This window comes from Procambarus clarkii, chromosome 35, assembly GCF_040958095.1.
Source record: "Procambarus clarkii isolate CNS0578487 chromosome 35, FALCON_Pclarkii_2.0, whole genome shotgun sequence".
Classification (NCBI taxonomy): domain Eukaryota; kingdom Metazoa; phylum Arthropoda; class Malacostraca; order Decapoda; family Cambaridae; genus Procambarus; species Procambarus clarkii.
In genome coordinates, this window is record NC_091184.1 from 23,667,555 (window position 1) to 23,739,643 (window position 72,089).

General features: G+C 43.0%; 1 protein-coding gene across 2 annotated transcripts; it reads left to right on the top strand.

Moving 5' to 3' along the window:
- Positions 1-20,673: 20,673 nt before the first annotated feature.
- On the top strand, positions 20,674-36,760 carry LOC138371386 (zinc finger protein 665-like). 2 transcript variants are annotated; one of them, XR_011230431.1, is made up of 2 exons: positions 20,674-22,199; positions 36,422-36,760. XR_011230431.1 is itself a non-coding variant. In XM_069336166.1 (2 exons), the coding sequence occupies exon 1, from the start codon at positions 20,892-20,894 to the stop codon at positions 22,083-22,085; it is 1,194 nt and encodes a 397-aa protein (XP_069192267.1). In that variant the 5' UTR covers positions 20,674-20,891; the 3' UTR covers positions 22,086-22,095; positions 36,422-36,760. The 2 variants fall into 2 exon arrangements, 1 of the variants encoding a protein (XP_069192267.1); XM_069336166.1 differs by having other exon boundaries at positions 20,674-22,095.
- The last annotated feature ends 35,329 nt before the right edge of the window (positions 36,761-72,089 follow it).

The window sequence follows — 72,089 nt, forward strand, 5'->3', positions numbered from 1 at the left end:
CCCACAGCCAGTCCAGACCAGCTCATTCTAACCCTTTACCTAATGCACCTTCTGTTTCAGACATAACTAACCCTGTTAAAGTGTCTAGCCCAACGGCACCTAAAGGTGAACCGAAGGGTAATTCTGTTAGTAATGTCTCTTCTCCCCGACGTTTTTGTGGTCACTGTAATCGTCCAAACCACACTATTAGCCGTTGTTGGCAACTGCACCCTGAAAAAAGACCCAATGCTCTAGTTGTGACACAGGGCTTGAGGCTTTCAGAAGGGTTAGGGAGTAAGACCTCCAACCCACAGTGGTTGGACTTGCTTACCCCATTCTTATCGAAAGGGAGACTACTTTTGTCTGAGGGTTCTTCCTGGAAGGACGTGGTGATCTTCCGAGACACCGGTGCCATCCAGACTTTAATTTTAGAGAGTGCGTTGCAAGGTGCCAACACTCTCGACACTGGAGAGGTGGTACTGGTCGAGGGTGTCACTAGTGATACTCGGGCAGTACCCCTCCATAAGGTTACCCTGGAATCTGATTTCCACAAGGGTGTTTGTACAGTCGGAGTCACTCCATACCTACCTTTCCCTAATGTTGATGTAATAGTTGGTAATGATTTAGCAGGGGATAAGGTAGGGGACTCCAGACTGCCTATTATGTTGCCTACCCCTAAGGTTTGCCTGGATCCGCCCGCCGCAGAGGATAATGTTCTGTACCCTGCGTGCGCGGTGACCAGGTCTATGGGACTTAAATGTAAGGGCAGCCCTGTGCTTGCCAAGGTGGTAAATCCCGAGGTCACGAGGAGCTTTCCGAGTGGTGAAAACCAAGTGGACCTCGCGGACACATTCATGGCCCGACTCGATGACGTGGCCGAGGACATTGTGGAGAGCCTGCCACCGCCATCTACCGAGAGTAGTGGGGAGGTGGAGAACACTGTTGAGCCTCGGCCAATGGCATCTGACCAAGGCCTAGATGCCTCCTTGAGTGAGTTACAGAAAGCTGACCCCACTCTTGCAGATTGTCATGAAACAGCCGTCTCTATGGAGGAAATTGTAGACGCAGCAACTGGGTACTACTACAATGATCGGATTTTGATGAGAAAATGGAGACCACAGAGTGCTCCCTTGTCAAATGAGTGGGAGGTAGTCCACCAGGTTATGTTGCCGACCTGCTATAGAGAAAGGGTTTTGGCAGCTGCTCATGATGATTCTATGGGGGGACATCAAGGTATTAATATTACGTATCACAAAATTTTAAAGTATTTTTTCTGGCCCAAGCTGAAAAGCGATGTGGCAAAATTTTGTAATGCGTGTATTGTTTGTCAACTGGTTGGGAAACCAAACCAGACTCCACCTAAAGCTCCTCTAAGGCCTATTGTCGTGCCGGAGGAACCATTTTCTCATGTGGTAATGGACTGTGTTGGACCATTACCTAGAACTAAGTCTGGTAATATTTACCTAATCACGATGATGTGTATCACTACTCGTTACCCAGAGGCTTTTGCTGTAAGGAACATCCGAGCAAAAACTGTTGTTGCTCGTATGTTGCAATTTTTTTCCACTTTTGGACTGCCTCGGGTCGTGCAAACTGACAATGGTACTAATTTTAAGTCTGATGTTTTCCAGCAATTTTGTAAGGAACATGGAATAACTCATAAGGTTTCCAGCCCATACCATCCACAGAGTCAGGGGGTAATTGAACGTTTCCATCTAACTCTGAAGCAGATGTTGAAGACATCGTGCGAGAGTTCCCACACCTTCTGGGATGAGAATTTACCGTATGTTTTGTTTGCGGCTAGAGAGGGATTACAAAGTTCACTGGGCTGTTCTCCTTTTGAGTTAGTCTTTGGCCATAAAGTTCGTGGACCCTTGCAAATGTTACAGGAGAATCTGTTAGGGAACGTAACGTTATCCGAAGGTTCGGCTTTCTTTGCGCAACACCACCAGAGACTCAAGGACTGCAAGGCGGCTGCATTAAAGAATCTTGGCAAGGCCCAAGAAAAGATGAAAGAACGTAACGATGCTAAATCTAAGTTACGGGTATTTCAGCCTGGCGACCCTGTCCTGGTATTAAAGCCTCGACTAGGGAACACTATGTCCCACAAGTACGAAGGCCCCTACATTGTGACAGAAAAGACTGGGGACCTCACGTACAAAGTGAGGCACTCTGACAAACGTAACCAGGTAATGCTCATACATGTAAATCGACTGAAGAAGTTCCAGGGCCCCAGGCCCATTGCACTAACCAATGTTTCCATTTCCAGTGAGAGAGGGGATGATTGTTCTGGGGACCCAACTAATCTCATTTTCAATAATTCTAGTTCTGTGAATGCTGTGGAGGAACTGTCCCATTTGCAGATGGCCCAACGTGAAGAGGTGCAGTCGTTGGTTGATGAATTCTCCAGTCTGTTCAGGGAGGTCCCGACCCAGACTGATGCCATTTGCCATGATGTCGAGTTGACGGACTACACTCCCATTCGCCTTCAACCCTATCGGATGAGTCCAGAAAAGAAGGCCATCATACGGAAGGAGGTCGACTTCTTGCTCCAGCACGGCCTCATCCGGCCGAGCCAGGGCTCTTGGTGCTCGCCCTGCCTTTTGGTCCCCAAACCAGACGGCTCATGGCGATTATGCACCGACTATCGGCAGCTCAACAAGGTGACCATTGTGGATGCCTATCCGCTGCCCCTCCTCGAGGACTGCATTGACGAGTTGGGAAATGCCAAGTACGTTTCGAAATTCGACCTCTCGAGGGGGTATTATCAAATCCCACTCACTGAACGTGCTAAACAGCTCACCGCGTTCGTGACACCCGAGGGTATTTTTGAGTATCAAGTGTTACCGTTCGGCTTGCGTAATGCCCCTGCCACGTTCCAGAGACTCATGAACTCTCTACTCGCTAAGGTGCCAAATTGTCGGGCGCATTTAGATGATATCGTGCTGTTTGACAGTAATTGGGCTGACCACATAGCTAGGTTACGCCAGTTGTTTGCCATCTTGAAAAGGGCAAATCTTACCTTAAATGCTAAAAAGTGTCATTTTGGCCAAGGCACAGTGACGTACCTCGGTTATGAAGTGGGCCAAGGAAAAGTGTTACCTCGGCAAGATAAAATCAGTGCCATTCTGGAGTATCCAGTACTAAAGTCTAAAAAGGACGTTCAAAGATTTATCGGTATGTGTGCGTACTATCGACGTTTTTGTCAGAACTTTTCCAGTGTTGCCACTCCTCTCACAGACTTGTTGCGGAAAGCCGTTAAATTTAAGTGGTCATCAGACTGTGCAGAGGCATTTAAAAATTTGAAATTGATCTTAGCTTCCGCCCCAGTGCTTGCTAGTCCAAGGTTCGACCGACCGTTTAAAATTCATGTTGACGCGTCTGACTCGGGTGCTGGTGCAGTGTTGTTGCAAACTGGGGATGATCAGGTGGAACACCCAGTATATTATTACTCTGTGAAATTCGACAAGGCGCAACGCAATTATTCAGTGGTAGAAAAAGAGGCGTTGGCGCTAGTGTTAACATGTAAAAAGTTCGAAGTTTACCTCACAGGTAATATAGTGGAAGTGTACACGGACCATAACCCACTAGTCTTCCTGACTCAGATGAAGGGTAAGAATAAACGCATCCTCAGGTGGGCGTTGTACCTACAGGACTTCAATCTTTCCATTACCCACCTACCGGGCAGACTCAACGTGATAGCCGACGCTCTGTCCCGGTTGCCTGAATAACATTCATCTGAGCCACAGAAAGCCATTTACCAACTGTCATGCTTTAGTTATTTTTTTTTTAGGTTCTCCTGTGACATTAAATATTCCGTGTCCAATTTATTTACTTCCCTGTTCTTTTATTTTTTTTGTGTATGTTTTTTTTTTTTCTTTCAGAACTCCTTTGTATTTTTTTTTTTGCAGAGAAATTGCTTTTGATTGATTTTTTGTTTTTGTCATATGTTTTTCTTTTTGTTCTCTGTATACTCTTACAAAAAAATATGACTACTATTCTAGTAGTCACATTTTTTTTTCTCTGAAGGGGGGAGGAGTGTTACGACCCTGGGTTCTCCAGTGGAAACCAGAGGTCAAAATTGAGCTATTAAACTTTCTGGTAGTACAGTTGGGCATCTAGAATGTCAATTGTTTGTATCTTCCCTGCCAGACGTAAGACTATTATTGTTTCTCAAAGAGCATTTAAAGACTGAGCTGGGGGTTGATTATTAAATAATAACATAGGCACCAACTTTGCTTACTAATACTTTCTAATCATTCATAAAGTAACAATACGTTTCATAGGGGAAGATCTTTAATGTGCTTAGCTGCACGATCAATTAGGCTCCTCCCGGCACCACAACATGAGGGAGGCAGCTGGTGGCTAGCTCGGTCTTCTCTTGGCTGGTGGCGTGAGGTTAAGACCTACTCTGTGGCTGTATCCCTACTCTCCTTCCTTCTCCTCTTACTTATTTCCCTTACCTGAAGTTCCTGTACCCTTAAGTTAAGTATTATATGGTGTAAGTGTGCCTACTCTGGTAGTAACGATTGGGGAGACCTGGGGATGGTATTTTGCCCGTGTTTGGGTACCCCTAAGTGTTGTGTTTTGTATTAGGGTCCCACGTGGTTTCACTACCCTAAGCTGCATCCAGCTTCAGTGCTTATCCAGTAGTACTTTACCCTAGCTTGTTATTAGTGTAAACCTTGTATCCTGCCTACGTGGACCAAGGCTTTTAACGTAAGATAGTGTGGTAAAGTTATTATTATTATTGTTATTGGTGTGAGTGTATATGGGGGGTTGTTAACGGGTTAATAAATAAGTACATGAATTACAGAGTATCTCTTCTTCCAAGGTGGGAGCGCAGTGATCAACCCTTAGACGAACATATTTGGTCTTGTAGCAAGTTATTACTACTGTGGATAGTTTATTTTGGGGGCCGGGCCTTTTAGCTCTCCCATATTTGATACTCCTGTCTTCTAACTACCTATACCCCTTAATAGTACCAGTACCCCATAGAAGCCCCACTCATATCATTTGTAACATAGAGAAAGAGGTTAGTTGATGAGTTTATATCCTGTGAATTATTAAATTCAGATTCCCAGTTAATATTGTGAAGTGCATTAGAGAGATTGCCTAAAGCTGATTCACTATGTAGCCTGAATGAAAGTTTTTTGGTTTCTGGTGGTGATGTGTCAATGTTTGCTATGAGGAAAGTAGGATAGTACGTGGTCAGTTGTTCTGTCATAAATTACCCCAGATGTAAGGGGAGCTGTTATATTAGTCCAAAGGTGATCCAGGGTAGTGGCAGATGTTTGAGTGACTCGGGTGGGCTTGGTGATTGTGGGGATTAGCATACAGGAGTGCATGCTGTTACGGAAATAGTCAACTTGAGGGTTGTTTTCAACATTCAATAAAGAAATTCTGGAGGGCTTCTGTGCAAGGGTTAGGATGAGCTAGCCTAAGCATTTTTATACCAATTTGACAGTTATTTTCAGTAACACGATAACAACGCTCGGAATATTAAGTTCCTTTCTCATATTAAGTATCTTTGTGGTACGAGGGCACCCAAGGATTATCCTCACGGCTTCGTTCTGCAATTTTTCAAGCCCTCCAAGCTTTCTTTCAGGATGCCTTAAAGTTAGTTTAGTTCATTTATTATGCACCCCATACCCATCTTGTGGGCAGTAGTGGAAAGGGTTGCAGAGGCACATAATGGGCTCAGGGACTGAACCCCACAATTCATTTAGCTAAGCAAGTTACAATCTTGATGAGCTAGTTACAAAATTCAGTATAAGTCGTCACATCAACAATGGGTTCGAGATCGATCACAAGTACAGTTTCTAAATTAAGCAACTGACATATGTGGAGAGCTAGTGTCACAATTGATATGTTTGTCCTGCACACCGCCCCTCATCCAGTGGGCAGCGGTGGATAGGTTACAATCACTTTGTTACTACTTACAGTTAGCAAACTGGGGATATTTGGCTAAAATTTCTGGTACCAGATAATTTTGAATGAAATATTGACACATCGTTGGTACATTGGTTATAAAATTGTCTCTGAATTCACTATCACATAGTGACGGAGGGTGTGCGAATAATTTTGTTGACAGTTAACATTTGGTCAGGTCTACATCGGCAGATAATGAGAATTCCCAGAAATACTTGTAACCGAGTCTAAGCCGAGCAGTAGTAACATCTAGAAGTCTGCTGATTTTATTGGATGAACCATAGATGTGTCGCTCCTCTTGCATAATAGTATTGAACGAAAGTTAATCTCCCCAAACAATTTCGCGTTTTGGGCAACTCCACTCTCTCCATTTTTTTTTGGACATTCCCTGGTAGTGTGCGGAAATACTGAAAAGTGTATACTCTTTTCAACTTTGTCACCTTAATTCTCGTCCTATGTCTTTCATTTTGGTATCAAGGCGTTTGCAATAGAATTCCCAACAGAACTATGTGAATATAATGTCAAAGACAGCAGCGCGCTCCACCCGCCGACAAGATGAATGTAGGCCAAGGGTACCAGAAAAAGAAAGCTGAGCGTGATAATACTGAAAAGTGTATACCCTTTTCAACTTTGTTACCTCAATTCTCATCCTAGGTTTTTCAATTTAGCATCAATGTGTTCGCAATAGAATTCTCTACAGGACTAAAGGCATATAAACTCCAAAAGCCCGGCTTACCATCCGCAACAAACAGAGAAAGCGAGAGCGTGTTACCAGGGAGCGCACAAGAGCGATAAAATGTATACACTCTTTTCATTCTGGTCACCTCAATTGTCATCCTAGGTCTTTCATTTTGGTATCAATGTATTCGCAATAGAATTTCCAACCGGAATTTATGCATGAAATGTCAAAAACAGCAGCGTGCTCCACCCGCTGACGTGATGAAAGCACGGCGGACCATCCACACAAAACAGAGAAAGTGAGAGAAAGTAACCTGGGAGCACTCTAGTGCAATGTAATGTGAACACACTTTTCACTTTGGTTACCTCAATTCTCGTCATATGTCTTTCATTTTGGTATCAATGTGTTCGCAATTGTATCTGCTGGCATTTTACCCTTTGCTTGGATCTGAAGGGTTTTAGGCTCACCACGATGCAATCTGATAGTACCACACGTGTATATACCTATCTTCAAGCAGCAATTCACTCATTCAAACCGACTTATAATAGTTATCCACATATAAATGGTAATCTTTGTCCTACCTGTTAACCTGTCATATGAAGAAAGATTGTCAAAGCTTATATTACATTCTCTAGAAAAGCAAAGAATTAGGAGTGACATATGGTAGAGGTGCACAATGGGATGAATGGACATAACAAAGGGGACATTAATGGGGTATTAAAAGTAGCAACACAAGACAGAACTCGAAACAAAGTGTAAAAATTGGAAAAATTTAGATTTAGGAAAGAACTGCATGAGTAAATACACTGGGTTTGTACCTTAAGGTTCATGTATGCAATATTACAGAGTTCCAGTTAACTCCCATGCATGCAATTAATTTATGTTATGTTTATGTATTTTATGTTAAAATGTTTTTGTTGATTTGTTTGTATATTTTCATAAGTAAAGCATGCTTACCGTCTTATTCCAAGTTTTATGATAACTTTACAATGTTTAAAACATAAAGTTCAATATATATTCTGGTTTTCATACAGGAATTATACGTTAATATAACATCATAATAACGTAATGATGTCGTGTAAATAACGTTATACTGACGTCATATAAATGTTATATTTATGTTATAAGAACGTAAATTGGATAGCTTTACAGAAAGTAAACAAAAAAAACTAAATGTTGACAGAAAATTATTTATTCTTAAATATAAAGCATGAAAACATTATAATACCATAGCATTTACTATTATTTTTAAATTTTTACATAAATCTTAAAAAACTGTGTCATAAGAATATATGTTTTTAGTTATATCCTTTGGTTTTAAGAATGTCAGATATACGTATTTATGTCAAAAGTTACAGTATTACCTTTGTGGAACCATTTAAAAACGTCCACAAACGTTCTGTGTTTGCTGGGTTAGGTTCGGTCATATATCTACGTTAATTTTAACTCCAATAACAAAAGATTGACCTCAACCATAATAAAATGGGTAGCTTTATCATTTCAAAAGAAAAAAAATAGAGAAAATATATTAATTCAGGAAAACTTGGCTTATTAGGCAAATCGGGCATTGCATAGTAGGCTGAGAAGTGCGTTCTGGCTACTAGGTACGACATATATATATATATATATATATATATATATATATATATATATATGTCGTACCTAGTAGCCAGAACGCACTTCTCAGCCTATTATGCAAGGCCCGATTGACCTCATACATATTGAATTGACCTCATACATGACCTCATACATACAAAATTGACCTCATACATAATGAAATGAGTAGCTTTATCATTTCATAAGAAAAAAATTAGAGAAAATATATTAATTCAGGAAAACTTGGCTTATTAGGCAAATCGGGCCTTGCATAGTAGGCCGAGTAAGACGTTCTGGCTACTAGGTACAACATATATATATATATATGTCGTACCTAGTAGCCAGAACTCACTTTTCAGCCTACTATGCAAGGCCCGATTTGCCTAATACGCCAAGTTTTCATGAATTAATTGTTTTTCGACTACCTAACCTACCTAACCTAACCTAACCTACCTTTTTTCGGCTACCTAGCCTAACCTAACCTATAAAGATAGGTTAGGTTAGGTTAGGTAGGGTTGGTTAGGTTCGGTCATATATCTACGTTAATTTTAACTCCAATAACAAAAAATTGACCTCAACCATAATAAAATGGGTAGCTTTATTATTTCAAAAGAAAAAAAATAGAGAAAATATATTAATTCAGGAAAACTTGGCTTATTAGGCAAATCGGGCATTGCATAGTAGGCTGAGAAGTGCGTTCTGGCTACTAGGTACGACATATATATATATATATATATATATATATATATATATATATATATATATATATATATATATATATATATATATATATATATATATATATATATGTCGTACCTAGTAGCCAGAACGCACTTCTCAGCCTATTATGCAAAGCCCGATTTGCCTAATAAGCCAAGTTTTCCTGAATTAATATATTTTCTCTAAATTTTTTCTTATGAAATGATAAAGCTATCCATTTCATTATGTATGCGGTCAATTTTTTTGTATTGGAGTTAAAATTAACGTAGATATGTGACCGAACCTAACCAGCCCTACCTAACCTAACCTAACATATCTTTATAGGATAGGTTCGGTTAGGTAGCCGAAAAAGTTAGGTTAGGTTAGGTTAGGTAGGTTAGGTAGTCGAAAAACAATTAATTCATGAAAACTTGGCTTATTAGGCAAATCGGGCCTTGCATAATAGGCTGAGAAGTGCGTTTTATATATATATATATATATATATATATATATATATATATATATATATATATATATATATATATATTTTTTTTTTTTTTTTTCTTATATATATATATATATATATATGTCGTACCTAGTAGCCAGAACGCACTACTCGGCCTAATATGCAAGGCCCGATTTGCCTAATAAGGCAAGTTTTCCTGAATTAATATATTTTCTCTATTTTTTTTCTTATGAAATGATAAAGCTACTCATTTCATTATGTATGAGGTCAATTTTTTTTATTGGAGTTAAAATTCACGTAGATATATGACCGCCGCTACTCTCCGCCCGCCACCACAGTCCGCTACCGCCGCCACTGTCCGCCACCGCCGCCACTGTCCGCCACCGCCGCCACTGTCCGCCATTGTCCGCCCGCTGCCACTGTCTGCCCGCTGCCACTGTCTGCCCGCTGCCACTGTCTACCCGCTGCCACTGTCCGCCCGCTGCCACTGTCCGCCCGCTGCCACTGTCCGCCCGCTGCCACTGTCCGCCCGCTACCACTGTCCGCCCGCTGCCACTGTCCGCCCGCTGCCACTGTCCGCCCGCTGCCACTGTCCGCCCGCCGCCACTGTCCGCCCAGGCAACCTGTCTTTAAAAAGAACGTCGCTTTTGGCCGATTCCTGATCAGAAAAAAAAGAAGAGAGTGAGAGAAGGAAGGAATTATCAATGGAAAGCGAGAGGGAGAGAGAGAAGAAATAAATTAACGTAGTGATCAAAGGACTGGACATTTTCAAGAGGAAACTATAATTTTTCCTCCAAGGAGTTCCGGACCGCCCGCCACCAGCCGCCACCGCCCGCCATCAGCCGCCACCGCCCGCTATCAGCCGCCACCGTCCACTGCCACCGCCTGCCACCACCCACCATGGGACCTATTAAGGATCCCTTCGCTGGGGGGAGGGGGCAACCTGCCTCCCCCCGCCCTCCCAGGAGGATGAGTTCTCCCAGGAGGTCGAGGAGTTGGAGGAGCTGGACCCTGTGGCTTTAAGTACTATGACAAACACGGAGGACCTGCTTCTACCCCTTCCAAGGAGGACTCGTCCTCCCAGGAGGTCGAGGAGTTGGAGCAGGTGGACCCCGTGGCTTTATTGTGCCAAACCATGAGAGGCACCTGCCTCTACCCCTTCCAAGGAGGACTCGTCCTCCCAGGAGGTCGAGGAGTTGGAGCAGGTGGACCCCGTGGCTTTATTGTGCCAAACCATGAGGCACCTGCCTCTACCCCTTCCAAGGAGGACTCGTCCTCCAAGGAGGACTCGTCCTCCGAGGAGGATGAATCGTCACTCCAGCTCAGCTCCTGAGACACAAAGTCCAGGAGCTGAAGTATCATGACGAAGTTTTTTGAACATGGGGGCAGGGGACCTGCCTCTTCCCCCTCCTCCTGAGAGGACGAGTCTTCCCAGGCAATCGAGTTCTCCCGCCTCAGACTACAATAGACTAAGGTGAAGATGTGAAACATGACCTGACGGTTCATGCTAGTTGTGCCCAACAAGACGTCTTCCAAGCCCTCCCAGCTCTGCCGCTCCCGGGCGTAGTCCAGGAGCTGCTGCAGCATGACCTGGCGAGACGTCTTGCTTCGGCAACTAGTTCCCTCTTCACCCTCTCCTTCCCGGGAAAGTACTAATTTAAATCCCCAGGGGAGGAGGAAGGAGAGGCAGAGGGCAACGCAACACATCTTCACACTGAAGAGTGTGAAGATGAGCATGTACTTGAGAACACGTAACAATCTGTGGCACTTGTCTTGGAGGATGTACCGAAGCCCAAGGAGGAAGAGCCCGGCCAACCCAACCAGTGGCAGGGTGGCAGCGGCACCTCCACCGCAGATGAGTGCTAGTATACTCGTGTAGTGTGCTTCTCTGGAATTAAAAATAAACGTTGGGTAATAAATATTAATTTGGTGGATAGATAACGAACAAAAATTGCCACCTTTAATTAAGGAGCAAACAAAATTAAACGGGGATGGTAGGGATAAAAGGGCCGGGTGACTGTTCGTTGTTGTATTGATTTAGGGACGACGACGATCGTGGGATCCGATGCGCCCCGGCTGCCCGATGTAACGGGGGGTGGGGGAAATAGCTCTATCTTGTCCATTATTCCACCCCCCAGTTAACTAACGAGGCCGTTAGTTAACTGTGGTCGAAAAGTGAACTGCGTAGTCGGCGGATGTGTAAATTGGTAAATTGGGAAATAAATCCCAGGTGGTTGGCTACTCGAGGAGAGTGAGCATTACCCTTGGCCGCTAGCGCATAAGTGAGAGGTTTGTGGTCTGTGAGGATGTGGAAGTTCCGCCCCTCGAGAAAGTGCCGGAAATGTTGTATGGCTGAGTAGATGGCGAGCAGTTCCCTATCAAAAGTGTTGTACTTCTCTTCAGTGGGTGACAGGCGCGCTGAAAAGAATGCAATTGGGCGCCATTCTCCTTCAATGAGCTGTTGTAGTACAGCACCAATTGCTGTGTTTGAAGCGTCGGTAGAGAGATTGGTGGGAGCGTCAGACACTGGGTGTGCGAGTAAGGTGAATTCCGCCAGCTTGTTTTTTATGTCGGTGAATGCTGTCTCTGCCTGGGGAGTCCACTCCAACGGAAGACGGGACGTGAGTTTCCGACCATGTAAGAGGTCGTATAAGTGTCGCAAGATGTCCGAACAATGTGGGATGAATCGATGATAAAAATTCACTACACCAAGAAATTCTTGCAACTTCTTTGGAGTAGATGGGCGCGGGAATTCCTTGATTGCCTCGATTTTCTTCTCTAGTCGTTGGACCCCTGCTGCTGACACACGGTGTCCCAAGAAATCCAGCTCTGGAACATGGAAAATACACTTCTCGGAGTTGAGCTGCAAGCCGAAGTTGCGCAGACGGTTGAGAAGGAGTCGGAGGTGTAGCAGATGTTCTGTTGGTGATGTACTGGCCACCAGCAGATCGTCAATGTAGGCGTAGCAAAAAGGAAGGTCCTTAACTACTTGGTCGATGAAGCGTTGGAATGTCTGGGCTGCATTCCGTAGACCAAAAGGCATCCGGACGAATTTGTATGTATGTATGTATGTATGAGTTTTCAGTTGTATGTATGTATGTATGTATGTAAGGAGAGAGAGAGGAGAGAAAGAGAGAGAAATAGATGAAGACCGAGACAGAGAAATAGATATAGACAGAGTCAGGGAGAGAATGTTAGACACAGAGACGGATAGATAAGGATATGCAAAGTCAGTGAGAGAATGACAGAGATAGAGCGAGGAAAGAGACAGAGATAGGCTGACACAGAGAATGGCAGAAACGAGGAGAGGCAGACAGAGGGACAGGGACAGACGGACAGGGCCAGAGGAGGGACGGGGGAACAGAGGGGGGGCAGTGGGACAGAGAGGGAGACAGGGACAGAGAAGGGGATAGGGACAGAGACAGAGGGACAGGGTCAGAGAGGGGGACCGGGGGACAGAGGGACAGGGTCAGAGAGGGGGACCGGGGGACAGAGGGACAGGGTCAGAGAGGGGGACCGGGGGACAGAGGGAGGAGCGGAGGGCAGGAGACCAAGAGAGAGGGGACAGAGGAGAGACAGGGGATAGAAAGAGTGGGCAGGGGGACAGAGGGAGGGACAGGGACAGACAGAGAAAGACAAGAACAGGGGGGCAGAAAGGGCGGACAGGGGGACAAAGAGAGGGACAGGGGGCAGAGATAGGGACAGGGGAACAGAGACAGGGACAAGGGGACAGAGATGGATAGGGGGACTGGAGGAAAGGGAGGGGGACAGATGAAGGACAGCGGACAGAAAGAGTGGGCAGGGGGACAGAGAGGTACAAGGGACAGAGAGAAGGAAAGGGGGACAGAGATGGACAGGGGGACATAGAGGAACAGGGGGACAGAGTGACAGGGGGACAGAGAGAGGAACAGGAGGACAGAGAGGAACAGGGGGACAGAGAGAGACAGGGGGACAGAGAGAGGGACAATGGGATAGAGAGGGACAGGGGAACAGAGATGGAAAGGGGGGGAAAGGGATCGGGGACAGAGGACAGAAAATGTGGGCAAGGGGACAAAGTGAGAGACAGGGGGACAGGAGGAAAGGGGGGAGATGTATGAGGGGGGAATGTTTGCGAGAGATGGAGAAGGGGTATTTAGAACGGTAAGTTAGAGAGGGGACAACTAAGGCGCATCATTGAAAAGCAAAGCAAATGAGCATCATTGCAGTAGCAGGAGCCACGCACATCTTCAGCCTGCGTTGTTGAGACATTGTCAATTAAGCGGTGTCCAATAGCAGTATCTTCGGTATTTAAGCGATACCTTAAAAAATACTGGAAATATTGAAAGATACTAATCCAGATATTAATCCCCTTGTGCAACGCACACAAGAGGCAACAGCTTCTAGCTCTACAAGCGGCAATATAAAATAGAGAACAGGCGATTGTTTTCACTCATAGTGTAATAAACCCACGGACCCACCCACCCGCTGAAGCCGTAAATGCCAAGACATTACTTCCGTTTAAAATTAGGCCGGAAAAATCCTCAGGTATGTGGAGGATGAGGGAGGCCTTTGATCAACCGCCGACTTCCTGCCCCGTCGAAGGGGCCACCAGCCCTCAGTGTGCCCTCAGCCAAATTCATGTGAAACATGTATGTGTGTGTATTAAATATTTTAATTTATTATTTCCAAGATTTAGCTGTTAGCTCTTGGACCCCGCCTTTCTAAGCGTCGGTTGTCTAATGTACCGACTCTCGGCCTCTTTTCCTCCATCATATCTAAACAACATATATTTTTATCTAACACACTCACACATCCCCAAGATGCAGCCTTTAGCAGCTTCCTGACTTTCAGGTTACTATTTACTGCAAGGTGAATAGAGGCATTAGTGGGTGTATGTTTGTGTCTGTGTGTGTGTGTGTATGTTTGTGTGTGTGTGTGTGTGTACGTGTGTACGTGTGTGTGTGTACGTGTGTGTGTTTGTGTGTATACTCACCTAGTTGTGGTTGCGGGGGTTGAGCTCTGGCTCTTTGGTCCCGCCTCTCAACCGTCAATCAACAGGTGTACAGGTTCCTGAGCCTATTGGGCTCTATCATATCTACACTTGAAACTGTGTATGGAGTCAGCCTCCACCACATCACTGCCTAATGCATTCCATCTATTAACTACTCTGACACTGAAAAAGTTCTTTCTAACATCCCAGTGGCTCATTTGGGTACTAAGTTTCCACCTGTGTCCCCTTGTTTGCCTACCACCCGTGTTAAACAGTTTATCTTTATGTACCCTATCAATTGCTCTGAGAATTTTGTAGGTAGTGATCATGTCTCCCCTTACTCTTCTGTCTTCCAGTGTCATGAGGTGCATTTCTCGCAGCCTGTCCTCGTAACTCATGCCTTTTAGTCCTGGGACTAGCCTATTGGCATACCATTAAACTTTTTCAAGCTTCGTCCTGTGCTTGACAAGGTGTGTGTGTGTGTGTGTGTGTGTACGTGTATAACACACACGTACTTATGTGGTACGTATGTACTACATAATTGTAAGGCGTTTGCTGAATTAGAAAAGTCGGCTAGCAGTCCACCCTTAACGACACAATTACAATACAATACAATACAATACAATTTTATTTAGGTAAGGTACATACATACAATAAATATTTACAAGGATTGTTTAACTTATAGGTATAGCTAGTACATACAATGCCTAAAGCCACTATTACGCAAAGCGTTTCGGGCATGATAAACTTAAATGACAAGCTTAATACTAATTGAGCATAATGAGTAGAATGCAAACAAGAAATGAAAACATAGATGAAAAAGCAGCACAAATACAATTATGTCGACAAACAGCGCTCTTTAAAGAAAAAAAATAGACATTGGTTAACAATAGAAGGGTAAGGTAGGTTACAGGGAATTTATTAGGTATAGCTTCGCTTTTAACTTAAACTGGTTGAGAGAGGTACAGTCTTTAACATGGTTGGGAAGGTCATTCCACATTCTGGGCCCCTTGATTTGTAGAGCATTTCTAGTTTGATTAAGTCGTACTCTAGGAATATCAAAACTGTATTTATTTCTGGTGTGATGCTCATGGGTTCTGATACAACCTTCTATGAAGCTTTTGAGATCAGGATTGACATTATAGTTTAGCGTTTTATATATGTATAATACACATGAGAGAATGTGCAGTGACTTAATGTCTAACATATTCAGAGATTTAAGTAGGGGTACCGAGTGATGTCTGGGGCCAGAATTGGATATTGTCCTAATAGCAGCTTTGTGTTGAGTAATTAGAGGACGTAAGTGATTTTGGGTAGTAGAGCCCCAAGCACAAATACCATAGTTGAGATATGGATAGATAAGGGAGTAATAGAGAGTCACCAGGGCAGGGCGTGGTACATAATATCTGATCTTAGAAAGAATGCCCACAGTTTTTGAAACTTTTTTTGATATGTTTAGAATGTGTCCCTGGAAATTAAGCTTGTGGTCAATGAGAATGCCAAGGAATTTGCCATCTAATTTGTTACAAATTTGGGTATTGTTTATTTTGAGATTTATTTGATTAGAGGATTTATTGCCAAACAGAATATAAAAGGTTTTGTCAATGTTAAGGGAGAGCTTGTTAGCAGTTAGCCACAGATGGACTTTATTTAGCTCAGTATTTACTGTGGCATTTAGAGCAAGGGGATCAGGACTGGAGTAAATGAAGGTTGTGTCATCAGCAAATAGAATTGGTTTGAGGTGTTGGGAGGCATTTGGAAGGTCATTAATGTAGATGAGAAAGAGGAGAGGGCCAAGTATGCTGCCCTGGGGAACACCAATGTTGATGGGTAGGGTGGGAAAAATTGTATTATTCACAGAAACATATTGGAGCCTGTCAGTAAGGTAGGATTTGAGGTATTGTAGGGGTATTGTAATTAACTCATTACATAAAAAAATACGTGGCTGTGCAACAGTGTGTGGGAATTGGGGAACTGGTGTGCATTTAGACGACTGGTGAGGACCAATAATGACGTAGAAGGATGGCACCAGCGTCTGAATCAAAGGGCAGTGAGGGACAACTTGGCTTTATATATTTTAATCCCCTTACTGTACCGTGAGGCGTCCCTGGTAACCTTGCAATACCAACTGGTTTCTGATCAAAAGCTAAAGTCCAGTCGCCGCAAGGGCAATGAAGAGAAACTGGAACATTTGTGGAAGCTTTGGGACCGTTACGAGGAAAAACAGATAAGCACCTCACAGTTCCTCAAGGAATGTTCGCGTTTTATCCCAGGAAGTGCCTGAACTAGAATTAGAAAACAGCAGTCTGTTTACTGGTTGTTATTTAACTTAAGTTAGTTGTAAATGATAATGTAAAAATAGCCACTGAGAACTGATGAGTTGCCTGTAACGGTTCTATTGTTACGTAGAGTATGGTGACAAATAAACACAGACACTAAGATACTATATATATATTTGGTCGAATATACAGAAGTACACAGGTGATACGTTGGTGTGAGTTGAGCGCACTGAGCGTTGGTACAGTATCTCGCAAGTGTCTGCTCTAGACCACACTTGAAAGTAGACTAGCCAATGTTCGATGATGATGATGATGAAGATTAAGCCACCCAAAAGGTGGCACGGGCATGAATAGCCCGTAAGTGGTGGCCTTTTTAAGCCATTACCAGTATCAAGAGCTGATACTGGAGATCTGTGCAGGTGCGAATGCACCCTGCATGATGGGAGATGTCTCCCTTGTGAATGTGTTAAGATGAAGATGAAGCCACCCAATAGGTGGCACGGGCATGAATTGGTAAGTGGTGGCCCTTTTGAGCCATCACCAGTATCAATAGATGATACTGGAGATCTGTGGAGGTGCGACTGCACCCAGCGTGACGGGAGATGTCTCCCGTGTTTTAAACAGATGAGGAAGATGAAGATGAAGCCACCCAAAAGGTGGCACGGGCATGAATAGCTCGTAAGTGGTGGCCCTTTCGAGCCATCACCAGTATCAAGAGCTGATACTGGAGATCTGTGGAGGTGCAACTGCACCCTGCGTGACGGGAGATGTCTCCCGGACCAAGTGTGGAGCCAATGTTCGCTACACCGCTGCTTATATTGCTCGGGCAACACCTCACCTCATTCATCTCCAAAGGTTGACAGGAATATTAACACTATAGTTGGAGCGAGTATATTATTGGGATAATCTACTCGCTACAGAACTCCCCCTCCCAGGGGATGAAAGGAAAAATACTTGATCAAGGAACTTAGCTGGTCGGTGAATTATACGCCCTGCTCGCGTTACATAACCATCAAAGTTAACTTCCTCCTCTTCGCTGATGTCATCTAACTGGGGTCGTAGGGTGGGAGGTCGCACAGGATCAGGTTGTGGTGCGGCTGGTAACTGGGGTTGTAGAGTGAGAGGTCGTACAGGATCGTCCGTTGTCGTAGGTGGCGGTGCTGCTGGTAACTGTGGTCGAAAAGTGAACTGCGTAGTCGGCGGATGTGTCTCTGGATTTAGCAGTGTCGCAGACGTTGAGACGAAGCCTGGAGCAGAGCAGAGAGCTGAGTGAGGCCGGAGTCATGGAGCTCTGTGTGGGAGAGCGTGGCGGCTCGATTGAGATTTGTGAGTGTCTAAACTCGGGGAGCGAGAGCGTGGCGGCTCGATGCGGTCGTAGTCCGCTGTCTGCTCTGTGTCGAAGCTGTAGCGTCTTGGGTTGATTAGGACTGTACACGCCGAGTACTACATTGTTGACTGTGGAAATTGTAGTCTGGTACCAAAAGATGTAGGCAGTGTGTGGACAAGCTCGGTGTAGCAGGAGAGAAGAATGTGCATAATTGTTGCGTCTTTGGGTCGCTGGTGGAGCATTTAGATCCGGGGCGGATGGGCTCGGGCACCAGGACATTAGGAGGTAATGTAGGCACGTAGTTAGGACAACGAGGTAATCACATCTAGAGCTGAATTGTCCTGAAGGCGACGAAGTGTCGGAAACGCAAGCTGTAAGTCCTGTACTGAGCAAAGGGCTTGAGTCGGCCGAGTATCAAAATGCAGTGAACGTGTAGACGAATCTGATGTCAGAGCAGCTGTCGTGGGCGTAGGACGAGCAGTGCCCTGGCAGCGACGGAGAGTCGGCAGGACAAGCTGTAGATCCAACATGATGTAATCATTGATGAGGCTGTCAGATGAGTGAGTAACGATCGTGGAGCAGCAAGCCGTAGTAGATGAAAATGCAGAGATGGACGCGATGAAAATCATAGCTGTGGCGAGGGTGTTGGCAATGTTCCATCACAGCAAACAGTAGCAGTAGAGGTCCAGTGAGAGTCCATGTTGTAGTCCATCGTGGCTGGGTATCGTCGAAACTTCGTGAAGGTCGAAAATAGCCTCCATCTGCATGAACCAAAATTCTGAATCATCTGCGTTGTATGCTGGAAACCTGGTAGATAAATCCATGACGAAGATCTAGTTTGTGACTAGGAGTTCTTTTTCACTCACTGGGTCACCAATGTAACGGTTCTATTGTTACGTAGAGTATGGTGACAAATAAACACAGACACTAAGATACTATATATATATTTGGTCGAATATACAGAAGTACACGGGTGATACGTTGGTGTGAGTTGAGCGCACTGAGCGTTGGTACAGTATCTCGCAAGTGTCTGCTCTAGACCACACTTGAAAGTAGACTAGCCAATGTTCGCTACACCGCTGCTTATATTGCTCGGGCAACACCTCACCTCATTCATCTCCAAAGGTTGACAGGAATATTAACACTATATTTGGAGCGAGTATATTATTGGGATAATCTACTCGCTACATGCCCAAGACTTTTGCTCGTAAAGAGGGAATTGATTACAAACTTGGACTGCCTTTGAGCAGCCTGAGGGCAGCAATATCCCAGGAACATCAACTAAATTTCGGAGACTTGAAGCAAAGTGAAATTCACACCAGTTACTCCATCTATCATCATTCTATTATGCAGGAAGAACCGCACGTCTATGGGTCATCCAATAATGTTAGCAGACTTTTAGATGTTACCACTGCTAGGCTTAGGCTCGGCTACAAGTACCTCTGGGAGTTTGTAACATCTGCTGATGTAGATTTGACTAAATGTAAACTCTGTCAGCAGAACTATTCGCTTACTTTGCGTCATTATATAATGGAATGTGAAAAAATCGCGGAATTTAGAGATAACACCATCAATAGTGTCCAAGAAATGTGTAAGTACTTCATTCATAATGATGTTCTGCTCGAAATCTTAGCGAAGTATCCAAAATTTGCTTACTGTAGGTAATGCTGCACATGACTGTAAAGCTGCCGCCCAGTTGGATGGGTGTGGAGCACATGACTGTAAATCAGCTGCCGCTCAGTTGGGTGGGTGTGCAGCAAGACTAGTAACTGTGTGACTCACCATAGATGTAAAGTGCCTTGTATAGTGACTGTTGTGAGCCTCTTGTTGATCACTTGTGACACAAAGATTATTGATGTGTGTATTTGTGTAGGTGATTAGATATGTATGTGTATGTATATATGTATACGTATATATATATGTACATGTATGTATGAGAGTGTGTACATGTATATATAATATTAATAATTTTGTAACTAGCGTCACAAATTATTATTTGCTTAGCTAAACGAACTAGAGGGTTCAGTTCCTGAACCGATTATGTGCCTCTGTAATCCTTTACACCACCGCCCACGGGATAGGTATGGGGTGCATAATAAAGAAAGAAATAGAATTGAATCGGTCTGATTAAGACTTTATGACCATGTAATCTATGTTTTGCTCCACTACTTACTGGTTGAGTATGGGGTGCATAACAAATAATAGCCTCCTTCGGGGGCGCCTTGTTTCTAAACGTGTTAGTCTTAAATCCTTTAATCTCAAATCATTATTAGAATTAAATAAATAATTCTAATAATGGAAGCGCTAATTATATGAACAAGTGCCATGTATTTATTCAGACGAGAACAGCAGTGAACACAAACCAGCACATATACGAACGGAATGGTTTGTATGTACAAATTTCTCAGTGAACGAAGTTGTTTCTAGCCCGGTATCCGAAATTGCAGTATACGACTTGACCAGTCCCCATATATATATATATAAATAAAAATGAATATGAAACTCCTGTTGGTCAATCTGCGCATGTAGTGCATCCAGTATGGGAAAGCTATTTCCTTCAAAAAGTATAATCGTGTGGCTTTATGTTTAAAGAAACCATTTCAAGTACACTCTTTGATTGAAAAACATGAATATAAATACAAGTGTTAATTGTAAATGACCAGTTATAAACAAAAATAAGAAGTAGGAAAAATGATATATGGAACCAGACAAAAACATTGGAACGCTTAGGTGATGAGAGGGTAAACAATCGCCACCATTTTAGCAGCACCCGCCGGTGATGTCCAGCACGAGCATTAAGAGAAAACCTTGACACAAACTGTACCTATCATAAAGAAGAAGCACCACCATTGATCGCCAAGTGCTCACATCAAGTCTAACTCTAAGAAACAACACTGAAGCCTTGATGCTTCTCCCAACATCCGGGGGAGAAAACCTTCACACAAACTGCACCTGTCATAAAGAAGATGAAGACTCACCAGTGTCCACAGTGTCGGAAGGTATTCACCCGTCCTGGAAGTGTGAAGCGTCACATGTTAGTGCATTCAGGAGACAAACCTTATGAGTGTCCAGAGTGTGGGAAGAAATTCAGTCTACGTCAAAGTATGACGACTCATATGTTAGTGCATTCAGGTGACAAACCTCACGAGTGTCCAGAGTGTGGGAAGAGATTCAGTCAGCATGGACATATGAAGACTCACAGGATGGTACATTCGGATGAGAGACCTTTTCAATGTGCTGAGTGTGGCAAAAAATTTAAAGAACGTGGAAATATAATACAGCACATGTTAGTACATTCAGGTAACAAACCTCATGAGTGTCCAGAGTGTGGGAAGAGATTCAGTCATCGTGGAAGTATGAAGACTCACAGGATGGTGCATGCGGATGAGAGACCTTTTCAATGTGCCGAGTGTGGCAAAAAATTTAGAGGACGTGGAACTATAATAAGGCACATGTTAGTGCATTCAGGTGACAAGCCTCACGAGTGTCCAGAGTGTGGGAAGAGATTCAGGCTTCTTGGAAGTATGAAGACTCACATGTTAGTGCATTCAGGTGACAAGCCTCACGAGTGTCCAGAGTGTGGGAAGAGATTCAGTCAACGTAGAAATATGACGACTCACATGTTAGTACATTCAGGTGACAAGCCTCACGAGTGTCCAGAGTGTGGGAAGAGATTCAGTAAACGTGGAAATATGACGACTCACATGTTAGTGCATTCAGGTGATAAGCCTCACGAGTGTCCAGAGTGTGGGAAAAGATTCAGTGAGCGTGGAAATATGAAGACTCACATGTTAGTGCATTCAGGTGATAAGCCTCACGAGTGTCCCGAGTGTGGGAAGAGATTCAGTCAGCATGGACGTATGAAGACTCACAGGATGGTGCATGCGTATAAGAGACCTTTTCAATGTGCTGAGTGTGGCAAAAAATTTAGAGAACGTGGAATAATAATAAGGCATATGTTAGTGCATTCAGGTGACAAGCCTCACGAGTGTCCAGAGTGTGGGAAGAGATTCAGTCGTCTTGGAAGTATGAAGACACACATGTTAGTGCATTCAGGTGACAAGCCTCACGAGTGTCCAGAGTGTGGGAAGAGATTCAGTCGTCTTAGTGATATGAAGAAGCACAAAATGATACATGCAGATAATAGGCTAAACACTTAAAGTGTGGAAGGTAATTAAGAGAATGTTGAAGGATAATGAGGCACATACAGGTATATTAACTTAACTTTAATCTAACAGTGTGCTATCACAATGTCAGTTGGATGTTCTTCAAAGGTAATTTTATTTTGTTTGAGAAATACACTTCACCATGAAAGGTAAAGATCAAGATATTTTATTTTATTGTTCTTTTATGAAAGTTAGATGACCAAGCAAGAACTAGAGAAGCTGCCACCATAGAAAAATTCAAAATTGCTTATAAGTATAGAAATATCTCTTTAGTTTAGCAAAGATAAATCAAAGCTTTAAATGTTTTTCTTCATATGTATGTAAATAATAGTGTGATTTCTGTTTTTGTTCTCTGTGAAAATTTATTTAAAATGTAATATACTCTGTAGCTAAGAGATTCATTACATTATTGTTGTAATATTATTTAGCATTGGTGCTGGTGAAGAAGACAGTCTGAGACGTACTTAAGATGAGACCATTTGATTGATAGGGAAATGTAGGTTACCCCAGGCGCCGAGTGTCTCGGAAGCAATGGGGACAAAATTGTAGTGGTGATCCAGTTCTCTATACTTACAGGATTTGGCTGCTTCCCTGTGGGTGGCAGCGCCACCTGGTTGTGCAACACTGAGGTTAATGTAGGTGTTAGCCAGGGTTGATATGCACGTGTAGTCCCATACCAACTGCTTGCCATTCTTCCAGGGGTTCACTGTGATAACATCCAGGCGACCAATAAGAGCATCAGAGTTACGGTGCGTTAGGTAACGGGGCTCTCTTTCAGCCGGGCATCCAGCTGTGGTGAGGCTCCTCTTGATGATGTCGTTAACTTCACTGTGCCTCGAGTGCCATCCCCCTGTGCTTTGGCAGAGTAGGCCATGGTGGCCGTACCTGTCAGCCACCACCTCGCCGCAAATACACCTATATCTGGTGTGGATTGGGGCAGCAAGGCGGAGGGCCACAGCAATTCGGAGGGCGTGTGGTGTGAGACGCGTGCCAGTTGCCGACATTGGGGTTGCTAACAGGAAATCCCCTGCATGTGGTGCTGCTACTGCTGTGAGGCGAGCAATGTTGTGTTGTGTTGTTGCAGCACCCAGGCACTCTGCAGCAACTTGGTCTACAATGGGGCCATCCCAGCTGGATTGCTTGTGGGCTTTTGGGGATGGTGGTTGAGGTGATTGGCCTGCACGAGAGGCCCACTCTGGCACAGCGTGTAAAATTGGGATCATGTACACCTGCCAGCTGATGTAAGTGGGCAGGTAGAATTTCCTTCACAAGGTCGTCGGATGCTGATAAGGAGGACAGGAAGGCTGGAACAGCGATTTGCGTTGCTGTTCGAACTCCGAGGCCCCAAGTCTTACGGGAAGAGAGGCTTGTTTCCACTGTAGGTCATCGAGAGAAAGGTTAAGGGCTTTTTTTAGCATTGATTTCAGTAACCGGTCATACTCACTTAGTTTTTGGCTACTGTAAGATGGTGAACACCTCAGAAAGTAGGTTAAGCTGGGGAGGGACAGACATCTGGTGATGAGGTAGAGTGCATCATGAGCATCAATATCCTCAATCCTCCCATCCATTCTCTTAAGGTCGGCGATTTTCTTATCAAGGACCTCATCGATGGCTTTCAACCCCAGGGGAGCTCCTAGGAGTGTGCTGTCTTCAGGTTTAGTTTTATGGATATTTGGCAGAAGACCCTCTATTCTCTCTATGATGCCCTGGTTGGAACATATTATTTCACATTTAGAAGGGTTCAGGGTGAGGCCTAAAACTGCACCTTGCTCCTGGATTTTTCTGATGTCCTCCAGGATTGAGTCTTGGGAATCAGCTAGGGTACCATCATCCAAGAACCAGATGTTAAGCTCGCTGGACAGGACCTCTGTGACTTGTTTGATGACTAAGCAGAAAAGGAGAGGAGCAAGGGGGTCACCCTGTTGGACGCCTTCTCGCGAGTCAGTTTCATGTTCGCCAAAAAGTAGCTTAAGATCCATACTGTAGCATGAATGTACAAAAGGGTAGAGGGAAGGGAAATGACTGAACCGCACGGAGTACAGCATTCCTCCGCACCAAATTGAAGGCATTTTTGAAATCTAGCTTGATAAGGGCCTTTTCGTATGTGATGTTGGCGATGAAGGCTCGAGCTGCATGGGCTGCCGCCTCACACCCTTGTGGAATGCCAAACCCGAGCTGTTTTTGCTTCAGCATGTTGGCCGCTGCATCACTAACTGTTCTTGCAGCTGCCTTTGCGACGAGGCGCCGGAGAGAATTGCCCACAGCTATTGGCCTGATCCCTCCATCCTTTTTCTTTAGAGCACACATATATATAGAGCACATATATATATGTGCACATATGCACATTTAGAGCACACATGTACCTAGTAGCCAGAACGCACTTCTCAGCCTACTATGCAAGGCCCAATTTGCCTAATAAGCCAAGTTTTCATGAATTAATTGTTTTTTGACTAACCTAACTTTTTCGGCTACCTTACCTAACCTAACCTATAAAGATAGGTTAGGTTAGGTAGCCGAAAAAGTTAGGTTAGGTTAGGCTAGGTAGGTTAGGTAGTCGAAAAAACATTAATTCATGAAAACTTGGCTTATTAGGCAAATCGGGCCTTGCATAGTAGGCTGAGAAGTGCGTTCTGGCTACTAGGTACGACGCACACATATATATATATATATATATATATATATATATAATATATATATATATAATATATATATATATATATTATATATATGCGTATGGAAATGTCAAGACACATATGCCTGGAAACCCACTTCGGCCAATCATCTTCCAGATACCTACACCCACTTACAGACTGGTGAAGCGACTCAACGGCTTGGTGACTCCTTATGTCCCTTGCACCTTCAGCCTGAAGTCTCCAAAGGAATTTGTTGACTTACTGCGGGGAACACGGGCCACAGGGATAAGAGCCTCGTTGGACGTAGAATCACTGTTTACCAACGTACCTGTGGATGAAAGAATCGGAATGATAGCAGACAGAGTGTATCGTGATCCGGCCTGTACTCCTCTTGACATACTAGAAAACATTCTAAGGAAACTACTCCAAACTTGTACTAAAGAGGCACCCTTCTTGAGCCTGGATGGGCACATGTATAAGCAAGTAAATGGGGTCGCCATGGGTTCTCCTCTAGGTGTCCTGTTTGCGAACTTCTACATGGGTACCATCGAGCAAAAGGTCTTAGTCGACATGAACTTGAAACCGGCCATATACTGCAGGTATGTTGACGACATTTTTACACAGGTACCTGATGTTAGACTTCTGCAGGAGCTGAAGGAGGCATTTGAGCAGAATTCTGTGTTGCGTTTCACTTACGAGATGGAGTAGGATGGGAAGCTGCCCTTTCTAGATGTAACAGTCATGGAAAGGAGCGGAGGTTTCCACACTGCAGTCTACACTAAACATACAAACATAGGAATGTGCCTGAATGCCAACAGTGACTGCCCAGACAGGTACAAGAGGAGTGTTGTTAATGCTTATGTCGACCGTGCTCTCAGCCACAGCTCAAGATGAAAGAAAGTCGATGAAGAACTCTGAAGTGTAAGGCAGGTCCTAGTCAACAACGGCTTCTTTAATGGTTTCGTTGAAGACATCATAAGAAGGAAGGTGAAACGACATGCAACCTCTGAAGAGACAACTAACACAACACTTATACCCCCTATTAGACTATTTTACAGAAACTTCTTTTCCTCAGCTCATAAGAGGCTTGATTAAGTACGACTTAATCAAACTAGAAATGCTCTACAAATCAAGGGACCCAGAATGTGGAATGACCTTCGCAACCATGTTAAAAACTGTACCTCTCTCAACCAGTTTAAGATAACGAAGCATTACCTAAAAAATCACCTGTAACCTACCTTACCCCTCTGTTGTCAACCCATGTCTGTTTTTTTTTTTCAAATCAACGCTGTTTGAATGTAATTGTCTGTAATAATTTGTAATTGTATTTGTGCTGCTTTTTCAGCCATGTTCCTCCTCTCTTTTACCTCTATTTTTGTTTGTTCTCAACACATTTTATTTTTTACCCATTAGTATTAAGCTTTAGTCATTAATGTTTTTCCTGCACAAAACGCTTTGCGTAATAGTGGCTTTAGGCATTGTATATACCAGTACTAGCTCTATCTATTAATCCAACAAACTTTGTAAAATCTCTTGTATGTATATGTACCTTACCTAAATAGACATTTATTTATTTATTTATAAAACGGAGGAAATGGTCCAGAAAGATATTGTTAATAGAAACGTTATCCCTACAGACAAAAATCAGAAGATACAACTGACGATTTACTATAAAACCAAAAAAACGGCCAACCTACTCATGAGAAACTCTCCTGACATAAAGCAGAATGCTTTAAAAGAGACCAATGTCGTCTATGCCTTCAAATGCCCACTTGGGGACTATAAGCCTCAAAGAACTCAGTATATAGGCAAGACAACAGCATCTCTTTCCAGGCAATTAACGATGCATAAGCAACTGGGCTCCATTAAGGAACATATAATCTCTATCCACAACCAAACCATCACCAGAGAAATCTTAGCAAACAACACAGAAATCATCGATAGATTCAGCGATAGCAGGCAGCTTGACATCTGCAAGGCACTACACATCAAGAAGTGAACACCAGCAATCAACAGCCAATTAATACATAACTATATTCTACCCACTTCAAGACTCCGCTCCAATATAGAAGCATCAGGAAATATGGGCCAATAGGCCCTTTGCACTTACTTCCATCCTTACCTTCAATTTACTCAATACCCATTGTTTCGTGTTCTGTCCTGTGTTGAAAGTTTTGTTCACCTCATCCAAAACTGATTGTAACATATCACCTCACCCAAAATGCGGGTATGAAATGAAAGATGCTTAAATCATAGGATAGTAAGAACTCTGTTTAGTGTTTGCAGGTTATAGTTGTGTGTATGTAAACTAAAAGTCTTTGAAAATGTAATAAGTTATTACGAAACGCGTTCAAGTGTCGCATCAGACTAGAAATAAAAATGAATTTTGGAGAATTGATTTTTCAATTACTATCAACAGTGAAAAGAAACATAACAAATATTGAGAAAATTTGTGTTAGAATTATTAATCTTACTTTTTCGGTCATATTTAATAACATATATATATATATATATATATATATATATATATATATATATATATATATATATATATATATATATATATATATATACAACCTTAGAACACTTTCCCACCAGGAGATTCGAACCCTAGCCAGCACAGAAGCCTTACAGCAACTGGCATAACTGGTACGCCTTTAACCCACTGCACCACAGCTCAGACCCTTAAAAGAGATGGTAATTTCGGAGTATTTTCTCCAGAGTATTTATTTATTTAATTTATTCATTTATCGTATTTAATTTATTTATTTATGTATTTATTTATTTACTTTGGAGAATTTATTTATTTAAATACTCTGAAATTACTATCTCTTTTAAGGGTCTGAGCTGTGGTGCAGTGGGTTAAAGGCGTACCAGTTATGCCAGTTGCTGTAAGGCTTCTGTGCTGGCTAGGGTTCGAATCTCCTGGTGGGAAAGTGTTCTAAGGTTGTATAATCTCTCTTGCGTGTTTAGGCAAGTTGTGCATTTATATATATATATATATATATATATATATATATATATATATATATATATATATATATATATATATATATATATATATATATATATTTAAATATATATATAATGTAGATATATAGGGATTGCCCCAATAGATTGCCACAAGGATAGTAAACATATTCTTGAAACCCAAGGCCATTCAATGCTCCAGATTGATATGTTACTCGACCTCCCTCGTGGTCATCCTGGCCAGTCTCTTTGCGTAATGAAGATCACTTTTGATAGTAGGTCCCTTCTGTCTTTCGTAATTCTTGCTGGTGCCAGATGCTCCTGAAGGAGCATCTGTTCTCCTCCCCTTTGCCATAGGTGCTGGAAATTTGGGCATGATCCCTTCAAATGCACAAGTGCCGTGTCTCTGATGCCCCTTGTGTGGATACTCAGGTCATTATAAGACAGTGCTTTTCTTCCCAAGCTCACTGCATCAATTGTAGTGATGCCCACCCTACCTTCTCCCGCACATGTGTGCAATACAAATTTGAGGAAACCATCCTCAATTTGAAACATCAGAATCATTTATCTTTTCTTGAGGTGAGACGCCAAGTACACCATCTTTTATCTTCCTCTGGCATGTCTTATACTCGTATATTGTGTTCCACTTTTCGCCCTCTCCCACTTTCTCAGTTTTGCAACTGTTTCCAGGCCATGGACTTGGACACCACCACCACCTCACCTGCTCTATTGAATTCTGGGCCAGAGGGTCTTCCTCCTAGATCTCTGTCTGGTGTCTCCCATCCCTTCCTTCCTTCCTTCCTTCCTTCCTTCCTTCCTTCCTTCCTTCCTTCCTTCCCTTCCTTCCTTCCTTCCTTCCTTCCTTCCTTCCTTCCTTCCTTCCTTCCTTCCTTCCTTCCTTCCTTCCTTCCTTCCTTCCTTCCTTCCTTCCTTCCCAGTCTTCCCTGTCTCCTGTGCCCTCTTTTCCTTCTCGGCCCTCCCCTCTTGTATTTTGTCCCTCCACACCTCCTGTCCATCCAGGTCGTTGTCCCTCCTCCCAGCAATCTTCATATTGACTGCTCCTGTTCTCCTTCTCCTGTTGAGACTGCAACGGCTGTCGCCCAGTACGATGCTACTGGCACACCTGTCTATGTTAGAAACATAAGCCTGGCTCCTCTTCTTCCTCCCAAGCAGGTAAGAAGGCATCAATCTCTTCCTCACCTTCCGACTCCGACTCTATCCCTGAATCCCTCTCCCATTTCGGTGGTTAAGTACTCTGTCCCAAATATGGAAATTCCCTTGGCCCTCAATTCTCTCTTGGATGCTGCCCTTGATGAGGTGTGCTCCCCTGTTTCTGCCCCTCCTCTCCCTGATTGCCTTGACCACACCTCTCCAATGCTGCTCTAGACCCGGTCAGTCCACCTCTGGTTCATCCTACCACTACCTTAATAAAAAGACTCCATTGTTCCTGCTAGATGTACCTGTTCTTGATAGATTTACCTGTTCTAGCTAGATTTATCTATGCCCCATAACCCCAATTTCACTGATCCTGATCTTGCTTAGTATACTGTTTTAATTTGCCTTTGTTTGACCCATGTTCTCTATTTCTATTCTCTCTATTTTTGACAATGTTTATTCTTCATTTGAATATTCGTGTATTTTATGCCAACTTATATGAATTCCAGCTTCGGATATCACAGTTTTCACTGCTTTGTGTCTGTCTCCAGGAGCCGATGCTTGGCACTTGTCCTGGTCACTTCCGTGGTTACGCCATTCTCTTTCCCCCTCCATTTTTTGCTAGGGCCCATAACACTACTGCTCTTTTGATTCGTACTGATATTACCTTCGTCCCCATACTTTTCCAGTTGCACATTGAGTGTTCTGTGGCCCATATCTTTTGAGTAATTGGTATACAGTCTGTTCCATTTATCTCCCCCCAAATTTCCCACTTTCTCTTCCAGGTCTTAAACACCCATTGGACTCTTTACCAGAGCCTGTGCTCCTGTTGGGTGATTTTACCTGTCGGCATACCCTCTGGGGCGATGTTCTGCACACGGGGCCGCCTTCCCGAAGGGTTCGTCCTCTGTTCTTCTCTGTCTCTTCTGAATTCTGGTGAACCCACTTATGTTGACACCTGCTCTTGCACCGTCTCCTGTCTTGATCTTTCTCTCCTGCCCCTGTTCTCTTTATTTAGATTTCACATGGCGGGTTCTTCGTGACCTCCATAACAGTAACCATTTCCCCATCCTTGTCACCTTTTTCTCTTTTCACCCTTCCGTCTACGTCCCTAGGTGCCAGTTTGCCAAGGCTAACTGGGATCTATTCACCCTACATGCTACTCTTTTCGACCACTCTGATCTGCCTCTCCCTCAAGCCTTACTCCTTTTTCATCACACCATATTAGACGCTGCCCTTCGCTCTATTCCTAGCTCTACCTCCCGAGGCATGTGGAAGTGCGTTCCCTGGTGGACTGCAGGCTGTGTTTTGGCTGTCTGCTGTAAGAGCGCAGCATAGAAGTAAGACAGATACAGACATTTGGTTGTTTGTTTTCTTTTGTTTCACAAGGCGAGTGCGGTCCGTACGGCTAAACGTGTGAGTTTGAAATCTTTTGTCTCCACCATTATGACTGATACTCCTCTGCCCCAGATCAGGAAGAAAATCTGTAAGATATCGGGTAAGTTTGTTCCAGATATCTCGCCAGCCCTTCACTTCTGTGGTTCTATTGTGGCGAATCCAGTGTCGGTTGCCACCGAACTGGGTTCCCCGTTTTGTTGACTCTTGGCTCCAGCTCTAGTCTTCCTCCATCTTTCCTTGTTCGCAAGCACCTTCATGAATCTTGTTCCATAGATTTTCACATGCATCTCCAGCTTCTCTATAATGACCCTTTCTCTCTTTCCAAACTCCAGTCTGCCCTGATTCATTGCGGTTCTATGGCAGCGGGCTCAGATGGCAAAACATCTCATAATGAATGTCATCTCCCTCAATGCACATTTCAGTATATACTGAATCTGTTTAACCATATCTGCGAGTCGTCATCTGTCCCTAAGGACTGGCTTGAGGTGGTTGTTTTTCCTATTCGAAAACCAGGGTCTCTAGGGACAGCTCCTAAGGGCATCTGCCCTATTGCCCTCACGAGTTGCATCTCCATACTCTTTGAATGTATGTTCAATGTCGGTATGATGTGGATTTTGGAACACTATTGCCACCTCTCCCGTTCTCAATTTGGCTTTCGCAAGTGTCAAAACATGACTGATGTCTTGATGAACCTGATGTCTATATTCATACTGCTTTTGCTGCAAAGATCTCTGTTGTTGCTGTTGTCCTTTTTTGACCTGGAAAAGGCATACGACACCACCTGGAGATGGCATACTGTATTCTGTCCCAACTCTGTTACTTTGGCCTTCGTGGTAATCCCTTTCTCTTCCTACAAAGCTTCCTCTCTAATCGTTCCTTTAGAGTGAGGGTTTGTACCATTCTGCCTCTTTTCGGCAATACGAAGGTGTACCCTACGGTAGTGTTCTGAGCACTTGCTCATTTTCCTGGTTGCCCTCAATCATCTTTACTCCCTTTCCTCTGGCATCTTCTCAGCTCTCTGTCAGCGATCTTACCCTTCGATGTCGAGGTGATGAATTGCCTTTCCTCCAACTGCATCTTCAACTTGCGATTGATGCCGTGTCGTCCTGGACAATCAATCATGGCATCAAGTTCTCTACAACTAAAACTTGTGCTCTGACTTTTACTCAGAAGTAGGTCATTCTTCGTCCCCCTTTGTCGCTTTATGGTAATCCCCTTTTGTGCATAGATTCTGCTAAACTTATGGGGTTATTCTTTAACACTCATTTGTCTTGGTCTCCCCATATCTCTTACCTCTGAGTTGAATGTTTTAAGGTCCGTAACTTACTTAAGGTAAGTTATACTTCCTGGGGAGCTGATACGAGCACGCTCCTCTCTCATACTGTCTAAACTCAATTATGGTTGTCGTGCTTACTTATCTGCCTCTCATTTTACTCTTTGCTGTCTTGATGCTCTGCACCATACTGGGTTATTCTTCAGCCCTGGTGCCTTGCGTTCGACTCCTACCCTAAGCCTGTATGTCGAAACAGGCATCCTGTCTATACAGGATCGCTGTGATCGCTACTGTCTTCACTACATTGTGCAGTCCCTACAACACCCCTCCTCACTTTCACTTATGTCGTACTTTTCCTTGCACACTTTTCATCACACTCGCGCTCCATTTCCGACTTCACAGATGGGTCAAAGTCTGCAGATGGCATTTCTAGTTTGATTAAGTCATACTCTTGGAATATCAAAAAGGTATTTGTTTCTGGTGTGGAGCTCATGGGTTCTGTTACAACCTTCAGTGAAGCTTTTAAGGTCAGAATTGGCATTACAGTTCAACATTATATATATATATAATACACATGAGAGGATGTGCAGTGACTTAATATCTAACATATTCAGAGATTTGAGTAGAGGTACCGAGTGATGTCTGGGGCCAGAGTTGGATATTGTCCTAATAGCAGCTTTGTGTTGAGTAATTAGAGGATGTAAAGGATTTTGGGTAGTAGGACCCCAAGCACAAATACCAAAGTTGAGATAAGGATAGATGAGGGAGTAATAGAGCGTCACCAGGGCAGGGCGAGGTACATAATATCTGATCTTAGAAAGAATGCCAGCAGTTTTTGAAACATTTTTTTTATATATTTAGAATGTGTCCCTGGAAATTCAGCTCGTGGACAATGAGAATGCCAAGGAATTTGCCATCTATTTTGTTACAAATTTTGGTATTATTTATCCTGACATTTATTTGATTTGAGGATTTATTGCCAAACAAAATATAGAAAGTTTTGTCAATGTTGAGGGTGAGTTTGTTGGCAGTTAGCCAAAGATGGACTTTATTTAGCTCAGTATTCACTGTGACATTTAGAGCAAGGGGGTCAGGACTGGAGTAAATGAAAGTTGTGTCGTCAGCAAATAGAATTGGTTTGAGGTGTTGGGAGGCATTTGGAAGGTCATTAATGTAGATGAGAAAGAGGAGAGGGCCAAGTATGCTGCCCTGAGGAACACCAATGTTGATGGGTAGGGTGGGAGAAATTGAATTATTCACAGAAACGTACTGGAGTCTGTCAGTAAGGTAAGATTTGAGGTATTGCAGGGAGTGACCTCTGACTCCATAATGATGTATTTTACGAAGAAGGTTTTGGTGGTTGACAGTGTCAAAAGCTTTATGCAGGGTCACAAGTAACCCAACAGAGAACTCATTTTTATCAAGAGCTGCATGAATTAAGTTAATCATACTAATAATTGCTTCGTTAGTACTTTCTTTGGGACTAAAGCCTTATTGACAAGAGCTAAGTATATTGTGTTTGGCTAGATAAGAGTAAAGCTGCTGTAGATGAGGTTTTCAAATATTTTTGACAAGTTTGGCAGGATTGATATAGGTCTGTAGTTGTTAACATCAGTGAGATCACCACATTTGTGGACAGGAGTTACTCTCGCTTTTTTTTTAGATAATCTGGAAAGGTTTGGAGTTCAAGTGACTTGTTGAAGAGCAATGCAATAGCAGGAGCTAAAGATCTGGAGGCTTTTTTGTATATTAAAGTTGGTATCTTCTCAAGATATGATTTGGTTTTAAGCAAAAGGATTATCTCATTAACATCAGTGGAATTTGCAGGCGATAGGTACAGAGACTGTGGATACTTACCTGTAAGATAGTCCTGAACATCAGTACTGGAAGATGGAATATCATTTGCAAGGGATGACCCAATGGAAGAGAAGAGCCTATTGAACTCAATAGTAGTATCAGAGGCTGTAAGCGGACCATCGTTATTGGACAGAAGTATTGGTTTGTTATTTAAGGTCTTCTTTGATCCCAATATTTGTGAAATTGTGTTCCATGTTTTCTTAATGTTGCCCTTTCTTTAGGTAAATTTATCTTCGTAGTATTTAATTTTGGCTCTTCTAATTATTTTAAACAGCAATGATGAGTAATTCTTTGAAAAAATTTTGGAGATAATTCCTAACCTATACTTCTTCTCAAGGTCATGTTTTTATTAATAGATTTAAGTATTCTCTTTGTAAGCCAAGGATTGTTTAGCCTTTCAGTTGTGACTTGTTTCGTTAGCATAGGACAGTGGATGTTTTAAAGGCTGAGAGTTTTTTGAAGAAAAGATTGCACTGCTAGGTTGATGTCCCCTATGCTACCTAATTCGGTCTCCCAGTTGACATTAGCAGCAGCAGCTATAAAATTGCCCATGGCAGTTTCATTGTGCAGCCTAAAGCTTATCTCCCTTGTCTCTAGAGGTGGTTTGTTAATGTTAGGAGAAATGTTGGGTAATGGTCTGTAGTGCTATCGATGATTATCCCTGAAGTAAGCGGAGAGGTTATGTTGGTCCAGATGTGATCAAGAGCCGTGGCAGTACTGTCAGTGATTCTAGTAGGTCTAGTAATTAAGGGTATGAGGAAGCAGGAATTCATACAGTTGAGGAAACTAGCAGCAGGAGGGTCCTCAGGCTCACAGAGATCAATATTAAAGTCCCCTGTGATAATTAGATGGTTTTTGTTCAGTCTGTTATCTGTTTCCCTCACTAATATGATCACTTCAATGTCTGCTCTATTCAAAGAATTATTTCTTCGATCTCTCTTTTTAGATTTATTTTCCTTTCTAAAGACAGTTGTGTCTGTTTAAGCAATTTCCGTTATTTTTTCCTTCTGTGCAGTCTCCTGTGTGTTCTCTTTCTAGAGTTGTCCTCTTTCTGACCCTCCTCACAGGCATGTGCTCTAAGCAGATCTAGTAGGTTTCAGCTGTCAGTGGAGCTATTCCCTTTGTGAGAGTTTTGTCGCTTAAGATGGTTTCCCAATGAATGTTTCCAAGGTCTATATTTATTTCTTCCCAGTCGATCCTCTTATTGTTGAAATTGAATTGATTGAATAAGCCTTCTAGCTTGTTGGTTCTGTTGGACTTACTACTGTTATTAATGTTAGTTTGCACTTCAATGAGCTTACTGTGTGAGTGTGTAGAATCTGAGATTGTAATGTGTCTGATTAGTCTGGTGAGTAATGGTTGTGGTGTCAGTGTAGCCAAAAGTTTTGTTGTGTTTTAAATTATTTTTAATTAAAGACAGTTTGTTAGGGTGTGCTAGAAGTACACTTTACTTCTCATTTGACTTTTACACTAGAATATGAGCTCATTTTGGACATTGTCAAGATGAGTGTTTATTTACCATAACTGTTGTTGTCTACCTTACATGGTACAAGCTGGTGAGATGTGGAGTTCATTTACATAATTGTGTGTTAGACTTGAGACCAAATAGATCTTTTGGATGTAATTTGATTCATTTGTTAAGAGCACGTTATTACGGCCCTACTGGGACACAACCGGGTTCTTTTCTGATGGTATTAGTTTTTTGGGTATTCGGCCCCAAGTTAGTAGAGGCTTTCAAGGGGTGAGCTCCTTAACGCAAGTAAAATCAACGGGGGAGGTACATTAAATACACAAGTATACTTAATTATATATATTCCTTTCCCACCACCATATGTAAATTAAAGTCACAAAAGAGAATTATTACTACACAGTATTTACATCTTCGTCTTCCTCTGAAGACATTGGATACTTGGTGATGCTCACTCTGGGTAGCCTTTCCTGGTTTTCTCTTCCATGGCCCAGAACCCACGATGAATCTACCCAGGCCACAGGCCAGCCAAATTACAATCCCACTGGGTGCCTCGTCGTGATGGCCTACAACTACAGTCCAACCTGTAGCTGGCAGGTACTAGTCAACCTCGCTGTTAGGCCACTCCATGACTAATACTAGGGTTGCGAGCCCTAGGCAGGAGCCTCGTGTGACTTGCTGTTCACTCTCCTCGGTCGGTACCGCAGTGGGTGGTCTCTTCCACCAACCAGCCCCGGAGACAGTGGATTACGTCACTGCCACTCATCAGGCAGGCTATCACACACTCAGCAGAGTTTGTCCGGGGGTGGCTCACAGCTTCTACAAAGCAGACTGGTGAAGAGACCTTGGCTGCCTTGGGTAGACTGACTCAACGTACCTCACAGCCGTACTAGGTTGACTCTAAAAGCAGACACGTCATCAGTATTGGGGACACTACATGGGATCACTAGGAAACATCACTTACTAGCTTAGACACAAACGTCCACCTATTTGCTCCATAGATGGCGTTCACTGTCTAAGCGCCACCTCACCAGAGGTCAGCAGTGGCAACGTCACGAGCCGACTAGGACAGGCATCCAGCACTTATTGCCGGCATCTCTCGTCATCACTAGATGGCGTTGTCCATGTTGTGGGATTTTCGGGAGCGGACTCACAGATGGCGTGGACTTCATGGCTTCGTGCTCAGGCGAGGAATTTTGGTTCGTAACACACGTGCCCAAAGCCCATGCTTTGGGCACACTATACAGTAATGTAAGTGTTCCTCGGGTAATAAATAACAGTGATCATCATTACCTGGTTTCAGGGGATGGACGGTGTTTCAGGCCATCCTCCAAAGGTTTCACAATGTCAAGAAAACGGTCAATTTAAAGTAGTCTCTCCTACCCTACCAGAGGCTCCAAAACAGAAAATGGGACAGTACATCACTTTCTCGAGTTGCTTTCATTTTCTCGTAAATTTTTTTGCCTTGTGTGATGCATATGAGCAAAAAGTGATGCTCTTTATCGGAGGACAGGTTAGGTATTTACTCGGGGTAGAGAGAATATTATAGAGAATCTTTTTCTTCTCTCTTTGGCAGGAACACCACTTGAATATGGCGTCGCTTGTGTGGGTGTGGCGGCGAAGTGATCTGGCCGCAGCGGTGCGACCCATCGTGGCTGTACTGATTTACGTCCTGGATGATCCCGGAAGCGCCTTAGTCGGACCTTAGCATGCATCTTAGCCCGGACACAAGTTCGAATCCTCATTACGGCCTTTGTGAATTTGTTCATTAAATGTATCATGATATTGTGATTTCTGTATCACAAGTGATGTTCTTTTCCTTAAGAATGTATTCCATGATTTGTATACCGATAAAGGTTTGATTGATAACAGTTGTGTACCTTAACTTGTCTTGATAATAAACAATAAAAGTATATTTGGGTTTAAAAACTTATTATTGCTGTCAAGTTTCATAATTTCTGGAGTACAAGACGACTGGTATTGCCCCTTTTAACCCCTCAGTGGTGCCTCCTTGCCGTGGTGAGGGGCTCACGTACACCTCCCTGTGACCGGTGTACGTTGCCTTTGCCCCCTCTCCTACCCCTTTTTGGGTGGTGGACGTGCTGAAGGGCACCACGTAGGGGCCTTATGAGCCATCGGACCACCCGCTAGAGGGGTCGCCTGTGAGGGGCCGCCCTGAGTGGATGGTTGGGTGTCCAGGCTGGGGCTACAGGGGGAATGGGGTCTTAGCACCAGTGTGGGAGAATGGACGATGTAGTAGGACACTCCTGTTGAAAAGGGGGAGCACCGCTGGGGACAACGCACCCTTCCTGCACTGGCCCGCGCTCAGTCTCCCTGGCTGCCCTGGTAGGTGGCATCTCTTGGTTCCAGGTCCCAAACTTTTGATACTGTTTGCTGCATGGATGACGACACGACTTCTCTTACCCAGGCTCATGGGGTGGGCAACCAGGCCCCTGAGTTGGACCATCCAGGAAGACCAGGATCTGTAGCCCCCGCTACAGGGCCCGGTTTAGGCCCAGACCGGACTCTTCCTTCCTGCTCCCCTCCCACCTCTGTGGTTGGGTCAAGCCCCAAGCCTGCTGTGGTAACCGCCTCGTCCCCTTGCATGGCTCCATCTTATTGTGACTACTGCGCCTTTTGACCCATCTCTCTCTAAAAGTTCTCATCCCCGTCTCCACCACGGCTACTCTCGTATGCTCCCTTTCCATACTATTTCGTACCATGCTTTGTTTGGTCCTGCTAAAGGGACTAAGTACTTTGACCTCCATCCTTTACATTCAACTCCTGACAATTTTTCCCTACATAGGCATCTTGTAGATTCCGTAGATGCCTCAGTAACTTTCAACCCCACCCGTCTTGGTACCCGTGTCGTTGCTGCTCCTCAGGATGCAGCCACCCGCTTGGCCGCCTTATCCTGCCTTGGCGAGACCCCTGTTTGGGTCTCAAAGAACGCTCGGGTAAATTCCAGTGTTGGCACTGTTCTCCTCCCACACCATGTTGCGACTGGTGTTATGAATTTAAAAGACTGAAAAGACCACGAGGATATCAAGCATATCCTCGAGGCCCAGGGTCATTCTGTTCTCCAGGTGGATACGTTTACTCATCCCCCTCATGGTTATCGCCTTCTGCCCCTTCGGGTTGTGAAGATTAACTTTGATGGTAGGACCCTTCCGCCCTCTGTCATTCTTGCTGGTGCCAGATGCTTCGTTCAGGAGTATATTCCATCTCCTCGGCTCTGCAATAAGTGCTGGAGGTTTGGGCATGGTGCCCTCAAATGCTCTAGTCCTGTTTCTCTCTGTCCCATGTGTGGAGGCGAGGGTCACTCTAAGCTGGAGTGCACTTCTCCCTAGGTCCGCTGCCTCAATTGCAGTGAGTCCAACCCTACCTTCTCCCGCACGTGTATACGTTACAAACTTGAGACGGCTGTCCTCAACTTGAAGCACCGGGACCATTTGTCTTTTCCTGAGGTTCGGCGCTAAGTTCATTGTCTCCCCTGTTTTGCTGGCGTATCCTATGCTCGCGTGGTGCGCTCCTCCTCTCCTCGTCCTTCCCACCTTAGTCTCACAACCATTTCCAAGCCTTAGACCCGGACACACCCACCACCACCTCCCCTGTTTCCCTCCGTTCTGTCCCAAAGGGTCCCCCCCTTCTGGTTCTCTGTCTAGGGTATCCCTTCTTTTTACCCAGTCTGTCATGTCTTCTGTGTCTTTCTCCTCTCCTTCTGGTCTTCCATCCCATCATTCTCCTCCGTCTCTTGGCTCACCACGCCACCTGACAGTGCGGGCCGATGTCCATCGCTCTCCTGGTGGTCATGTTGTTCGCTCGCGCTCTTCTTCTCCTTTCGAGATGTTGGAGTCCATTGCCCAGTACATTGCTACTGGGAAACCTGTCTCTTTGAGTCAGAAGCGGAAACCTGGCTCCGCTCCTTCCTCCTTCCCGGTAGGTAAGAAGGCTTCGCTTTCTTCTCAACCCCCTATCTCTGATTCTTTTGTTCCTTCCCCTCCTGATTCGGTGGTGGAGCTCCCTGTTCCTACTGTGGGGGTTTGTTTAGCCCCCGGTTCCGTCTCGGATACTGCCCTTGCTGAGGTGAGCTCCCCTCCTCCTCCTCCTCCTCCTCTTCCTTTCCTCCTCCAAGCACTGTTCGTCCACCTGTGGTCTGTCCTCCAACTTCTTTCCCTCCTTCTTTACTCAGTTTACCCATGCTCCCTAACCCTGACTTCGCTGATCCTGACCCTGTGCTTATTTCACGTGCTGTATTCTCTTTTCACCTTTGTTTCTTCTTTGATCTCTGTTGCTATCCTTTCTCTTTTTGCCAATGTCTATTCTTCCGTGGAACATCCGTGGATATTACGCCAATTTCCTTGACCTCCAACTTCTAATTTCATAGTTTTCGCCCCCTTTTGTGTCTGTCTCCAGGAGCCGATGCTTGGTGCTCGTCCTGGTCGCTTCTGTGGCTATTGTTTTCTCTCATCCCCCCCCCCCAGCTGTTGCTGGGGCCCATAACCCTGCTCTCTTGATTCACTCAGATGTTCCCTTCGTCCCCTTACTTTTTTCCTCGCCTCTCCACTGTTCTGCTGCTGTTCTGCTCTCTTGATTCACTCAGATGTTCCCTTCGTCCCCTTACTTTTTCCTCGCCTCTCCACTGTTCTGCTGCGTGTGTCTTTGTGCGTAAATGGTACGTGGTTTGTTCCATTTATCTCCTCTCCACTGTCCCACTTTCTCTTCCCGATCTTAAACACCTCCTAGACTCCTTGCCAGAACCTGTGCTCCTGCTGGGTGATTTCAATTGTCGTCATGCCCTTTGGGGTGATGTGCTGATAGACACCCAGGGTCGCTGTTACCTATCGTACGTCACGGCTCGAAACCCTAACAACAGCAAGACCTTAAATGTCAAGGGCTACTACAAACTGCTGTTCTCTAGAGCGGGTCACCAGTGTAACCCCTTTATTGGCACAGGTTAATTTAAGGATTTCTCCCTTAAGACTGAAGAGATATACAATAAAATTTATATATTCAATATAATTCTCAATAATATATAACTTACAGATGGTCAATATATCACTATTAAAGCAAAATCACAGGTAATGTCTCTCATATAATATAAGTATTATGGCAAAACATAAATGTTAACAAACTTATCTCCACAAAGATGTTATCCCTCCTGGTCTGTGGTAGCTACTGACCTACTTAAGCGACGGGAGTCAAAATCGTGGCTTCCGCCCCGCGAAAAATTGCCAAAGTTACAGAGTATTTATAAAACTTACATGGAGCAATATATTGAGACAAGAGTAATCTTAAACTAACTTAGTAAATGGTCAGAATAACATGCATAACAGAAAATGCAATTAATACTTCATGCAGTAATTAAAATAAAACAAATAAACGGAATTGTTGGCACGCTGACCAGCAACTAAACTGTCCCACGGACATTTGCCGTCTAATGTTCAAACAATTAATATTTCACAGCCTGTTACCCACTTATGATCACACAAAACACTTTTCCCACGGGAATCAACCGTGAGCAAACAAAGAAAATATAACCGCTCCCACGGGTGGATAAAGTTGGGCCTATTTCAGCATATAATATATAACTCAAAACAGCCATGAAATATATAACACACTAAATCACATGCAAATGATTTCAACTATACATATATAGGTAATGACTTATACAATCATATTACACGCACTGCATATATAAGTACAAATTAATTTATTTAATTATGTATCTATTAAAGGTACGTAACATTAATTCCACCTCTAAGAAAAAAAATGCAATGGATTGAAGATCAATGGCATTTTTTCCGAAGTAAAAATGTTAAGTAAAAAAAAGAACATTTCATTTATGGTACATCAAAGCTTCTTGACAAAGCATCAGCAATAACATTCTGCCTGCCTGGAATATGTTTGATCTCTACATTAAATTCCTGCAAAAACAATGACCAGCGCAGAATTCGTTGGTCCTTAACTTTCATCATATTTATGAAGATAAGGGAGTTGTGGTCTGTAAATACTAACACTTTGTTTCCTGACAGGTAAATTTCAAACTTCTTAATTGACAATATAAGACCCAACGCCTCCTTTTCTACCACGGAATAATTCTTCTGAGTTGCATTAAATTTTCTAGAGTAATAATACATAGGGTGCTCAATATTATCTAAACCAACTTGAATAAGCACAGCACCTATTCCAACATCTGACACATCACTATATTTAGCATGTCCTATGGATTCAATACATTCCTCCAAAAAGGGTAAGGGAAAAACGTCCACAGTAGTGCTCTTGTTCAGTTTACGATAATCTACGCACAATCTCCAGGTTCCTCCTGTTTTTGGCACTAACAAACACGGAGAGCTCCAAGTACTTTGACTTGGCCGAATGAAATCATGCTGGAGCAGATATTCCACTTCTGCTTGTATAATTTTCCTCTTTTCGGGATTCACTCTGTACGGATGTTGTCGAATGGGTGTGCTGTCCAGGAGCTGAATGTCGTGTGTGATGAGGTGGGTCTGTGTGGGAACCTCCCCAAACAGAGATGTATGGTTGTCCAGTAGCACCTGGAACTCATCACGTTGCTCCTCCTGTAAATGACATAGCATCTCCCTGCCATTGGAACTGGAACTGAGAAGTTGAATATTAACATCATTTCCTTCACTGCAATTATCCTCAGGTGGTAACTCTTCCCGACTAAAACAAGCTACTACACCTGGTCCAACATAAGCCTTTAATCTGTTAATGTGCACAGTCATTTTTGGCTCTGAAAGATTAGAGTTAATTAGTTTATAAGTTAGGTCTCCCACCTTCTCTACCACTTGGTAGGGTCCTGCAAACTTATGGGACATAGAAGTCCCCAAACGAGGTTTCAACACCAACACCAAATCTCCGACAGCAAACGATCTGAGTTTAGCCTTGAACTTCTTGTCAAATCTTAATTTCATGGCTTGTTGAGTTCTTCCCAGATGTTCTTTCGCCAACTCTCGAGCCCGACACAACTTGTCCTTGACCTCACTCAAGTACAACCCACTCTGATGAACAGAGATATCTCCCAACAACTTTTCTTGGAGCATTTTAAGATGACCTCTCACTTGGTGACGAAACACGAGTTCAAAAGGAGAACACCCCAATGACATTTGTAACCCTTCTCTAGCAGCAAACAACACAAAGGGGAGATTCTCATCCCAATTACGTGGTTAAGTTTCTCCGGTTGTCCTCAACATTTGTTTTAAAGTCTGGTGGAAACGTTCAAGCCCACCTTGGCTTTGTGGATGATATGGACTGGATAATTTGTGCTGAATCCCTCGGGACTCGCAAAAAGTTCTGAAAACTTTGGAACAAAAATTTCCCCCATTGTCACTCTGAATAACTCTAGGCATTCCAAACAAGAAAAAGAATCGTTCAAGACACTTGATGAGATTATGAGCTTTGGTAGTCCTTAGAGCATAAGCTTCAGGAAATCTCGTTGTCATACACATGAGAGTGAACAAAAACATGTTACCCGACTTAGTCTTAGGTAAAGGACCTACACAATCAATTACAACATGAGTAAATGGTTCATCAGGAACTACAATAGGTTGCAATGGTGCTCTAGGCACAGATTGATTTGGTTTGCCAACAATTTTACAGGGTACACAATTATGACAATATCTGACCACATCTTTCTTTAACTTGGGCCAGAAAAAATATTTGCATATCTTATGGTACATATTTGTGATACCTTGATGACCTCCCATGGGGTCATCATGTGCAGCCTGCAGGACCTGCCTATGATAAACATTGGGGACAACGAGTTGGGTTCTGGTCTCACGATCATCTGAAGAGAGAATTCCCTTTGGTCTCCACCTTCTCATCAGAAGTCGATCCTTGAAGAAGAAACCCGTCCCTTCCTCCAATGCATCAACATTATCAGGAGCCTCAGAAATACACTTAATTAAACTAGGATCAGTAGTCTGTACAACACTTAAGGGCAAGGACTCAGACTCAGCAGCGAGCGGGCAAGAACCTAGTAGCTTGATATCTTTTCCTGATTGATCAGAATAAAATGGAGCCATAGCTACTTCGGCCTCACTCTCGACAACTGGTTCACTGGAGACAAGCGGGCAAGGCACAGATAGTTCAGCCTCCTCACTTTCACTTTCCTTGTGGTTTTGGTTCGGCGGGGCTTCTACAACTGCCTCACTCTCATCATCCAGTCGAGTCATAAAGGAATCCTCAAGATCCACCTCCCACTCCTTTACTGAAGGGGTTCTGGTCTTGGGAACAGCAACCTCAGTGAAGACAGGATTACTCTCACGTGTTTTTCCCATTGATCTAGTTACAACACAAGCAGGGTAAATAATATCATCATCTGCTTCTGGTTGAGCTAATACATTATTGGGATTAGTTAACATTATGGGACACTTGGGCCCTACAACCTTTCGGTTGCCAAAATCATTACCCAGAATAATGTCTACCCCAGGAATGGGCAGTTGTTTACTTACACCAACATTACACCATCCTGAAGTATAATTAGAATCAAGGTTAACTTGCATTAAAAACACCTGTTGCGCACTACCTGCAATACCTTGGAGAAGCACAACTTCACCAAGATCTCGGGTGTCAACATCAGCAAGTACATTCTGGGCAATAAGAGACTGTGAAGCTCCAGTATCACGGAGTAATTGAACAGTCTTATGTCTACCATTATTACATAAAAAAAAATAAAATGTTTATTTAGGTAAGGTACATACATACAAGAGATTTTACAAAGAATGTTGGATTTATAGATAGGGCTATAGTACATACAATGCCTAAAGCCACTATTAGGCAAAGCGTTTCGGGCATGAAAAACTTAAATGACTAAAGCTTAATACTAATTGAGTATAAAGAATAAAATGTGTTGAAAACAAATAAAAATAGAGATAAAAAAAGGGGGGGGGTACATGGCTGAAAAAGCAGCACAAATACAAAAGGTCGACAGTGTTGATAAAAAAACAAACAGACATGGGTTGACAATAGAGGGGTAAGGTAGGTTACAGGGAATTTATTAGGTAGTGCTTCGTTTTTATCTTAAACTGGTTGAAAGAGGTACAGTCTTTAACATGATTGGGAAGGTCATTCCACATTCTGGGTCCCTTGATTTGTAGAGCATTTCTAGTTTGATTAAGTCGTACTCGTGGAATATCAAAACTGTATTTATTTCTGGTGTGGTGCTCATGGGTTCTGTTACAACCTTCAATGAAGCTTTTGAGGTCAGGATTGGCATTACAGTTCAGCGTTTTATATATGTATAATACACATGAGAGAATGTGCAGTGACTTAATATCTATCATATTCAGAGATTTGAGTAGGGGTACCGAGTGATGTCTGGGGGCCAGAGTTGGATATTGTCCTAATAGCAGCTTTGTGTTGAGTAATTAGAGGACGTAAATGATTTTGGGTAGTAGAACCCCAAGCACAAATACCATAGTTGAGATAAGGATAGATGAGGGAGTAATAGAGCGTCACCAGGGCAGGGCGAGGTACATAATATCTGATCTTAGAATGAATGCCAACAGTTTTTGAAACTTTTTTGATATATTTAGAATGTGTCCCTGGAAATTCAGTTCGTGGTCAATGAGAACGCCAAGGTGTTTGCCATCTATTTTGTTGCAAATGTCGGTATTATTTATCCTGAGATTGATTTGATTTGAGGATTTATTGCCAAATAAAATATAGAAAGTTTTGTCAATGTTGAGGGTGAGTTTGTTGGCAGTTAGCCAAAGATGGACTTTATTTAGCTCAGTATTCACTGTGACATTAAGAGCAAGGGGGTCAGGACTGGAATAAATGAAGGTTGTGTCGTCAGCAAATAGAATTGGTTCGAGATGTTGGGAGGCATTTGGAAGGTCATTAATGTAGATGAGAAAGAGGAGAGGGCCAAGTATGCTGCCCTGAAGAACACCAATGTTGATGGGTAGGGTGGGAGAAATTGAATTATTTACAGAAACATACTGGAGCCTGTCAGTAAGGTAAGATATGAGGTATTGCAGGGAGTGACCTCTGACTCCATAATGATGTAATTTAAGAAGACGGTTTTGGTGGTTGACAGTGTCAAAAGCCTTACGCAGGTTCACAAATAACCCAACAGGGAACTTATTTTTATCAAGAGCTGCATGTATCAAGTTAATCATACTAATAAGTGCATCGTTAGTGCTTTTTTGGGTCTGAAGCCATATTGACAAGAGCTAAGTATATTGTGTTTGGCTAGATAAGAGTAAAGACGCTTGTAGATTAATTTTTCAAATATTTTTGACAAGTTTGGCAGGATTGATATAAGTCTGTAGTTGTTAACATCTGTGAGATCACCACATTTGTGGACAGGGGTTACTCTCGCTTTTTTTGCAATATCTGGAAAGGTTTGGAGTTCAAGTGACTTGTTGAAGAGCAGTGCAATAGCAGGAGCTAAAGATCAGGAGGCTTTTTTGTAAATTAAAGTTGGTATCTCCTCAAGATTTGATTTGGTTTTAAGCGAAAGGATTATCTCATTAACATCAGTGGAATTTGCAGGTGTTAGGTACAGAGACTGTGGATACTTACCTGTAAGATAGTCCTGAACATCAGTACTGGAAGATGGAATATCATTTGCAAGGGATGACCCAATGGAAGAGAAGAACCTATTGAACTCAATAGCAGTATCAAAGCTGTAAGCTGACCATCGTTATTGGACAGGAGTATTGGTTTATTATTTAAAGTCTTCTTTGATCCCTATATTTGTGAAATTATGCTCCATGTTTTCTTAATGTTGCACTTTGTTTGGGTAAATTTATCTTCAAAGTATTTAATATTGGCTCTTCTAATTATTTTAGATAGCAATGATGAGCAATTCGTTGAAAATTTTTTGGAGATGATTCCTAACCTATACTTCTTCTCAAGGTCATGTTTTTATTAATAGATTTAAGTATTCTCTTTGTAAACCAAGCCTTTTAGTTGTGACTTGTTTCGTTAGCATAGGACAGTGGATGTTAAAAAGGCTGAGAGTTTTTTGAAGAAAAGATTGCACTGCTAGGTTGATGTCCCCTGTGTTACCTAATTCGGTCTCCCAGTTGACATTAGCAGCAGCAGCTACAAAATTGCCCATGGCAGTTTCATTGTGCAGCCTAAAGCTTATCTCCCTTGTCTCTAGAGGTGGTTTGTTAATGTTAGGAGAAATGTGGGGTAATGGTCTGTAGTGCTATCGATGATTATCCCTGAAGTAAGCGGAGAGGTTATGTTGGTCCAGATGTGATCAAGAGCCGTGGCAGTACTGTCAGTGATTCTAGTAGGTCTAGTGATTAAGGGTATGAGGAAGCAGGAATTCATACAGTTGAGGAAACTAGCAGCAGGAGGGATCCTCAGGCTCGCAGAGATCAATATTAAAGTCCCCTGCGATAATTAGATGGTTTTTGTTCAGTCTGTTATCTGTTTCCCTCAGTAATATGATCACTTCAACTGTCTGCTCTATTCATAGAATTATTTCTTCGATCTCTCTGTTTAGATTTATTTTCCTTTCTGAAAGACAGTTGTGTCTGTTTCAGCAATTTCCGTTATTTTTTCCTTCTGTGCAGTCTCCTGTGTGTTCTCTTTCTAGAGTTGTCCTCTTTCTGACCCTCCTCACAGGCATGTGCTCTAAGCAGATCTAGTAGGTTTCAGCTGTCAGTGGAGCTATTCCCTGTGTGAGAGTTTTGTCGCTTAAGATGGTTTCCCAATGAATGTTTCCAAGGTCTATATTTATTTCTTCCCAGTCGATCCTCTTATTGTTGAAATTGAATTGATTGAATAAACCTTGTAGCTGGTTGGTTCTGTTGGACTTACTGCTGTTAATAATGTTAGTTTGCACTTCAATGAGCTTACAGTGTGAGTGTGTAAAATCTGAGATTGTAATGTGTCTGATTAGTCTGGTGAGTAACGGTTGTGGTGTCAGTGTAGCCAAAAGTTTTGCTGTGTTTTAAATTATTTTTAATTATAAACAGTTTGTTAGGGTGTGCTAGAGGTACACTTTACTTCACATTTGATTTTTACACTAGAATACGAGCTCATTTTGGACATTGTCAAGATGAGTGTTTATTTACCATAACTGTTGTTGTTGTCTACCTTACATGGTACAAGCTGGTGAGATGTGGAGTTCATTTACATAATTGTGTGTTAGACTTGAGACCAAATAGATCTTTTGGATGTAATTTGATTCATTTGTTAAGAGCACGTTGTTACGGCCCTACTGGGACGCAACCGGGTTCTTTTCTGATGGTATTGGTTTTTTGGGTATCCGGCCCCAAGTTAGTAGAGGCTTTCATGGGTGAGCTCCATAACGCAAGTAAAATCAACTGGGGAGGTACATTAAATACACAAGTATACTTAATTATATATATTCCTTTCCCACCACCATATGTAAATTAAAGTCACAAAAGGGAATTATTACTACACAGTATATACATCTTCGTCTTCCTCTGAAGACACTGGATACTTGGCGATGCTCACTCTGGGTAGCCTTTCCTGGTTTTCTCTTCTGTCTCCCAGAACCCACGAATGAATCTACCTTAGCCACAGGCCAGCCAAATTACAATCCCACTGGGTGCCTCGTCAGTGATGGCCTACAACCACAGTCCAGCCTGTAGCTGGCAGGTACTAGTCAGCCTCGCTGTTAGGCCACTCCACGACTAATACTAGGGTTGCGAGCCCTAGGCAGGAGCCTCGTGTGACTCACTGTTCACTCTCCTTGGTCGGCACCGCAGTGGGTGGTCTCTTCCACCAGCCAGCCCCGGAGACGGCGAATCCCGTCAGCTGCCACTCCTCAGGCAGGCTATCACACACTCAGCAGAGTTCGTCCGGGGGTGGCTCACAACTTCTACAAAGCAGACTGGTGAAGAGACCTTGGCTGCCTTGGGTAGACTGATTCAACGTACCTCACAGCCGTCCTAGGTTGACTCTGAAAGCAGACATGTCATCAGTACTGGGGACACTACATGGGAACACTAGGAAACATCACTTACTAGCTTAGACACAAACGTCCACCTATTCGCTCCATAGATGACGTTCACTGTCTAAGAGCCACCTCACCAGAGGACAGCAGTGGCTACATCACGAGCCGATTAGTACAGGCATCCAGCACTTATTGCCGGCAACTCTTGTCATCACTAGATGGCATTGTCCATGTTGTGGGATTTTCGGGAGCGGACTCACAGATGGCGTGAACTTCACGGCTTCGTGCTCGGGCGAGGAATTTTGGTTCGTAACACATGTGCCGGGCACACTATACAGTAATGTAAGTTTGCCTCGGGTAATAAATAACAGTGATCATCATTACCCGGTTTCAAGGGGATGGACGGTGTTTCAGGCCATCCTCCAAAGGTTTCACAATGTCAAGCAAACGGTCAATTTAAAGTAGTCTCTCCTACCCTACCAGAGGCTCCAAAACAGAAATGGGACAGTACACTCACTTTCTTGAGTTGCTTTCATTTTCTCATAATTTTTTTGGCCTTGTGTGATGCATATGAGCAAAAAGTGATGCTCTTTATCGGAGGACAGGTTAGGTATTTACTCGGAGTAGAGAGAATATTATAGAGAATCTTTTTTTATTTCTCTTTGGCAGGAACACCACTTGAATATGGCGTCGCTTGTATGGGTGTGGCGGCGAAGTGATCTGGCCGCAGCGGTGCGACCCATCGTGGCTGTACTGATTTACGTGCTGGATGACTCCGGAAGCACCTTAGTCGGACCTTAGCGTGCATCTTAGCCCGGACACAAGTTCGAACCCTCATTATGGCCTTTGTGGATTTGTTCATTAAATGTATAATGATATTGTGATTTCTGTATTACAAGTGATGTTCTTTTCCTTAAGAATGTATTCCATGATTTGTATACAGATAAAGGTTTGATTGATAACAGTTGTGTACCTCAACTTGTCTTGATAATAAACAATAAAAGTATATTTGAGTTTAAAAACTTATTATCGCTGTCAAGTTTCATAATTTCTGGAGTGCAAGACGACTGGTATTGCCCCTTTTAACCCTTCCGTGGTGCCTCCTTGCCGTGGCGAGGGGCTCACGTACACTACCCTGTGGCCGGTGTAGGTTGCCTTTGCCCCCTTTTTGGGTGGTGGACGTGCTGAAGGGCACCACGTAGGGGCCTTATGAGCCATCGGACCACCCGCTGGAGGGGTCGCCTGTGAGGGGCTGCCCTAAGTGGATGGTTGGGTGTCCAGGCTGGGGCGATAGGGGGAATGGGGTCTTAGCACCAGTCTGGGAGAATGGACGATGTAGTAGGACCCCCCTGTTGAAAAGGGGGAGCACCGCTGGGGACAACGCACCCTTCCTGCACTGGCCCGTGCTCAGTCTCCCTGGCTGCCCTGGTAGGTGGTATCCCTTGGTTCCAGGTCCTAAACTTTTGATATTGTTTGCTGCATGGATGACGACACGACTTCTCTTACCCAGGCTCATGAGGTGGGTGACCAGGCCCCTGAGTCGGACCGTCCTGGTAGACCAGGATCTGTAGCCCCCGCTGCAGGGCCCAGTTTAAACCCAGACCAGACTCTTCCTTCCTGCTCCCCTCCCTCCTCTGTGGTTGGGTCGAGCCCCAAGCCTGCTGTGGTGACCGCCTCGTCCCCTTGCATGGCTCCATCTTATTGTGACTACTGCGCCTTTTGACCCGTCTCTCTCTAAAGGTTCTCATCGCCGTCCCCGCCACGGCTACTCTCGTATGCTCCCTTCCCATACTAATTCGTACCATGCTTTGTTTGGTCCTGCTTCATGGACTAAGTACTTTGACCTCCATCCTTTACATCCAACTCCTGAAAATTTTTCCCTTCATAGGCATCTTGTAGATTCCGTAGATGCCTCAGTTACCTTCAACCCTACCCGTCGTGGTACCCGTGTCGTTGCTACTCCTCAGGATGCAGCCACCCGCTTGGCCACCTTATCCTGCCTTGGCGAGACCCCTATTCAGGTCTCAAAGAACGCTCGGGTAAATGCCAGTGTTGGCACTGTTCTCCTCCCACACCATGTTGCGACAGGTGTTAGGAATCTAATCTAAAAGACTGAAAAGACCACGAGGATATCAAGCATATCCTCAAGGCCCAGGGTCATTCTGTCCTCCAGGTGGATACGTTTACTCATCCCCCTCATGGTCATCGCCGTCTGCCCCTTCGGGTTGTGAAGATTAACTTTGATGGTAGGACCCTTCCGCCCTCTGTCATTCTTGCTGGTGCCAGATGCTCCGTTCAGGAGTATACTCCATCTCCTTGGCTCTGCAATAAGTGCTGGATGTTTGGGCATGGTACCCTCAAATGCTCTAGTCCTGTCTCTCTCTGTCCCATGTGTGGAGGCGAGGGTCACTCTAAGCTGGAGTGCACTTCTCCCTAGGTCCGCTGCCTCAATTGCAGTAAGGCCAACCCTACCTTCTCCCGCACGTGTATGCGTTACAAACTTGAGGCGGCTGTCCTCAACTTGAAGTACCGGGACTATTTGTCTTTTCCTGAGGTTCGGCACTAAGTTCATTGTCTCCCCTCTTTCGCTGGCATATGCTCGCACCATGCTCGCGTGGTGCGCTCTTCCTCTCCTCGTCCTTCCTACCTTACTCAGTCTGACAACCGTTTCCAAGCCTTAGACCCGGACACACCCACCACCACCTCCCTTGTTTCCCTCCGTTCTGTCCCAGAGGGTCCCCTCCCCTTCTGGTTCTCTGTCTAGGGTATCCCTTCGTTCTACCTAGTCTGTCATGTCTTCTGTGTTTTTCTCCTCTCCTTCTGGTCTTCCTTCCCATCATTCTCCTCCGTCTCTTGGTTCACCAAACCACCTGACTGTGCGGGCCGATGTCCATCGCTCTCCTGGTAGTCATGTTGTCCGCTCGCGCTCTTCTTCTCCTTTAGAGATGCTGGAGTCTGTTGCCCAGTACATTGCTGCTGGGAAACCTGTCTCTTTGAATCAGAAGCGGAAACCTGGCTCCTCTCCTTCCCGGTAGGTAAGAAGGCTTCGCTTTCTTCTCAACCCCCTATCTCTGATACTTTTGTTCCTTCCCCTCCAGCTTCGGTGGTGGAGCTCCCTGTTCCTACTGTGGGGGTTTGTTTAGCCCTCGGTTCCGTCTCGGATACTGCCCTTGCTGAGGTGAGCTCCCCTCTTTCTGCCCCTCCTCCTCCTCCTTTTCTTTTCCTCCTCCAGACCCTGTTCGCCCACCTGTGGTCTGTCCTCCAACTTCTTTCCCTCCTTCTTTACTCAGTTTACCCATGCTCCCTAACCCTGACTTCGCTGATCCTGACCCTGTGCTTATTTCACGTGCTGTATTCCCTTTTCACCTTTGTTTCTTCTTTGATCTCTGTTGCTATCTTCTCTCTTTTTGCCAATGTCTATTCTTCCGTGGAACATCCGTGGATAATACGCCAATTTCCTTGACCTCCAACTTCTAATTTTATAGTTTTCGCCCCCCCTTTGGGTCTGTCTCCAGGAGCCGATGCTTGGTGCTCGTCCTGGTCGCTTCCGTGGCTATTCTTTTCTCTCACCCCCCCCCCCCCAGCTGTTGCTGGGGCCCATAACTCTTCTGCTCTCTTGATTCACTCAGATTTTCCTTTCGTTCCCTTACTTTTTTCCTCGCCTCTCCACTGTTCTGCTGCGTGTCTTTGTGTGTAAATGGTACGTGGTTTGTTCCATTTATAATAATAATAATAATAATAATAATTTTTATTTAGGTAAAGGTACATACATAAAGAGATTTTACAAAGTTTGTTGGCTTTATAGATAGAGCTAGTACATACAATGCCTAAAGCCACTATTACACAAAGCGTTTCGGGCAGTATCTCCTCTCCAGTATCTTATCTCCTCTCCACTGTCCCACTTTCTCGTCCCGATCTTAAACACCTCCTAGACTCCTTGCCAGAACCTGTGCTCCTGCTGGGTGATTTCAATTGTCGTCATGCCCTTTGGGGTGATGTGCTGATAAACACCCAGGGTCGCTGTTACCTATCGTAAGTCACGGCTCGGAAACCTAGCAACAGCAAGACCTTAAATGTCAAGGGCTACTACAAACTGCTGTTCTCTAGAACAGGTCACCAGTGTAACCCCTTTATTGGCACAGGTTAATTTAAGGATTTCTCCCTTAAGACTGAAGAAATATACAATAAAATTTATATATATATTCAATATAATTCTCAACAATATATAACTTACAGATGGTCAATATATCACTATTAAAGAAAAATCACAAGTAATGTCTCTCATATAATATAAGTATTATGGCAAAACATAAATGTTAACAAACTTATCTCCACAAAGATGTTATCCCTCCTGATCTGTGGTAGCTACTGACCTACTTAAGCGACGGGAGTCAAAATCGTTGCTTTCGCCCTGCGAAAAATTGCCAAAGTTACAGAGTAATTATAAAACTTACTTGGAGCAATATATTGAGACAAGAGTAATCTTAAACTAATTTAGTAAATGGTCAGAATAACATTCATAACAGAAAATGTAATTAATACTTCATGCAGTAATTAAAATAAAACAAATAAATTGAATTGTGGGCACGCTGACCAGCAACTAAACTGTCCTACGGACATTTGCCGTCTAATGTTCAAACAATTAATATTTCACAGACTGTTACCCACTTATGATCATACAAAACACTTTTCCCACGGGAATCAACCGTGAGCAAACAAAGAAAATATAACCGCTCCCACGGGTGGATAAAGTTGGGCCTATTTCAGCATATAATATATAACTCAAAACAGCCATGAAATATATAACACAATAAATTACATGCAAGTGATTTCAACTATACATATATAGGTAATGAGTTATACAATCATATTACACGCACTGCATATATAAGTACAAAATAATTTATTTAATTATGTATCTATTAGAGGTATGTAACACTTCCACCTCCAAGAAAAAAAATGCAATGGATTGAAGATCAATGGCATTTTTTCCGAAGTAAAAATGTTAAGTAAAAAAAAGAACATTTCATTTATGGTACATCAAAGCTTCTTGACAAAGCATCAGCAATAACATTCTGCCTGCCTGGAATATGTTTGATCTCTACATTAAATTCCTGCAAAAGCAATGACCAGCGCAGAATTCGTTGGTTCTTAACTTTCATCATATATATGAAGATAAGGGGGTTGTGGTCTGTAAATACTAACACTTTGTTTCCTGACAGGTAAATTTCAAACTTCTTAATTGACAATATAAGACCTAACGCCTCCTTTTCTACCACAGAATAATTCTTCTGAGTTGCATTAAATTTTCTAGAGTAATAATACACAGGGTGCTCAATATTATCTAAACCAACTTGAATAAGCACAGCACCTATTCTGCGGTTGGAAGAAAACGCTCACAGAGTGGGACTTAATTTATTTTTATAATAATAATAATAATTAATTATTTATTAAATGCAAATAATTAATTAATAATCATAAGTGATTAAGTAATTGATAATCCTTAAATGAAGAAGCATACTAGCTCATTATAATGAATAAATAGATAATTAAAGTGGATAATTAATTATGGTGGCTAATAATGATTAGTGAATAACCATAAATTATTATACTGAAATAATATTAATGGATAGCCGTTATAATGATGATTAAATCAAATATAGTGAAGTGACATCTCTAATTAGTTTTGGGGGTTCCGTCGGAGCACCCCCAATCCCGTGAGGGCCAGCGGCGCGGAACCCCCACCCTCAAAGGGCGAGCGGAAGCTGGCTGCTCTAAGTAGGAACATGACTTCTCGCTACCGTGGCCGTAAGCGTGCCCGTATGCCCGGAGAGGCCATTAAAAAACAATCAGGTTTCCCTGACTGAAAAAGGTACTATTCCGGGTCTACTAGGCAGATACTGCTAACAGACGCAGCTCGCTTGGTGGGCCGAAGGAGCTCCAACTTGACGAGCCGTGGAGCAGAGAGGTGGGATGGCCCACCGACTGTGCCCTGGGAGGAGTACCTTCTGCCGGGTTTGTACTCCAAGCAGGGAGCGCTTTCCACCATGGCAAATGACTGGTCGATCCCGTGTATATCTTCGTCGTAGTAGCCCGCCCTCACAGAGACCAGTCCTGGAAGGCTGGCCCCAGGGCGGGTGTGGGAATGTGAACGCTGTCCACTCCGAGACTGACTCCCCAGGGTCGACCCCGTGTTGGTCATTGTCGCTGTGGTGAGCCCCGCGGGTGTGGAGTGGAGGTGTCAGCTTAGAAGCGTGTCGGTCACCTCCCAGGATACCTCGCACGGTGGGCATGAGAGCCGTGGTCCATCATCACAGGTTTTCCTCGTCCTCGTTCTATTGTGGACCTGGAAGTATTAAAGCAGTAAGGGTGGGCAGGAGCTGGTGTGCAGAGGTAACGTGAAAAGCAAAGGCACGGGTGCGTGGGACCCACATCAAAGCGTACTGCTGGCAACTTAGGCTGCGAGAGTGGTGATAACTGGATGCGACACCTGTTGCGTAAGGCAGGAATGAGTAGAATTGAATGAAGCCCCAGCATAACTGAGTGGGGAACTGCGGGACCACTTACGCTCAACAAGACGAATTAGAACTGTAACGAAATTATTATTAAGAATGTAGAGAAAATGCGGTCTTCCCTTCTTCTCTCGTTAAATTCCATCTGTAGCCTTGGCAGCTGTGGCATCTTCGGTTGGACGCCGCTAGATGTCAACTTCTGCATCTGGGACATCGTCGGCTAGATACCTCCTTCCGGAGCCTCAGCTGCTGGGTCATCGGCTGAAAACTCGTCAGCCGGGACATCCGGAGCTGGGCTAGGGCCCCCGGTGTCGTGCACATCTGGCACACCACCAGCTGGCCCAACAGCTGGTTCTCGCCCAGTGGCCGTAACACTACCAGCTGGGCCCTCAGCTGCTGGATCATCGGCTGGGACCACAACAGTCGGCACGTCAGCAGCTGTGCTTGGCCCCCAGGGGCATGCTCAGCTGGACACCACCAGGAGGGCCATCAGCTGCTGGATCATCGGCTGGGACCACATCGGCCGGAACGTCAGCAGCTGTGCTTGGCCTCCAGGGGCATGCTCAGCTGGAACACCCCCAGCTGGGCCATCAGCTGCTGGATCATCGGCTGGGACCACATCAGCCGGGAAGCACCTATATTCCAACATCTGACACATCACTATATTTAGCATGTCCTATGGATTCAATACATTCCTCCAAAAAGGGTAAGGGAAAAACGTCCACAGTAGTGCTCTTGTTCAGTTTACGATAATCTACGCACAATCTCCAGGTTCCTCCTGGTTTTGGCACAAACAAACACGCAGAGCTCCAAGTACTTTGACTTGGCCGAATGAAATCATGCTGGAGCAGATATTCCACTTCTGCTTGTATAATTTTCCTCTTTTCGGGATTCACTCGGTACGGATGTTGTCGAATGGGTGTGCTGTCCAGGAGCTGAATGTCGTGTGTGATGAGGTGGGTCTGTGTGGGAACCTCCCCAAACAGAGATGTATGGTTGTCCAGTAGCACCTGGAACTCATCACGTTGCTCCTCCTGTAAATGACATAATATCTCCCTGCCATTGGAACTGGAACTGAGAAGTTGAATATTAACATCATTTCCTTCACTGCAATTATCCTCAGGTGGTAACTCTTCCCGACTAAAACAAGCTACTACACCTGGTCCAACATAAGCCTTTAATCTGTTAATGTGCACAGTCATTTTTGGCTCTGAAAGATTAGGGTTAATTAGTTTATAAGTTAGGTCTCCCACCTTCTCTACCACTTGGTAGGGTCCTGCAAACTTATGGGACATGGAAGTCCCCAAACGAGGTTTCAACACCAACACGAAATCTCCGACAGCAAACGACCTGAGTTTAGCCTTGAACTTCTTGTCATATCTTAATTTCATGGCTTGTTGAGTTCTTCCCAGATGTTCTTTCGCCAACTCTCGAGCCCGACACAACTTGTCCTTGACCTCACTCAAGTACAACCCACTCTGATGAACAGAGACATCTCCCAACAACTTTTCTTGTAGCATTTTAAGAGGACCTCTCACTTGGTGACCAAACACGAGTTCAAAAGGTGAACACCCCAATGACTCTTGTCATTGGGGTGTTCACCTCTCTAGCAGCAAACAACACAAAGGGGAGATTCTCATCCCAATTACGGGATAAGTTTCTCCGGTTATCCTCAACATTTGTTTTAAAGTCTGGTGGAAACGTTCAAGCCCACCTTGGCTTTGTGGATGATATGGACTGGATAATTTGTGCTGAATCCCTCGGGACTCGCAAAAAGTTCTGAAAACTTTGGAACAAAAATTTCCCCCATTGTCACTCTGAATAACTCTAGGCATTCCAAACAAGGAAAAGAATCGTTCAAGACACTTGATGAGATTATGAACCTTGGTATTCCTTAGAGCATAAGCTTCAGGAAATCTCGTCGTCATACGCATGAGAGTGAACAAAAACATGTTACCCGACTTAGTCTTAGGTAAAGGACCTACACAATCAATTACAACATGAGAAAATGGTTCATCAGGAACTACAATAGGTTGCAAGGGTGCTCTAGGCACAGATTGGTTTGGTTTGCCAACAATTTGACAGGGTACACAGTTATGACAATATCTGACTACATCTTTCTTTAACTTGGGCCAGAAAAAATATTTGCATATCTTATGGTACATATTTGTGATACCTTGGTGACCTCCCATGGGGTCATCATGTGCAGCCTGCAGGACCTGCCTACGATAAACATTGGGGACAACGAGTTGGGTTCTGGTCTCACGATCATCTGAAGAGGAAGTTCCCTTTGGTCTCCACCTTCTCATCAGAAGTCGATCCTTGAAGAAACCCGTCCCTTCCTCCAATGCATCAACATTATCAGGTGCCTCAGAAATACACTTAATTAAACTAGGATCAGTAGTCTGTACAACACTTAAGGGCAAGGACTCAGACTCAGCAGCAAGCAGGCAAGAACCTAGTAGCTTGATATCTTTTCCTGATTGATCAGAATAAAATGGAGCCATAGCTACTTCTGCCTCACTCTCGACAACTGGTTCACTGGAGACAAGCGGGCAAGGCACAGATAGTTCAGCCTCCTCACCTTCACTTTCCTTGTGATTTAGGTTCGGCGGGGCTTCTACTACTGCCTCACTCTCATCATCCAGTCGAGTCATAAAGGAATCCTCAAGATCCACCTCCCACTCCTTTACTGAAGGGGTCCTGGTCTTGGGAACAGCAATCTCAGTGAAGACAGGATTACTCTCACCTGTTTTTCCCATTGATCTAGTTACAACACAAGCAGGGTAAATAATATCATCTGCTTCTGGTTGAGCTAATACATTATAGGGATTAGTTGACATTATGGGACACTTGGGCCCTACAACCTTTCGGTTGCCAAAATCATTACCTAGAATAATGTCTACCCCAGGAATGGGCAGTTGTTTACTTACACCAACATTACACCATCCTGAAGTATAATTAGAATCAAGGTTAATTTGCATTAAAGACACCGGTTGCGCACTGCCTGCAATACCTTAGAGAAGCACAACTTCACCAAGATCTCGGGTGTCAACATCAGCAAGTACATTCTGGGCAATAAGAGACTGTGAAGCTCCAGTATCACGGAGTAATTGAACAGTCTTATATCTACCATTATTACATAAAAAAAATAAAATGTATATTTAGGTAAGTTACATACATACAAGAGATTTTACAAAGAATGTTGGATTTATAGATAGGGCTATAGTACATACAATGCCTAAAGCCACTATTACGCAAAGCGTTTCGGGCATGAAAAACTTAAATTACTAAAGCTTAATGCTAACTGAGTATAAAGAATAAAATGTGTTGAGAACAAATAAAAATCGAGATAAAAAAGGGGGGTACATGGCTGAAAAAGCAGCACAAATACAAAAGGTCGACAAACAGTGTTGATAAAAAAAAAAACAGACATGGGTTGACAATAGAGGGGTAAGGTAGGTTACAGGGAATTTATTAGGTAGTGCTTCGTTTTTATCTTAAACTGGTTGAGAGAGGTACAGTCTTTAACATGATTGGGAAGGTCATTCCACATTCTGGGTCTCTTGATTTGTAGAGCATTTCTTGTTTGATTAAGTCGTACTCGTGGAATATCAAAACTGTATTTATTTCTGGTGTGGTGCTCATGGGTTCTGTTACAACCTTCAATGAAGCTTTTGAGGTCAGGATTGGCAGTACAGTTCAGCGTTTTATATATGTATAATACACATGAGAGACTGTGCAGTGACTTAATATCTATCATATTCAGAGATTTGAGTAGGGGTACCGAGTGATGTCTGGGGCCAGAGTTGAATATTGTCCTAAGAGCAGCTTTGTGTTGAGTAATTAGAGGATGTAAATGATTTTGGGTAGTAGAACCCCAAGCACCAATACCATAGTTGAGATAATTGTGTTATCTGTTATTGTGTCGTCCCAAGATATACCTGTGGAACATGAAGGTGAAAATTGTGTCGAAATAGCTCAGGATCTCTTAAAAAAACAAATTGCAGCTCAGTCTAAACAAAACTGACGTTATTGCTGCCTACAGAGTAGGCAAAAAGAATCCATCAGGTCAAAACCAACGGAAAATTCGCCTGAAGCTGTCTTCCCAGTTCACGAAATCCCATCTAGTCCGGACAGCTGCATCCCAACGGAAGGGATTATACATCAACGAGTGCTTGACTAGGAACAGACAGCAACTTTTCTACCGCCTGCGTCAAATCCGTCATCAAAACCCAGATGCGATTCATCAGTGCTTCGTTAGAGATGGTCTGATAAAGGTGAGAAAAACCGCAGAGGGCAAAATGTTTACAATTACTAAAGAAGAAAACCTCAACACTTTCCTCTCCCAATGTGGTTTGTCTCACCTTATTATCACTTCCAGTGAATTAACTTAATTAACCCCCTGTCAACTAGTGGGGCTAGGTTTCCTAAGTCTCATTGTTTCATTTTCTGACTTAATTTTTAACTTACTCTTAACTAGTCATTTACTGAAATTATTTAATTGAGTGCATTAAGTAGTTCTTCAGGTCTTATTAATTATACAGTCATAACTGAACTATTTATAGTTAATAATCATTAGCTCAAATTTGCCTATGTTTATTATTCAACTTTTCTTTGATTTCATTTATTACCTAGGTTGCCTAGCCTCGCCATGCTCCCTTACTCCATTGTACCCCTGGCTTTGCCTGCATCTCAAATTGCAAATTGTTACTTACAGTGTACCTGAGAGTACTTGTAAGCAATCTACCTCATTTTTTTCATTTTTGCTCAATTTGTTTTTGTATTGCTTAGTCTTGTTTATATTTTTGTTTTGTATTTCTATATCTTGTGTTTTGTATAGTCCATGTTTATATGTTTTTTCTTTAATCTCATTTATTACCTAGGGTGCCTAGCCTAGCCATACTCCCTTACTCCATTGTACCCCTGTAAGCCCCTTGTAAGCTACCTTTTTTTTTTTTTATTCATTTTGTGTTTGTTTTGTATAGTATTGTGTACATATTTTTCCCTATTTTATAGCTTACTTCTACCTTGTAATTTGCCTTTCTTTCCTTGTTTTTCCTGCAATCAGCTTTTTTTATGCAGACAAGTATAGACCCAGAACTTAACCTCTTATCCACTATCTATGACAATAATCACTTTAATGATCTAAATTGCAGATATTTTGCAGCACATGATGTAAACAATGTATTAACTCATAATCACAATATCTCTGTAATCAATTTGAACGTTAGATCCCTAGGTAAACACTTCGATGATGTTAGTGCCTTGATTGAAGCTATTGACAACAAATTCTCTTTTATTATACTTACTAAAACATGGTTGAAAGTGGATACTACTCAACTCTTTAACATGCCTAACTACTCAGCAATTCACAACTGTCGTCAACTTCAGAGAGGTGGTGGCACTGCTCTTTACTACCACCAAGAACTAACATGCTTAAAAGAAATTAGAACTAGAGACTGCTATGGGGAGTATATCTTCGCCAGCTTCAGAGTCAAGGGTGCCGAGTCTGTCCTGTCTGTGGGTGCAGTTTATAGAATTCCTAACACTGATGTGTCCGAATTCAACTCAAACCTTAGAAATCTAATACTTGATAACAGACTGAACAAAAACCACCTAATTATCGCAGGGGACTTTAATATTGACCTCTGCGAGCCAGAACACCCTACTGCTGTTAGCTTCCTCAACTGTATGAATTCCTGCTTCCTCATACCCTTAATCACTAGACCTACTAGAATCACTGATAGCACTGCCACGACTCTAGATCACATCTGGACAAACATAACCTCTCCGCTTACTTCAGGTATAATCACCGATAGCACTACAGACCATTACCCCACATTTCTCTTAACTAACATTAGCAAACCACCTCTTGAGTCTAGAGAGATACGTTTTAAACTACACAATGAAACTGCTATAGACAATTTTATAACTGCTGCTGATAATGTCAACTGGGAGTCCGAGTTAGGTAACATAGAGGACATCAACCTAGCAGTGCAATCTTTTCTTCAAAAAACTCTTAGCCTTTATAATACCCACTGTCCTATGCTTACAAAACAAGTCACAACCAAAAGGCTTAACAATCCCTGGCTTACAAAGGGAATACTTAAATCTATTAATAAAAAACATGACCTTGAGAAGAAGTATAGGTTAGGAATTGTCTCCAAAGAATTCTCAAAGAATTACTCATTATTGCCATCTAAGATAATTAGACGAGCCAAAACTAAATACTACGAAGATAAATTTACCCAAATAAAGAGCAACATTAAACAAATTTGGAGAACAATTTCACAAATATTGGGATCAAAGAAGTCTTTAAATAACAAACCGACTCTCCTGTCTAATAACGATGGTCAGCTTTCAGCCTCTGATACTGCTATTGAGTTCAATAGGTTCTTCTCTTCCATTGGTTCATCCCTTGCTAATGATATTCCATCTTCCACTACTGACATTAAGGACTATCTTACAGGTAACTATCCACAGTCTCTGTACCTCAAGCCTATTAATTCCACTGACGTCAATGAGATAATCCTTTCCCTTAAAACCAAGTCTGGTGCCCTTGAGGAGATACCAACTTTAATCTACAAAAAAGCCTCCAGATCTTTAGCCCCTGCTATTGCTTTGCTCTTCAACAAGTCACTTGAACTCCAAACCTTCCCAGATATTCTAAAAAAAGCGAGAGTAACGCCTGTCCACAAATGTGGTGATCTCACAGATGTTAACAACTACAGACCTATATCAATCCTGCCAAACTTGTCAAAAAATTTTGAAAAACAAATCTATAAGCAGCTTTACTCATATCTAGCCAAACTCAATATACTTAGCCCTTGCCAATATGGCTTCAGACCCAAAAAAAGCACTAACGATGCACTTATTAGCATGCTTAACTCGATTCATACAGCTCTTGATAAAAATGAGTTCCCTGTTGGGTTATTTGTGGACCTGCGTAAAGCTTTCGATACTGTCAACCACCAAAACCTTCTTCTTAAATTACATCATTATGGAGTCAGAGGTCACTCCCTACAATACCTCAAATCCTACCTTACTGACAGGCTCCAATGTGTTTCTGTGAATAATACAATTTCTCCCACCCTACCCATCAACATTGGTGTGCCCCAGGGCAGCATACTTGGCCCTCTCCTCTTTCTCATCTACATTAATGACCTTCCAAATGCCTCCCAACACCTCAAACCAATTCTATTTGCTGACGACACAACCTTCATTTACTCCAGTCCTGATCCCCTTGCTCTAAATGCCACAGTAAATACTGAGCTAAATAAAGTCCATCTGTGGCTAACTGCCAACAAACTCACCCTTAACATTGACAAAACTTTCTATATTCTGTTTGGCAATAAATCCTCTAATCAAATAAATCTCAAAATAAACAATACCCAAATTTGTAACAAATTAGATGGCAAATTCCTTGGCATTGTCATTGACCACAAGCTGAATTTTCAGGGACACATTCTAAACATATCAAAAAAAGTTTCAAAAACTGTGGGCATTCTTTCTAAGATCAGATATTATGTACCACGATATTATGTGCCCTGGTGACTCTCTATTACTCCCTTATCTATCCATATCTCAACTATGGTATTTGTGCTTGGGGCTCTACTACCCAAAATCACTTAGAGATAGATGTTTATTCAGGTAAGGTATATACATACAAGTGATGTTACATTAATGGATTGATATATAGATAGAGCTAGTACATACAATGCCTAAAGCCACTATTACGCAATGCGTTTCGGGCAAGAAAACATTAATATCTAGAACTTAATACTAATTGAGCATAAAGAATAAAAAGTGTTGAGAACAAATACAAATAAAGATAAAAAAAAAAAAAAAAAAAAATAGGGGAAACATGACTGAAAAAGCAGCACAAATACAATAGGTTGACAAACAGTGTTGATTAAAAAAAAGAAAATAACAGACATGGGTTGACAATAGAGGAGTGAGGTAGATTACAGGGAATTTATTAGGTAGTGTTTAGTTTTTATCTTAAACTGGTTAGGAGAGGTACAGTCTTTAACATGGTTGGGAAGGTCATTCCACATTCTGGGCCCCTTGATTTGCAGAGCATTTCTAGTTTGATTAAGTCGTACTCTAGGAATATCAAAACTGTATTTATTTCTGCTGTGGTGCTCATGGGTTCTGTTACAACCTTCTATGAAGCTTTTGAGATCAGGATTGGCATTATAGTTTAGCGTTTTATATATGTATAATACACATGAGAGAATGTGCAGTGACCTAATATCTAACATATTCAGAGATTTGAGTAGGGGTACCGAGTGATGTCTGGGGCCAGAGTTGGATATTGTTCTAATAGCAGCTTTGTGTTGGGTAATTAGAGGACGTAAGTGATTTTGGGTAGTAGAACCCCAAGCACAAATACCATAGTTGAGATAAGGATAGATAAGGGAGTAATAGAGAGTCACCAGAGCAGGGCGTGGTACATAATATCTGATCTTAGAAAGAATGCCCACAGTTTTTGAAACTTTTTTTGATATATTTAGAATGTGTCCCTGGAAATTCAGCTTGTGGTCAATGACAATGCCAAGGAATTTGCCATCTAATTTGTTACAAATTTGGGTATTGTTTATTTTGAGATTTATTTGACTAGAGGATTTATTGCCAAACAGAATATAGAAAGTTTTGTCAATGTTAAGGGTGAGTTTGTTGGCAGTTAGCCAAAGATGGACTTTATTTAGCTCAGTATTTACTGTGGCATTTAGAGCAAGAGGGTCAGGACTGGAGTAAATGAAGGTTGTGTCGTCAGCAAATAGAATTGGTTTGAGGTGTTGGGAGGCATTTGGAAGGTCATTAATGTAGATGAGAAAGAGGAGAGGGCCAAGTATGCTGCCCTGAGGAACACCAATGTTGATGGGTAGGGTGGGAGAAATTGTATTATTCACAGAAACATATTGGAGCCTGTCAGTAAGGTAGGACTCGAGGTATTGTAGGGAGTGTCCTCTGACTCCATAATGATGTAATTTAAGAAGAAGGTTATGGTGGTTGACAGTATCAAAAGCTTTACGCAGGTCCACAAATAACCCAACAGGGAACTCATTTTTATCAAGAGCTGTATGAATCGAGTTAAGCATACTAATAAGTGCATCGTTAGTGCTTTTTTGGGGTCTGAAGCATATTGGCAAGGGCTAAGTATATTGAGTTTGGCTAGATATGAGTAAAGCTGCTTATAGATTAGTTTTTTTAAAATTTTTGACAAGTTTGGCAGGATTGATATAGGTCTGTAGTTGTTAACATCTGTGGGGTCACCACATTTGTGGACAGGCGTTACTCTCGCTTTTTTTAGAATATCTGGAAAGGTTTGGAGTTCAAGTGACTTGTTGAAGAGCAAAGCAATAGCAGGGGCTAAAGATCTGGAGGCTTTTTTGTAAATTAAAGTTGGTATCTCCTCAAGGGCACCAGACTTGGTTTTAAGGGAAAGGATTATCTCATTGACGTCAGTGGAGTTAATAGGCTTTAGGTACAGAGACTGTGGATAGTTACCTGTAAGATAGTCCTTACTTACGTCCTCTAATTACTCAACACAAAGCTGCTATTATTGCTGCTATATATTATTGCTATTATTGCTGCTATATTATTGCTGCTGCTGCAAAGCTGCTATTTTGCTGAACAAAAACCACCTAATTATCGCAGGGGACTTTAATATTGACCTCTGCGAGCCTGAACACCCCACTGCTGTTAGCTTCCTCAACTGTATGAATTCCTGCTTCCTCATACCCTTAATCACTAGACCTACTAGAATCACTGATAGCACTGCCACGACGCTTGATCACATCTGGACAAACATAACCTCTCCGCTTACTTCAGGTATAATCACCGATAGCACTACAGATCATTACCCCACATTTCTCTTAACTAACATTAGCAAACCACCTCTTGAGTCAAGAGTGATACGTTTTAGACTGCACAATGAAACTGCTATAGACAATTTTATAACTGCTGCTGATAATGTCAACTGGGAGTCCGAGTTAGGTAACATAGTGGACATCAACCTTGCAGTACAATCTTTTCTTCAAAAAACTCTTAGCGTTTATAATACCCACTGTCCTATGCTTACAAAACAAGTCACAACCAAAAGGCTTAACAATCCCTGGCTTACAAAGGGAATACTTAAATCTATTAATAAAAAACATGACCTTGAGAAGAAGTATAGGTTAGGAATTGTCTCCAAAGAATTCTCAAAGAATTACTCATTATTGCTGTCTAAGATAATTAGACGAGCCAAAACTAAATACTACGAAGATAAATTTACCCAAATAAAGAGCAACATTAAACAAACTTGGAGAACAATTTCTCAAATATTGGGATCAAAGAAGTCTTTAAATAACAAACCGACTCTCCTGTCTAATAACGATGGTCAGCTTTCAGCCTCTGATTCTGCTACTGAGTTCAATAGGTTCTTCTCTTCCATTGGTTCATCCCTTGCAAATGATATTCCATCTTCCAGTACAGACATTAATGACTATCTTTCAGGTAACTATCCACAGTCTCTGTACCTAAAGCCTATTAATTCCACTGACGTCAATGAGATAATCCTTTCCCTTAAAACCAAGTCTGGTGCCCTTGAGGAGATACCAACTTTAATTTACAAAAATGCCTCCAGATCTTTAGCCCCTGCTATTGCTTTGCTCTTCAACAAGTCACTTGAACTCCAAACCTTCCCAGATATTCTAAAAAAAGCGAGAGTAACGCCTGTCCACAAATGTGGTAATCTCACAGATGTTAACAACTACAGACCTATATCAATCCTGCCAAACTTGTCAAAAAATTTTGAAAAACTAATCTATAAGCAGCTTTACTCATATCTAGCCAAACTCAATATACTTAGCCCTTGCCAATATGGCTTCAGACCCAAAAAAAGCACTAACGATGCACTTATTAGTATGCTTAACTCGATTCATACAGCTCTTGATAAAAATGAGTTCTCTGTTGGGTTGTTTGTGGACCTGCGTAAAGCTTTTGACACTGTCAACCACCAAAACCTTCTTCTTAAATTACATCATTATGGAGTCAGAGGACACTCCCTACAATACCTCAAATCCTACCTTACTGACTGGCTCCATTATGTTTCTGTGAATAATACAATTTCTCCCACCCTACCCATCAACATTGGTGTTCCCCAGGGCAGCATACTTGGCCCTCTCCTCTTTCTCATCTACATTAATGACCTTCCAAATGCCCCCCAACACCTCAAACCAATTCTATTTGCTGACGACACAACCTTCATTTACTCCAGTCCTGATCCCCTTGCTCTAAATGCCACAGTAAATACTGAGCTAAATAAAGTCCATCTGTGGCTAACTGCCAACAAACTCACCCTTAACATTGACAAAACCTTTTATATTCTGTTTGGCAATAAATCCTCTAATCAAATAAATCTCAAAATAAACAATACCCAAATTTGTAACAAATTAGATGGCAAATTCCTTGGCATTCTCATTGACCACAAGCTTAATTTCCAGGGACACATTCTAAACATATCAAAAAAAGTTTCAAAAACTGTGGGCATTCTTTCTAAGATCAGATATTATGTACCACGCCCTGCCCTGGTGACTCTCTATTACTCCCTTATCTATCCATATCTCAACTATGGTATTTGTGCTTGGGGCTCTACTACCCAAAATCACTTACGTCCTCTAATTACTCAACACAAAGCTGCTATTAGGACAATATCCAATTCTGGCCCCAGACACCACTCGGTACCCCTACTTAAATCTCTGAATATGTTAGACATTAAGTCACTGCACATTCTCTCATGTGTATTATACATATATAAAACGCTAAACTATAATGCCAATCCTGATCTCAAAAGCTTCATAGAAGGTTGTATCAGAACCCATGAGCATCACACCAGAAATAAATACAGTTTTGATATTCCTAGAGTACGACTTAATCAAACTAGAAATGCTCTACAAATCAAGGGGCCCAGAATGTGGAATGACCTTCCCAACCATGTTAAAGACTGTACCTCTCTCAACCAGTTTATGTTAAAAGCGAAGCTATACCTAATAAATTCCCTGTAACCTACCTTACCCTTCTATTGTCAACCAATGTCTTTTTTTCTTTAAAAAGCGCTGTTTGTCGACATAATTGTATTTGTGCTGCTTTTTCATCTATGTTTTCATTTCTTGTTTTCATTCTACTCATTATGCTCAATTAGTATTAAGCTTGTCATTTAAGTCTATCATGCCCGAAACGCTTTGCGTAATAGTGGCTTTAGGCATTGTATGTACTAGCTCTACCTATAAGTCAAACAATCCTTGTAAATATTTATTGTATGTATGTACCTTACCTAAATAAAATTGTATTGTATTGTATTGTATTGTATTAGATTTCTAAGGTTTGAGTTGAATTCGGACACATCAGTGTTAGGAATTCTATAGACTGCACCCACAAACAGGACAGACTCGGCACCCTTGACTCTGAAGCTGGCGAAGATATACTCCCCATAGCAGTCTTTAGTTCTAATTTCTTTTAAGCATGTTAGTTCTTGGTGGTAGTAAAGAGCAGTGCCACCACCTCTCTGAAGTTGACGACAGTTGTGAATTGCCGAGTAAATAATAAATTGTATAAATAAATAATAAATAAGTAAATTGTAAATACCCTACTATTCAATGTATTCTCTCAAACCCAATGTATCTTCTTGTATATATATAAGTAAATAAATAAATAAAAATAAATAAATAAATAAAACTGCACTTCCAGCTGCACCCGTGGTGCGGTGTAGGGAACCATCAGCGTATATGATTTGAGAGAGAGAATGCTCTGTGGACAGAGCATCAATATGGCTTAAGGCGTTGAGCTTTGCCTCAAGACGAAGCTTGGGCTGATCTCTAATTTGCTTCTTGGGTGGAAAGGGAGGGATTAAAACTGGAAAGGGTGTAACCTCCCACGGTGCAGGAAAGTGCCGTTGTTGTTTCTCTTGGTACAAATCATGAACCCCATACATTCTGAGTTGAGTTCCAGTTTTTGTTATCCATTTCGAACAATGCTGATCTTCAATAAAGTAATTCTGGAGGGCTTCTGTGCAAGGATTAGGATGAGTTAACCTAAGCATTTTTATACAAATTTGACAGTTAATTTCAGTAACACGATCAACAATGCTCGGAATATTAAGTTCCTTTCTCATATTAAGTATCTTTGTGGTACGAGGACACCCAAGGATTATCCTCAAGGCTTCGTTCTGCAATTTTTCAAGCCCTCCAAGCTTTCTTTCAGGCATCAAAACAAGCAGAGGTGCAGCATAATCCACTAAAGATCTGATGTATGCAAGGTACATCATTTTGACAATTCTGACATTGGCACCATAGCCTGAGTGATAACCTGCAACAGCCTTGAGAGTTATTGTTGTTATAGATTCAGCTACTCGGAAATAGTTCCAAGTAGCACGGGCTATGATGAGCCCGTAACTTACCTGGCATAGGAGCGGGGCAAGAAGCACGGGCTATGGTTAGCCTAGTGGACAGATGTCTCCTGTGAGCCTTGAGAGCTCGGAGCCTCTCTTAATACTGACGACAGAGTCTGAATACAACAGGACCATATAATGGCACCTAAAGGCCAAGATATTTGAATCTGTTTACATAGTCAAGCTGGGAGCCATCAGACAGTTGCATCTTGCGAACAGCTCCTCCCTGCCTGGGTGGGGGCCGATTTAGTATCTTTGTTTTCTCTGCTGAGATAATTAAACCTAGTTCCTGACATGAGTCTAATACAGAGTTAAGAGTGTTCTGCGTGATAGCATACCCAGTGGTGTGTATCATTATATCATCAGCATAGCTAATGATGTGGACGTTGGGTTTGCTCGGTATAGAGTCTAACAGCGTGTTTATTAAGATATTAAATAAGGTAGGACTGAGGACACCACCCTGCGGGGTACCTAGTTCAAAGTCTCTTGTTACATTCCTATGCCCCTGGAAAAATACAGATGACTTCCTGTTGGATAAGTAACCCCTGATCCAACAAAGAAGCCGACCACCAATATTCATTCTTGCAAGCTCACTCAAGATAACATGTCTATTTGCAATATCAAAGGCAGACTTAAGATCTAGGAAGGTGGTATATGACTTTTCAGTGTGCAGGGTAAGAAAGGTGGTGATGCAATGATGCACACTCCTTCCATGCATGAAGCCATATATCTGGGGGGAGGGGGATAGCATGGTTCTTATTCTATGGAGGAGACGGTTTAGGACCATTCTCTCGAATGTTTTGCAAATGCAGCTAGTAAGGGGAAGTGAGAGAAAGCTACCCGGGCGCGCACAGGAGGGATAAAATGTTTACACTCTTTTCAGTTTTGTCAACTCAGTTCTCGTGCTAGTTCTTTCATTTTGGTATCAATGTGTTCGCAATAGAATTCCAAACAGAAGTATATGCATATAATATAAAACGCAGCAGCGATCTCCACCCGTTGACGTGATGAAAACAGGGCCGCGGTTACCAGAAAGAGAGCTCTGCGCCACCCAAAGTGCCTCTCATTACATTAGAGGGCGCGGTAATTCTGAAAAGTGTATACTTTTTTCAACTTTGTCATCTCAATTCTCGTCCTTGGGTTTTCAATTTGGTATCAATGTGTTCGCAATAGAATTCTCTACAGGACTAAATGAATAAAAACCCCAAAAGCCCGGCGAGAAAGTGAGAGTTTCTTACCCGGGAGTGGACAAGGGCTCTCTCTTCACTTTGGACATCTCAATTCTCATCCTAGGTCTTTCCTTTTGGTATCCTTGAGTTCGCAATAGAATTCTCTACCGGAGTATAAGCATATATAAAGTCCAAATGTCCGGCGTACCACCGACACGTTGACTTTGTCTCCAGTAGCACAGAGCATGTCACCTTCACTCACCAGACCACTCCACAAGTGATCATTTGAATTTCATCATGGAATTCCAATTGACTTATAATCGATCCAGCAATGCAGCTCAGTGTAGGAAAAGACCATCGATAATGGATACTAGTTCCGAAAGTGACGGCGAGTGGCATCACGTGAATAAGGCTAACAGGACAAGCCACTCCATGACGAACCATCGCCCATTAATCTCTCCAGCTTCTCCAGCTCTCCCAGCGCCTCAGACTAGATCTACGCTTCCAATCTTCAAAGTGCAGCACACGGAAGGTAAGTCTTCCTACGCTACTGTAGTGGACCTGGAAAAAGAGTACCCCCAGCTTCAGGTCAGAGCAAAACCTAATCTCAAAGGAGAATACATTCTGAGGCCTAAAGACGAGTCGGCCGCTACGATTCTAAAAAAATACGCAAAATGTGAGGAACTGAAACCAGAGGATAAAATAAGTAAAATCATTGTCCTCCACTATCCCTTGCATATGGCCCTTGGCCATCTCGAAAAGCTGAACTATGTGGTGTCAGCAGAGAGATGCCAAGTACGAACAAAACAAGAAACTCGACAAGTCCTTCTCACAGTAAGAGGACGGATCCCGGAGAAACTTGACCTTGGAATCTGGGGCGTGTTCCAACACAGGCCTTACACCCCAGAACCCCTAAGATGCTTTAGATGTCAGAGATTTGGGCATCACAAAGATGGCTGCCAACGCCCAGTGAGGTGCGGAGTCTGCAGCCAGCCCCATGATACAAAAACATGTATTGATAAATTCAAGGCAAACCACCCTGTTCAGGCAAAATGCCCAAATTGTTCCAAGGCACATCATGCCTGGAACTTGAAATGCCCTGAAAGGCTCAAAAGGCTTCAAACGAACCCCACCACGCCTACAGCGGAGCCGAAACCCCAACCAAAACGAATACCAGCTCCCATGCCCACTAAAACCGCGTGGGGTCTACCCATTCAGGAAGAGGGGGCACACGGCCCTTCACCATCGGCCATGGTGAAGGGTGAGAAGACAGTACAGGACAAAAAGAAAGATGGAGGACACAAGAATCATGTTCAAAGCAGTCGGCCTCCCATTTCATCCAGCAAGCACACTGGGGCCAATAGGAGTAGCAATTCCAGTGTCAAAGTTACCACCGAGAAGGGTCTAAAAGCTACTAGGCCCCTAACCTGCACAACATTAAATAGTGCTTCCACTGAACTGGACGCTCTCTGGCCAATGCTCAAAACTTTGGTCACTGAGTTGATCGAAAGTCTGCTGTCTTCACATGGAATCAAGCAAACCACAGAGACTCGGAAGGACAATTGAGCACAAGCTCAAAAAATTCGAAGATGTAATATCCATCACCTGTCAAGACAGCAGGGCAGGAGACACCCCCATAAAAAACAGATAGAGTCCAGCTCGTCGGAAAGCGACATTGATGAGTCAATTTCAGGTCCACTAAGAACCTATACACCAATTGCAACTTCCATGGCGTGTTCATCAGACTCCATGGATACCACGGAATTATCAGCAAATTCCAAGAACCTAGAGGTCTAAAGATCCTGCAATGGAATGCGCAAGGACTGCGCACTAAATTGCAACACTTGCAATGCATAGCAGCAACCAAGGGCATAGACATCCTGATACTACAGGAGAGCTTGCTTCGAGCCGGATTAGAACCTAAAATCTCAGGCTATCGAGGCTTCTTCCTTCCATGGATCAATGGGCAATCCAGGGGATGTGCAATCTATGTAAGATGTGACCTGATCTCCAAGTCCATAACCAGCCCACCCAATTGTGGAGCAGGGACAGAGGTAATGGGAGTCACCATTGAGCTAAGACACGACAAACTTGAAGTGTTCAATGTGTACAGGTCTCCACAATGCCGAAATGGATCTCTCTATGTTATTTGGACACGCGACAACAACAAACACAATCATTTGTGGAGATTTTAATGCCCATCATCGATTGGCACTAGGCTCGAACAGAACAAATGAAGCCGGCATACACATTACACATCTACTGGACCAGCTTCCAGAAATACAAATCCTAAACAAGAATGAACCTACCCACATCCAAGGAGGCAGATTAGACCTAACCTTCGTTTCAGCCTCCCTAAGAGATGCAGCAACATGGTCAGTTGAGCCCACACTGACAAGCGACCACTATGGGGTCCAAATTGATCTTCAGTTAGACCTACCCACCCCACCTCCGCCTCCATCTGAAGCCTGGAACTTTGCTTTAGCGAACTGGGACCGATTTCAAAACCTCATTTCAGAGTGGCAAAGAAACTATGATCTTCCCGAAGACATTAATCAGGCAGAACAAGAATTTGTCAAAGCGATTCAAAGTGCATGCCAACCACTCAATCCCACTGAAAAAAACAGTCCACCGAACACCATAAAGATCATTGGTACTATTGCGAACGTGTCAAAGAACTCAACCATAGACTCAATAGAACAAGAAAGCTATACAAAAAGCAGCCAAGTGACCGCAACAGGATCTTACTTTGTGAGGTCAAGGAACATGTACATCGAGAGACCAGACAAATAAAAGAACAAAAGTGGCTGGAATGGTGTTCACACCTGAATGAACACACCTCTCTCGGAGAGATGTGGCAGCAAATTCACCGGGCCAAAGGGAATAAAACACCTAAAGCTCCACACCCCAAGGATCCTCAACAGGAAGCCGAAGTACTGGCAACCAGGTTTGCAGAGAGAGCAGCCAGCAATCAACTTCCACCAGATGTATTAGCAGTACAGACCGGACTAGAGGAAGAAAGGTGGCACAGAATCCTTACAGCATGTGAAGAAGTCTCTGACACTAATGCCCCCTTCACACTGGATGAGCTCAATCGGGCTAAGAAAAACTCCAAGGATACATTCCCTGGAGCCGACAAAATAACCTATAAAATGATTAGAAACCTCGGCCCAGAGGGAGACGCTGCATACCTAAGGTTAATTAATTTAGCC

Excerpts from the sequence above, each read along its gene's own strand:
- LOC138371386 (XM_069336166.1), top strand. The coding sequence starts at position 20,892 with ATGAAGACTCACCAGTGTCCACAGTGTCGGAAGGTATTCACCCGTCCT.